This window comes from Dermochelys coriacea, chromosome 19, assembly GCF_009764565.3.
Source record: "Dermochelys coriacea isolate rDerCor1 chromosome 19, rDerCor1.pri.v4, whole genome shotgun sequence".
In the NCBI taxonomy this organism is placed as follows: domain Eukaryota; kingdom Metazoa; phylum Chordata; order Testudines; family Dermochelyidae; genus Dermochelys; species Dermochelys coriacea.
Genome location: NC_050086.2, coordinates 18,122,541 through 18,193,447, shown reverse-complemented (window position 1 = coordinate 18,193,447; position 70,907 = coordinate 18,122,541). Strand labels below are relative to the sequence as shown.

The 70,907-nt window shown below is 47.1% G+C and overlaps 2 protein-coding genes across 2 annotated transcripts; one reads left to right on the top strand and one right to left on the bottom strand.

The window, feature by feature from the left end:
* Window positions 1–12,630: 12,630 nt before the first annotated feature.
* CTPS1 (CTP synthase 1) lies at window positions 12,631–41,834 on the top strand. The gene is made up of 19 exons (XM_038377353.2): window positions 12,631–12,823; window positions 14,004–14,181; window positions 15,090–15,260; window positions 16,280–16,380; window positions 17,275–17,391; window positions 18,753–18,836; window positions 19,090–19,170; window positions 21,433–21,584; window positions 26,017–26,149; window positions 27,788–27,876; window positions 29,242–29,336; window positions 30,324–30,386; window positions 32,724–32,767; window positions 33,748–33,844; window positions 35,390–35,445; window positions 35,530–35,626; window positions 36,407–36,551; window positions 38,742–38,832; window positions 40,588–41,834. The coding sequence occupies exons 2-18, from the start codon at window positions 14,016–14,018 to the stop codon at window positions 38,824–38,826; spliced, it is 1,776 nt and encodes a 591-aa protein (XP_038233281.1). The 5' UTR covers window positions 12,631–12,823; window positions 14,004–14,015; the 3' UTR covers window positions 38,827–38,832; window positions 40,588–41,834.
* A 7,417-nt stretch (window positions 41,835–49,251) lies between these two features.
* Window positions 49,252–58,466, bottom strand: SLFNL1 (schlafen like 1). The gene is made up of 3 exons (XM_038377352.2): window positions 57,836–58,466; window positions 55,394–56,083; window positions 49,252–49,383 (listed from the first exon to the last, which is right to left on the bottom strand). The coding sequence occupies exons 1-3, from the start codon at window positions 58,235–58,237 to the stop codon at window positions 49,252–49,254; spliced, it is 1,224 nt and encodes a 407-aa protein (XP_038233280.1). The 5' UTR covers window positions 58,238–58,466.
* Window positions 58,467–70,907: the final 12,441 nt, after the last annotated feature.

Below are 70,907 nucleotides of genomic sequence, written 5' to 3'. Positions count from 1 at the left end.
GGGGTGGGAGGGACTCAGGCCCACCCACTACTCTGGGTCCCAGCCCAGGGACCCTCTGGTGGCAGCCATGTCCTTCTCGCCCCTATACTGTTTGTGCTTCCTGGGCCACTTCCCCTTTGGCCCTTGCACCTTCTTGGCCCTTTCTTTCAGGGGCCTTAGCTTGGCAGGTATCAGGCTGAAGCTTTCCCTCTGCTCCCCTGAGCCTGCCCAGCACTGCTGTATCTAAGGTGCTATCCCTGGGAGCCAGTCCTTCTCCCTTGCTTGTCAGGGAGAGACTCCTGTCTCGTCTGCTTTACAGCCTTTATATAGGGCCCAGCCCAGCTCTGACCGGCTACCTTTCTGCCCTTCTCTGATTGGCTGGGTTCTGCACGTCCACTCCAAGGGCTGCTATTAACCCTTTGTCTGCCAAAGTGGGGCAACTGCCCCACTACAGTTGTGCATTTATTACATTGTACGTCTCTGGCTGGATATGCATCATCTCTCGGGATAGGACTTTTTCCATACCTTGTGCACCAATATTCATGCTTCATCGACAATAAACCTGATTAAGTTCCTTCGCTACAAACCGAGTCTGTGGTTATTGGGCAGTTCAATCAAAGTCTGCTATCTCTGCTCTTTGCGTAGATCTGGGATGAGCACGTTGAAAGAACACACGCAGCCAAACATCTGACCACAATGTGTAGTAAAGCTTTTGAAAGAATTGTGTTCCTAGGGTGCACTAAGTTATGTTAGAGCAGTAGCAAGAGAAGTTTTCTCAGAGTGGAATGGCATGACAGAGTGGAAGAATATTTTTATGAATAAAATGGGAAAGACCAATCCAGTTGCTGTCACAAAATGTGCAGAACATATGGTATGTATTGTGAAAAAGTTTTTAATTTTGTGATCACATTCTATTTTTTCCACAGGATCCCTGCCTCATTCAATACACAGAGTGGAAAGTGCTCACTTAATAGGTAATTATTAAATATTTCTCTTAATCTTCATTCAGTGTGTGGCCCCAGGTCTTTAAACAAGAGCCAGGCCTGATGCCCTTCCTCTCAGGAAGAAAATCCTTTAATCTGGTCTTCTCCTTCTGTTTTGGGATCAGGGAAGATGAGATGAATTGACATGAGCTGGGATTCATTGGGATGAGGTTTTTTTTGTCTCTTTAAGAATTCCCCAAAAGGGGGAAAGTGGGCAGCATAGTTCACCCCCTTATTATTTTGTCCACCAATTAGGACTAATATCCACAACACAGATTCTGGTCCACTGGTTTCCAGACCCATAATCTTGTTTAATAAGTCCAACCTCAGCACAGTACTTGAATCATATCAGGAGGCCCTTTTTTGTTTGAATTCGGTCTCTCTGTCTTATTTTCTTGCACTTTTTCGTAATATTCATTATTGAAAACAAATTGACCTATTTTCCTTGGTTAATTCCCAAGCAGGTAAAAACTTACAGGTTATTGTTGCATCTTATGAATGTTTAGATATTTTTACATTTAAGACAACAATTAGGGTAAATTTATAGGTCTAATAATCACAATTCTACAAGAATTCTGTTCTCTCGGGTCAAAAAGGAGCAACAATATGTTCCAAACCTAGTTCCCATTAACTTCAGTTGCAGCTGTAAATGCTCAACCCTTTCAAAAATCTAGCTCCTGATGCCTCAAGTTAGCTTTCCAGAGAATGAGTAGTTCACTGTTCATGGCCAACTGTGAAAATTTTAATTTAAGTGACCTCTCCAGCATTACACAGGAACTCCATGGCAGAGGCAGTGACAGAATCCAATTCTCCAGGATGTCGTGCAACTGCCTTAATCACAAGACCATCCTTTCTCTTCCTGCCTTTCCTCCTTAACTGAACACCTTCCAAATTCTGCAACAAATTCTTTCATGGGTATCTGGCTGGTGAGTCTTGCCCACATGCTCAGGGTTCAGCTGCTCACCATATTTGGGGTCAGGAAGGAATTTTTCTCCAGGGCAGATTGGCAGAGGCCCTGGGGGTTTTTTGCCTTCGCAGCGTGGGGCATGGGTCACTTGCTGGAGGATTCTCTGCACCTTGAAGTCTTTAAACCATAATTTGAGGACTTCAATAGCTCAGACATAGGTGAGAGGTTTATTGCAGGAATGGGTGGTTGAGATTCTGTGGCCTGCGTTGTGCAGGAGGTCAGATTAGATCATCATAATGTCCCTTCTGACCTTAAAGTCTATGAGTCTATGAGGCAGGGGCCCTACAGACTACAGCCTCCTTCACTACAGAACCTGACTGATTCATCTCCCAAGCACTGCCAATAGCGTGGAGCTATCCTGTGGAAAAAGTAGTATGTGACAATAAACACTCCAGTATTGTAAAGAACTGAGGAACTGGCTGGATTCCTTTCACTATTCATTTCCTGATTTTCTAACATTTGTGGTTGGTATTTTTAGGTGTAGAAATTTTCTACAAAAAGTATACAAGTTTTGGATGCTACTGGACTCAGTTGAAATGGACTTTCAATCTTAACCCTTTTGTTTAAGAATATGCTTCAGCTTTGGAGTGCATAACACACAGCACAAAGTCAGGAAACTATCTTTAGAAAAAACTACACAGTTATCAGAGACTAAAAAATTTAACTTCTGAAATTATCATAACATTTCCTCAGTACATTTAGAAAACTCCTATTGAGGACACTCAAGTTGGATACATAATTCAAGTGAAGTATAAGTGACAATCCATAAAACAAAACAAAAATGTAAAGGACATGAAGCTATAATAGAAAAACAAAAACTGGAGAAACATAGGACATATCTGAGGACTGCACAGCACAGAAGAGAAGGGACAGATAGTGGCAAGTGGAGTTTAGCATTCAAAAATAAAACGTTATGTTCTTCATTTGCAGAAATCCAATTAGGAGAAGGAGATGCATGCCTGAAAAAAAGAGAAAAGGAAAAACAAATAATATGAAAAAGCAGCCTGGGGTAATAATGTGTAGCAATATGAAATCGAGGGATCAAATGATTTATTTCCCAATATTACTTTTTCATGTCAACAATAGCAGTTGCTACAGGGAAGTTCTGTGACTGAAGTGTACATAAAGCATACCTCTATTAAGATATAGTCCACAACTCTATGAAAATGTTGAAGAACTCCTGATTTAGAATCATTCAAGAAATAATGGTGTGAAATTTAAAAAGGGAAAAATTGTGATGACTATCAAGAAAAAACTTCTGGAAAACAAAATGGATCAGACCGTGGAATTGTCAGAAAAGGAAGTGAAGAGCAGCAGAATACGGACCCTGGACTTCAGAAAAGCAGACTTTGACAACCTCAGGGAACTGCTGGGCAGGATCCCCTGGGAGAATAACATGAGGGGTAAAGGAGTCCAGGAGAGCTGGCTGTATTTTCAATAATCCTTATTGAGGTTACAGGAACAAACCATCCCGATGTGTAGAAAGAATAGTAAATATGGCAGGCGACCAGCTTGGCTTCACAGTGAAGTCCTTGCTGATCTTAAACACAAAAAAGAAGCTTACAAGAAGTGGATGATTGGACAAATGACCAGGGAGGAGTATAAAAATATTGCTCAGGCATGCAGAAGGGAAATCAGGAAGGCCAAATCACACTTGGAGCTGCAGCTAGCAAGAGATGTTAAGAGTAACAAGAAGGGTTTCTTCAGGCATGTTAGCAACAAGAAGAAAGTCAAGGAAGTGTGGGCCCCTTACTGAATGAGGGAGGCAACCTAGTGACAGAGGATGTGGAAAAAGCTAATGCACTCAATGCTTTTTTTGCCTCTGTCTTCACGAACAAGGTCAGCTCCCAGACTACTGCACTGGGCAGCACAGCATGGGGAGGAGGTGACCAGCCCTCTGTGGAGAAAGAAGTGGTTCGGGATTATTTAGAAAAGCTGGACGAGCACAAGTCCATGGGGCCGGATGCACTGCATCCAACAGTGCTAAAGGAGTTGGCAGATGTGATTGCAGAGCCATTGGCCATTATCTTTGAAAACTCATGGCAATTAGGGGAGGTCCCGGACAACTGGAAAAAGGCTAATGTAGTGCCCATCTTTAAAAAAGGGAAGGAGGATCTGGGGAATTACAGGCCAGTCAACCTCACCTAAGTCCCTAGAAAAATCATGGAACAGGTCCTCAAGGAATCAATTCTGAAGCACTTAGAGGAGAGGAAAGTGATCAGGAACAGTCAGCATGGATTCACCAAGGGCAAGTCATGCCTGACTAATCTAATTGCTTTCTATGACGAGATAACTGGTTCTATGGATGAGGGGAAAGCAGTGGACGTGTTACTCCTTGACTTTAGCAAAGCTTTTGACACGGTTTCCCACAGTATTCTTACCAGCAAGTTAAAGAAGTATGGGCTGGATAAATGGACTATAAGATGGATAGAAAGTTGGTTAGATCGTCAGGCTCAACGGGTAGTGATCAATGGCTCCATGTTTAGTTGGCAGCCGGTATCAAGCAGAGTGCCCCAAGGGTTGGTTCTGGGGACGGTTTTGTTCAATATCTTCATTAACGATCTGGAGGATGGCGTGGACTGCACCCTCATCAAGTTTGCAGATGACACTAAACTGGGAGGAGGAGATAGATATGCTGGAGGGTAGGGATAGGATACAGAGGGCCGTAGACAAATTAGAGGATTGGGCCAAAAGAAATCTGACGAAGTTCAACAAGGACAAGCACAGAGTCCTGCACTTACGAAGGAAGAATCCCATGCACCGCTACAGACTAGGAACCGAATGGCTAGGCAGCAGTTCTGCAGAAAAGGACCTAAGGGTTACAGTGGATGAGAAGCTGGATATGAGTCAACAGTGTGCCCTTGTTGCTAAGAAGGCTAATGGCATTTTGGGATGTATAAGTAGGGGCATTGCAAGCAGATCAAGTGCCAGTGATCATTCCCCTCTATGCGACATTGGTGAGGCCTCAATTGGAGTACTGTGTCCAGTTTTGGGCCCCACACTACAAGAAAAGAAAAGGAGTACTTGTGGCACCTTAGAGACTAACAAATTTATTAGAGCATAAGCTTTCGTGAGCTACAGCTCACTTCATCGGATGCATTTGGTGGAAAAAACAGAGGAGAGATTTATATACACACACACAGAGAACATGAAATAATGGGTTTATCATACACACTGTAAGGAGTGATCACTTAAGATAAGCTATCACCAACAGCAGGGGGGGGAAAGGAGGAAAACCTTTCATGGTGACAAGCAGGTAGGCTAATTCCAGCAGTTAACAAGAATATCAGAGGAACAGTGGGGGGTGGGGTGGGAGGGAGAAATACCATGGGGAAATAGTTTTACTTTGTGTAATGACTCATCCATTCCCAGTCTCTATTCAAGCCTAAGTTAATTGTATCCAGTTTGCAAATTAATTCCAATTCAGCAGTCTCTCGTTGGAGTCTGCCATTTACAAAACACACTTTGATTCTCTACAAAAGAAAAAGGACACTAAGCTATCTAAACTACTATATGCCACAAGGGGCCACAACAATGGTTCCCGTAACCCACCCAGCAATATTGTTAATCTATCCAACTATACTCTTAGCCCAGCGGAAGAATCTGTCCTATCTCGGGGCCTCTCCTTTTACCCCTCCACCCCCACGAACATGATACAGTTCTGTGGTGACCTAGAATCCTATTTTCGACGTCTCAGACTCAAGGAATATTTCCAACACACCTCTGACCAACATATTAACCCACAGAGACCTTCCTGCCAACACTACAAAAAGAAGGATTCTAGGTGGACTCCTCCTGAAGGTCGAAACAGCAGCCTGGATTTCTACATAGACTGCTTCCGCCGACGTGCACGAGCTGAAATTGTGGAAAAGCAGCATCGCTTACCCCATAACCTCAGCAATGCAGAACACAATGCCATCCACAGCCTCAGAAACAACTCTGACATCATAATCAAAAAGGCTGACAAAGGAGGTGCTGTCGTCATCATGAATAGGTCAGAGTATGAACAAGAGGCTACTAGGCAGCTCTCCAACACCACTTTCTACAAGCCATTACCCTCTGATCCCACTGAGAGTTACCAAAAGAAACTACAGCATTTGCTCAAGAAACTCCCTGAAAAAGCACAAGAACAAATCCGCACAGACACACCCCTGGAGCCAGGACCTGGGGTATTCTATCTGCTACCCAAGATCCATAAACCTGGAAATCCTGGACGCCCCATCATCTCAGGCATTGGCACCCTGACAGCAGGATTGTCTGGCTATGTAGACTCCCTCCTCAGGCCCTTCGTTACCAGCACTCCCAGCTATCTTCGAGACACCACCGATTTCCTGAGGAAACTACAGTCCATTGGTGATCTTCCTAAAAACACCATCCTAGCCACTATGGATGTAGAAGCCCTCTACACCAACATTCCACACAAAGATGGACTACAAGCCGTCAGGAACAGTATCCCCGATACTGTCACGGCTAACCTGGTGGCAGAACTTTGTGACTTTGTCCTGACCCATAACTATTTCACATTTGGTGACAATGTATACCTTCAAATCAGCGGCACTGCGATGGGTACCCGCATGGCCCCACAGTATGCCAACATTTTTATGGCTGACTTAGAACAACGCTTCCTCAGCTCTCGTTCCCTAATGCCCCTACTCTACTTGCGCTACATTGATGACATCTTCATCATCTGGACCCATGGAAAAGAAGCTCTTGAGGAATTCCACCATGATTTCAACAATTTTCCATCCCACCATCAACCTCAGCCTGGACCAGTCCACACAAGAGATCCACTTCCTGGACACTACAGTGCTAATAAGCGATGGTCACATAAACACCACCCTATATCGGAAACCTACTGACCGCTATTCCTACCTACATGCCTCTAGCTTTCATCCAGATCATACCACTCGATCCATTGTCTACAGCCAAGCGCTACGATATAACCGCATTTGCTCCAACCCCTCAGACAGAGACAAACACCTACAAGATCTCTATCATGCATTCCTACAACTACAATACCCACCTGCTGAAGTGAAGAAACAGATTGACAGAGCCAGAAGAGTACCCAGAAGTCACCTACTACAGGACAGGCCCAACAAAGAAAACAACAGAACGCCACTAGCCATCACCTTCAGCCCCCAACTAAAACCCCTCCAACGCATCATCAAGGATCTACAACCTATCCTGAAGGACGAGCCATCGCTCTCTCAGATCTTGGGAGACAGACCAGTCCTTGCTTACAGACAGCCCCCCAATCTGAAGCAAATACTCACCAGCAACCACACACCACACAACAGAACCACTAACCCAGGAACCTATCCTTGCAACAAAGCCCGTTGCCAACTCTGTCCACATATCTATTCAGGGGATACCATCATAGGGCCTAATCACATCAGCCACACCATCAGAGGCTCGTTCACCTGTGCATCTACCAATGTGATATATGCCATCATGTGCCAGCAATGCCCCTCTGCCATGTACATTGGCCAAACTGGACAGTCTCTACGTAAAAGAATGAATGGACACAAATCAGACGTCAAGAATTATAACATTCAAAAACCAGTTGGAGAACACTTCAATCTCTCTGGTCACTCGATCACAGACCTAAGAGTGGCTATACTTCAACAAAAAAGCTTCAAAAACAGACTCCAACGAGAGACTGCTGAATTGGAATTAATTTGCAAACTGGATACAATTAACTTAGGCTTGAATAGAGACTGGGAATGGATGAGTCATTACACAAAGTAAAACTATTTCCCCATGGTATTTCTCCCTCCCACCCCACCCCCCACTGTTCCTCTGATATTCTTGTTAACTGCTGGAATTAGCCTACCTGCTTGTCACCATGAAAGGTTTTCCTCCTTCCCCCCCCTGCTGTTGGTGATGGCTTATCTTAAGTGATCACTCTCCTTACAGTGTGTATGATAAACCCATTGTTTCATGTTCTCTGTGTGTGTGTATATAAATCTCTCCTCTGTTTTTTCCACCAAATGCATCCGATGAAGTGAGCTGTAGCTCACGAAAGCTTATGCTCTAATAAATTTGTTAGTCTCTAAGGTGCCACAAGTACTCCTTTTCTTTTTGCGAATACAGACTAACATGGCTGCTACTCTGAAACACTACAAGAAGGATGTGGACAAATTGGAAAGCATCTAGCGGAGGGCAACAAAAATGATTAGGGGACTGGAACACATGACTTATGAGGAGAGGCTGAGGGAACTGGGATTGTTTAGTCTGCAGAAGAGAAGAATGAGGGGGGATTTGATAGCTGCTTTCAACTACCTGAAAGGGGGTTCCAACGGGGATGGATCTAGACTTTTCTCAATGGTAGCAGATGACAGAACAAGAAGTAATGGTCTCAAGTTGTAGTGGGGGAGGTTTAGGTTGGATATTAGGAAAAACTATTTCATTAGGAGGGTGGTGAAGCACTGGAATGCGTTACCTAGGGAGGTGGTGGAATCTCCTTCCTTTGAGGTTTTTAAGGTCAGGCTTGACAAAGCCCTGGCTGGGATGATTTAGTTGGGGATTGGCCCTGCTTTGAGCAGGGGATTGGAGTACATGTCCTCCTGAGGTCCCTTGCAACCCTGATATTCTATGATTCTATGAAATCCCATTGACTTGGGACATATTAAAATGAAACTAGACAAAATATTGGGTGTGAAATCCTGGCCCCACTGAAGTCAATGGCAAAGCTTTCACTGACTTCAGTGCAGCCAGGATTTTACATTAGATCAGTGGTTCTCAAACTTTGGGTCAGGACCCTAAAGTGGGTCATGACGGGGTCACCAGGGCTGGTTTAGACTTTTCGAGGCCTTGGGCTGAAGCCAAAGCCCGAGCTGCAATGCCTGGGGCTAAAGCCCTTTGGCTTCAGCTTTGCCCCCCCACCCGGGCTGTTGGGGTTTGGGCTTGGGCTTTAGCCCCTCAATGCGGGGCAGTGAGGCTCAGCTGGGCTCAGGCTTCGGCCACCCCTCCTGGGATCATGTAGTAATTTTTGTCAGAAGGGGGTTGCAGCACAATGAAGTTTGAGAACCCCTGCACTAGATCATTTCTGTACATTTACAAGGGTACAATCCTACTTCTATAGAAGTCAATGGCAAAACACTCACTGACTTCCATAGGAGCTAGCCCCACTGTGAACTTCAGCTATAGTATGGCCAACTGACAGCCCTTTCTGTGTTTGCTACTTTTCTTTTTTTTAGCTGATACAATTGTTCCTAACAAGTTTTTTCTTCTGTTCTGCTTCTTTTGCAAACCAGGAACAACAGTTAACCTCCAAGAGGAGCCAGAAGATTCCCTTCTCTCTGTGAAAAAAATAGAATACCCCAATTTTCTGCACTCCTTTTGTATTATTCTCAATGGATGTCACGGAACACAGCCAGCCTGATTATCATGATGCTTCTCAGCCCCCGTATTTAGCAGATTATAAATAGCATATTCAGCTTTCAACAAGTGTCTACCAATGGGAGCAGAATGGGAAGATAAGGAAGGCTGTACTGCTTCCATACTGGTCTCTTCAGTCTACTCACCTATCCTACATTGACCTGAACAGTACTATCCACCCATCCTGTAGATGAGGCACTAGAGAACACTACATTTTCACTAGGACTATTTCTAAATTATTGATTGAGGTAATTTCTTAAACCCATGATCTTGCTGGTCTGGGGTAAGGATAATGTCAAGGTTTAAGCTTTCCTAAGCAGGATTCATAGATTCCAAGGCCAAAAGGGACCACTGTGATCATCTAGACTGACCTCCTGTATAACACAGGCCATAGAACTTCCCCAAAATAGGAGAGCACCCATCAATCCATTAGGGATGGCTCGTTCATGGATATATGTAATGCAATGTAATACTTGTAATACTTACTTCATACATTTTCAAGCACTGTTGTTGAGACGTGACCTCAATTGAGCCATTTCAGACTCTCTTCTTAGAGGATTGGGATCCCAAACTCCATTTTGGGATATTTGTTATTAACTATGAGCCAGACTGAGGAGCTTGTTTTCCTAGTCACAAACTCATTGCTTATTGGATTTGGTCCTATTCACTGTCTGTTACAGTGGTTTTTTTATTTCACCATGTTGGGATATCTCCCAAGCTACTTACTGTCCAAAAGCAAGAGTTTATCTAAGTGCTTTCCATGTAAAATCAATAATAATAGCCAAGTCCACAGTGGAATTTCATGGAGTCTCTGATACGTCTTCCTTTACAGGGTCAAAACTCTCCTTGGGTAGACTTTTTTTGTTTTTGTATTTTTGGGTGCAACTGTGAAGGATTTGGGAATTCAAGCAATGTTTGAATTGTGCCTCTCACTTATGGTGGAAAGGCTTTCTCGGTGAAATCTTTACAACATTTCCTAAAGATGGCCAGACTCTGGATTTGCCTTGATCTTCTCTAGAAGATTGTTCCATAGCTGGCTCACCTCAACAAAGAATGCCTTGTCCCCAGTTTTCACATGCTTCGTTCTGAGCTGTGTGGACTGCATTGTCCCAGAGGAGCGCAGCTGTTACAGTGGCTCATAGATCAAATTTTGTTTTTTTGATGTAGCTAGGGCTTCATCTGTAAATGTCTTGAAAATTAGGACCAAGCCCTTAAAGCGGCATCAGAAGCTGACTGGGAGCCAGTGGAGGGATTTGAAGCACAGGCCTGCTGTGCTCATGGCAGCCTGAGCCATATTCTGTGCCAGCTGGAGTCTCTGCATCATCTTCACATTCAGCTTCTAATACAATGAGTTTCAGTCATGTAGCCTTGCGGTGACAAATGCATGGATCACTGTGCCAGGTCCTTGTCCAGGAGGAAGGCATGAAATTTCCTAGCAAGTTGGAGGTGAAAGAAGGCACTTTTGGAAACTGATGCTAGCTTAGTGAGGACTCAGACAGGACCCCAAGACTTCACATAACTTTGGTGAATAGGAGCTGTGCAGCTTCAGTGGAAAATGGAGACAACATTTTGGCCGGCTCACAAAGCGTTTCCCCTTTCCAGCCAGCATTATTTTGGCCTTTCCTGGATTCAGCTTGAGCTGCTTTTCACCCATTACCTATAGGCATCTGACATTTTAGTAGTAGTGAAGGTTACATCTGTTGAAAATGAAATATATCCCTGCCCTGCTGATATCTTTTGAGAAGGGAAACATTACTTACACTGTAAGTCTTTTGAAAGTGTTGTGCAGATTCCTTTGAGGATGAGGACTGACAGGTCAGACACAGAGTGATTGCTTTGTGAAAGGTGCTCACCCAGAGGCGATATGGTGATTTTGTCTTCTATCATTTTCTTGTGTGCGTTCATGCAAGAGCATAGTGATTGTCTGGTTTCACCTACCTAGAGGACCTATCAGTCCTCATCCTCAAAGGAAACCTGCACAACACTTTCAAAAGATGAGCCTGGGAGCTTAAATTCGTAACTTTGCTAGGCACTAAAAATCACAGTCATAATAAAGACACTGGATTTATGCCTTACTACAACAATCTGTAACCCACTAACCCCACTTTTTCTCCTATGACTACAGGGGTGTTAACAGGCCACTATGTTAAACTATCTATTCAATCTTGTATTTAGCTGTGAAACTCTGAGTACCTTCCTCTGACCTGAAGAAGAGCTCTGTGCAGCTCAAAAGCCTGTCCCTCTCACCAACAGAAGTTGGTCCAATAAAAGATTTATTACCTCACCCACCTTGTTTCTCTAATATCTTGGGACCGACATGGGTGCAATAATACTGCAAATGACTCTCTTTGTCTGGTAACACCCTAGCATGCTAGGCACGTTCTAAACATTGGTTTGTACGTAACTGGAGTTTAGAGGAACATCCCACTCTTCAGAGGAGCTGGCCTGAGTGGGTTGGAGCAATTCCATAATCAGGTAAAAAATACCTTGAACCAGACTAATCTGTGCATCACAAGGCCAAATAACCAAAGAGCTAGAGCAGGGGTTTTCAAACTTCATTGCACCCTGACCCCCTACAGACAACAAAGTTACTACATGACCCAAGGGCAGGAGAAGGGGGTCAGAGCCTGAGCCCCACTGCCCTGGTTGGGGGACAGGGGGCCCAGGCGGGGCGAGGGGCGGAGGGCGGGGCCCGGGCGGGGTGAGGGGCGGAGGACGGGGCCCGGGCCGGGTCGTGGCCCCGGGCGGGGCGAGGGGCGGAGGGCGGGGCCCGGGCCGGGCCGTGGCCCCGGGCGGGGCGAGGGGCGGAGGGCGGGGCCCGGGCGGGGCGAGGGGCGGAGGGCGGAGGGCGGGGCCCAGGCGGGGTGAGGGGCGGGGCCCCGGGCGGGGCGAGGGGCGGAGGGCGGGGCCCGGGCCGGGTCGTGACCCCGGGCGGGGCGGAGGGCGGGGCCCGGGCGGAGCGAGGGGCGGAGGGCGGGGCCAGGCGGGGTGAGGGGCGGGGCCCGGGCGGGGCGAGGGGCGGAGGGCGGGGCCCGGGCGGGGCGAGGGGCGGAGGGCGGAGGGCGGGGCCCAGGCGGGGTGAGGGGCGGGGGCCCGGGCCGGGTCGTGGCCCCGGGCGGGGCGAGGGGCGGAGGGCGGGGCCCGGGCGCGGTGAGGGGCGGGGCCCGGGCCGGGCCGTGGCCCCGGGCGGGGCGGGGCGGGGCGAGGGGCGGAGGGCGGGGCCCGGGCTCTGCAGCAGGCCAAGAGTGGCCCAGCCCAGCCCGCAGCCAGCCCCAGCTCCCAGTGCCCACTCCAGGGCCCCGCCCCCGACTTGGCCCCGCCCCCTCGCTGAGAGCTCCCCCACAGTGATGAGCGCGGCTGAGTCTCAACCCGTGGAGCTCACTGCGCAGGCGCGTCTTCTCAGCGCCGCGCGTGCGCTCCCAGCACGCCGGCTTCACGCGCTCACTTCGCCTCCGAGCCGGGTGGGGATCGCGCGCTCACCTGCCTCGCGCTGCTGCCGGGCCCAGCGGGCACGGTGAGAGCGAGGGGCAGGATGGGACCATGGGGCGAGGGGGGAGTGGACGGAACCATGGCGGCGGCTGGGTGGGGAAACAAACAGGCGGGCGGGCCCGGGCAGCCGCTGTCGGGGTCGGGCCCGGCCCGGCCCGGCCCGGCGCGGCCCCACGCGAGGGGTGAGAGGACCCGCCGGCCGCAGGGGGACCCTCAGGCACTGACAGCCCCGGGCCGGGGGAGGGCGGGCTGCGGCCCACTGAGGGTGGGGCTAAAACAGGGCCCGCCCTAAGGTGCGTTAGCGGCAGGGGTCGCTGGGGGGAGGGGCGGGATGTCTCGTTGCCCCAGCGCCCCGTGACTGTGCCCCCCCCAGGCCGCTGGGTGCCAGCTCCTCCACCCCCAGCAGAGTGCCTGGGTCTCTGGATTGCCAGCCATCGGGGGCAGCGGGTCACTGTACAGCGCCGAGCACAATGGGTTCAGCCCGTGGTGGTGCGGCAGGGCTTGTGCCAGTGGGCTAGAGGCAGTTGTGGGGCCAGTGCTTTGACACTGCAGTTCCCTGGGCTCTGCCCCTTGCCCCCTTACTCCTCCCAGGCATAAGAGCCTGTGTTCCAGCCCCAGCTGCAGTGTCTACACAGCAAGATTAGGTGTGCTAGCCTGAGCCCTGCTACCCCCCGGCTGCCAGGCTGAGGCCCAGTTTCCTCAGCCATTTAAATATGGACTCTGTTGCTCTTTTACTCTGCTCCTGTTGTAGGAGGGGACTTCACTCAGCTGGAGCAGCAAGACTTCCATGACACACAGCATCTGGTAGTGAAGCATACAGTTAGAAAAGGACGATACATGGTTTATTGCTACTCCAGTAGACATCAGTGTACCTCTTCTGTTTGTAAAAAGAAAAGGAGTACTTGTGGCACCTTGGAGACTAACAAATTTAAGCTTAGTGTCCTTTTTCTTTTGTAGAGAAGCAAAGTGTGTGTTGTAAATGGCTTGTCTACTTTTTGTAAAGTCCAGCCACGAGGAAGTTTGTGTGGAAGGTTGGTTCTTTGCTCTAAAACCTCTGCTCTGTGAATATGTTCAGTCTTCCTATGCTTCTCTTATTGTTCCACAGCTATTTTTCAGAGAATATGCTTACTTCGGTTTGGCCATATGTTTTTGTCCACTTAAACTGACAGATCTTGCTGTCTAACAAAGAATATTTTGTTTTCTAGGTCCTTAGACAAATGAAATACATTCTAGTCACGGGTGGTGTCATCTCAGGGATTGGAAAAGGGATTATTGCAAGCAGCATTGGGACAATCCTGAAATCATGTGGGTTACATGTCACTTCCATTAAAATTGACCCATATATTAATATTGATGCAGGAACCTTCTCCCCTTATGAGCATGGTAAGCTGAACTCTGCATTCATAAAATTCCTCTAATTTAATTTTTTTGTATGGTCCTAAGGCTTTTGTGGGGAAATAGTTTGATAAACAACTTATTCTGTACACTCTTACACCTTCTCCAGGATGAAGGTTTGAAATTAGCAGAGGCTAATTCCCAGGCATCAGTAACAAGCCCACCAGTGATTTCAGGTGAAAGTTGCATATTGTCAGTTAGCTCCTTTTTGTTGCAGTTGTAGGATCTGACTACTTGTCTCGTGTTGGGCTTGAACCTTTTTATCTGCATAAGAAATAAATAAACTGTTTTTGAGTGAGAGGGAAAAGAGAGAGAGATGAAAAGCTGGAGAAAGCGGATAAGAACTTTGGTGAGGATTTTGTGATCTTTAAACAAACATCTCTTAGAAAGGTGTAGTGAAATCTGTTTGCCTATAAAGGGAATCCTTTTCTATATTTTTTTTTAAAGCCTTTGTAATGTGTAGATTCACCTTAAGAGTATGTAGAACAAATATTGATACTAATAATTTCCATAATAAATGACTATGCTGGACTTGTAAATATTTTCTTACAGATTTATTGAACTGATATTAGGGGTTAGAATATATTTCAGTAAAAGTCTGATCTCAAGAGCTTTACTTCAGTTTTATGTCATCATAAATAAGCTCAGACTCTTGTCTGTTATACGCAGGCTGTGCAGTGATTTATTCTTTAACATGTTAATCCTATTCCACTTTCTGATCTATGAGGTTTTTATTCTTATTAGCTATTCTTTTAAAACAATTTAATTGTATTAAATAAACTATTTTATCAAGAAGCTGTCTTGTTGCACTGAACTCTTTCAGTTGTCTCAGAAAAACAACTTGCTTGCATGTACTAGCTGACACTGATGTTTTTGCATCTTACCATTTGCTGCAGGAGAGGTGTTTGTGCTGGATGATGGAGGGGAGGTAGACCTGGATTTGGGTAATTATGAACGCTTCCTTGATATCCGTCTCACCAAGGACAATAATCTGACCACTGGGAAAATCTATCAATATGTCATCAACAAGGAGAGGAAGGGAGATTACCTGGGCAAAACTGTCCAAGGTGATGCAATGCTTTGCTTTACCTTTTGCAGATATAAACCTAAATCTGTCTCTATCTTGGGTATTTCTACATCTCTCATCTCATTTGAGTTACTAAGAGGACATTGAATAATTCTTTGGACTGGTCTACACTTGCAAGTTGTACTACAATATTTATATCAGTCAGTGGTGTTACATTTTAACCAATGTAGTTATACTGGTAGAAGTCCTAGTGTGGGTGCGGTTACACTGGTATAGAGGTGCTTTATACCATCATAGTATTGGTATGCTCCAATATAGAAATAGCTATACCAAAGTGAAACACCTTTTATACTGATAGAACTGCCCACATTAGTGGTGTCCTGCTTTAACTACAGTGATAGTTAAAGCAACAACTTTCTAGTGTAAACAAACCCAAAGTGTCAGTAATCTAATATCCTGGGACCATCATGGCTACAGCTACACTGCATACAAATAATCTCCTTTTTAGACCAGTATCCTGTGGATCATGTACATCTTGTGGCTGATTTAAGATGGGCCCCTGCTTTTTTATAACTCATTAAATAATACTATAGGACACAGTCTTGTAACATTTAAAGTTGCCTTCCTGCTCTTGTGATTTCAGTTTGGAAGCTGCATTCTTTGTGGATTGAGTTAGTTTTTTTGCCTCCCTCCTTTCTTTTTTTTTTTTTTTTTGCACGTCATATTTGTCTGCTTGCATAAAACTCCTTTCACAGACCATTTTAAAATAACACAACTCTCCAGGCTCTGCATATAATACAGTTCATATTGGAGGCTTCCAACTGAAAAACATCACTTACAGTTGTCCAAAATGTGAAGTGAGACTACATCTTCTCATCTGAAAGGTCATGACTAGGAATTACCACTTATTAAAAGGAATGCTTTAATTAAAAAGACATAACAACATTTAGATGTGAATGAGAAGTAATGGCCAGTTAATCTCAACTTGCTACACAAAGAGTTTTAGACTCCAATTTATGCAGAGTGTGGTTTTGACCTTTGTCCCTATTTCTCTTCTAGTTGTCCCCCACATCACAGATGCTATCCAGGAGTGGGTAATGAGGCAAGCACGAATTCCTGTGGATGAAGATGGCATTGAACCCCAAGTGTGTGTGATTGAGGTTTGTAGCATTTCCTTCCTTAGTCTTGATTGTCATGCAGAGTAAATGGAACTGTGCACTGGCAGTTAAACCTTATAGAGAATGGTTTTTTTGTTTAACAATTTTTCATCCTATTGATTGGGACAATTCAAAAAGAACAAACCCCATTTTGTGTGCATGTCAGCGTAGTGTTCTAGCAGAGTGGAGTGGTGGTACTTTTTTTTTCAGAATAGCAGCTGCTTTAGTCTGTATCCTCAAAGAACAGGAGTACTCGTGGCACCTTAGAGACTAAGAAATTTATTTGCGCATAAGCTTTATAAAAATTTGTTAGTCTCTAAGGTGCACAAGTACTCCTATTCTTTTTTTGGTGGTACTTTGGGTTTCTTGTTGCCTAGGGCATTGGAGCTCAATTTCAGCACAGAGTTAATATGCCTGGACTCCAGGATAGTAAGGCATGTGAACCAAATGTCCTTGCATATCAATCCTTAGAGCAACACTGGCCTCGTGGGAAGCTGCTTTTCTTCTGCAATCAAAACTGTCATAAGAAGAGGGCATTAAGGAGTTAAAATAGTGGTTGGATAGAAGGAAGAGTGTGGTGTCCCAAGGACCCTCTCTTGGCCAGCTTTGCTTACACTGCATCTGGCCATGTACAGCTGTCTGAGAGGAAGGGAAAAATGCCATGGAACACATCATCCAATACCCAGCATCTCATTAAAGGGCACTAAATGTCCAGCAAAAATCCTGCTGCTATTTCTTCAGAGATTCCACACAGTGACAATGATAATGGCTGTGCAGTAGGCTGTTTTCCTTTTTTTTTTTTTTTTTTTTTAAATCATGTGAAGAGACCAGAAAGATACTGGGTAGTATCAGTTATGAGAAGTTTGGTGCTATTCTAAATGGTTTTCTTTCATTTAGCTTGGTGGAACAGTGGGAGATATAGAAAGTATGCCCTTCATCGAGGCTTTCCGCCAGTTCCAGTTCAAAGCCAAAAGAGAGAACTTCTGTAATATTCATGTCAGTCTAGTTCCCCAGGTAAGTCCGTGGAAAGCTTGATGGCTGGGGATTTCTTGTATAATTAGGGTTTATTTTATAAACACACCCACACACACTCTGAAAGAGATCTGTGTAATGTGTCATTTTTAATACAAAGCAAAGTGTGTACATAAGGAAATAATTCAGACCATTTAGAGACATAGCTGTTCACAGCTAGATTACAGTACCTATATCCTCCCAAAGGATACTGTTGTGTGCCTAGTAAATAGTTGGGAATTTCAGCAAATGTATACTTCTGTATTTCTTTTATATATTTGTTGCACAATTTTGGAATATTTATTTCTGTTTGTTATAACTGAGGGCACTCTGGGAGCCTAGTGTCCCATTTCCCTGCATGTTGAGCAGCCATTTATATTTCTGTAAAGTGACTGTAAAATGCTATCAATCAGAGTAGATACCATTTTCACCCAATTTGTGCTGGTGCAGATTACACAAGGTACAACAGAACAGAGAATTGAGTTCTGCGTTTCTTATTGGTACCCTTTTAACAGCCTCTCTTTACGTGTGTCGTCTTGTAAGTCTGAGATAACACAATCTATAAAATAAGTCAGATAACTTCTCAAACTTTAAAATAGTCATTTCCAGGATATTCTTTCAGGCAGTCCCTAAAGTTTTTTTTGAGTGGTTTTAGTTACAAAGTTGAATAGTTCTGATGTAATGTGCATTTTAAATTTGATTAAACTGTCTCCCTCAGTAAGAGGGTTTAATTGACACTGTAACCTTGTGTAGACTCTCAGATTTGAGTGTTTTTTAAGTCATGATGATCTGACAGAGAACTTCAAAAGCTTTTGTCTTTCTAACAGAATTTGGTCAAGTAAAAAAAATATTACTTCCCCCACCATGTCTCTCTCGTATCCTGGGACCAACACCGCTACAATACCACTGTATATTTCACTGGTGATCATTTTAGCAGAAACATCTATCTGATGTGATTATCCAGCACTATTGGATGTAGATGGGGTACAGCAGGCCAACTAGTTTGCTAGTTCCTGGGGGTGGGGGAACAACTAATTCTGGCTCTCTTCTCTCACTTTCCGCACTCTATGCATTCAAAGAGTAAAACGTTGCTCCCTGTAAATGAATACGCACTCAACAGGTACCTTGAGCTTCTATCCAGCTAAAGTCTTCATGTTTTCCCTCTCCCTGCCCCAATACCCTGCAGTCCCTCTGGGTCTGTGTGTGATTAAATTGGCAGTGAAATGAGGGAAAGACTATCATAAATTCAGGGTTCCTGACCCATAATTAAAACTTAATATGAGGGCTTGAATGACTATTGCACTCCTCGTATGCACATCTAGACATTAGTTCAATAATATATTTTGGTCTTCTTTGATTACTAGCCAAGTTCTACAGGAGAGCAGAAAACTAAACCCACCCAGAATAGTGTTCGCGAACTCAGAGGACTTGGTCTCTCACCAGATTTGGTAAGTTTTGCTGTATTGCATTCATTTGGAAAGTGGGGGCTGGCATCCTTCAGCAACCTTTCCTGATCTAAATTGGACGTGGGATGATAGGATGCTGTTTTATATTAATGGTGGTACAAAAGTAATAAACTATATTAACAAATAATCCATGATAGGAACTTGGCATAGAAACTGTTTTTAGTGACTGGTCAGATTAATGCTTGAGTGCTGCTGTTCTGCTTCACAGCCTTAATATTGCTGCTTTCTCTGCTAGATTGTGTGCAGATGCTCCACTCCGCTGGACACCTCAGTAAAGGAGAAGATCTCTATGTTCTGTCATGTAGAACCAGAACAGGTGAAAACTGCTTTTCTTTCTCCCTCTCCCTGTAACCAGTATTTCTGCCATTTGTCAGATGCTGAGAGCAACATTTTATTTGGTGCCTAGAGCTCCTCTGTGTTAGCTATACATTAAGAATACATCTACATGTTTATCTCCAGTTCTTAAATACGTGTGTCTCTCACAAATATTTGTCAATTCCTCTCTGTGTAAGCCTGATATCTGGATGAATAGGCAGAAGTACATTAAACCTCTTTTCAGAGTAGCAGCCGTGTTAGTCTGTATTCGCAAAAAGAAAAGGAGTACTTGTGGCACCTTAGAGACTAACAAATTTATTAGAGCATAAGCTTTCGTGAGCTGTAGCTCACGAAAGCTTATGCTCTAATAAATTTGTTAGTCTCTAAGGTGCCACAAGTACTCCTTTTCTTTTTTCATTAAACCTCTTACAATTGTTAAATCAGATTGCACAGATTTCTCTTATTTCCCAATGGAAACCTTCTAAATTCCTTCTGCATTTAGGAAAGACTATGGCTTCTAAAACCAGTGTTTAGAACTCAAATATTTGCACTACCTTGAGTATTGGGATTTGTCGGTGTGTTTTGCCCATTACTCCTTGTACAAAATATGCTATCTAATGGTCATACTTGGGCATTGCTCATATCTGCCTGGTCACATTAGTGACAGATTACACAAGAAGAGATTATCCAGGAAAATGTAATGCTATTTGCAACACATTTATTTTTCACTCCAGAATGTGATGTCTTTCATGTACAAGAAACTCATTGTTAAATGATAGGCGATCATTATTTGTCAGTAGATAAATCATTGGGTATGAACAAAAGATGAAGTTAGACCAATAAGTGTTTTGTAGATTAAAAGGGGGTACTTTCAGTACCTTAAAGTATCACTTTCATGAAATCCTCATGGGGCACCATATTTGTGTCTCAATTATTCCAGATTAAGCTTGCTCATTTTAAAAATAGCTTTTTAAATTCTAGCACTGCAAAATCAAGCTGACTCTTACTGGTTCATGCATTGTCCCCAATTCTGTAGTTGGATATTGGCTAAAAAGTCTGTTGCTGTGTAAATTAGAATAAAATCTAGCTGCAGGGCAGCTAGAAGTAAAAAGCATTGAATTGTCAGTAAACTGACTAAGTGGGTGCCATTTTTTTTTTACACACTCTCCATTTGAACCATAATCACACTTTAATGCTAAATGCTTTTTACCATATAAGGAGAAATTGCTGTTTAATTCTTTCTGTGGAAAACTGAATGCAGCTTCCATTTGAATCCAGGAGGAAGCAGGACTTTCAGAGTTGGAATGGAAAGTTTTTTGTGAGATTTCAAGTGCAGTCTTATTCCCAGTGGACAAGTATCACAAGTCTAATCCCTTCATCAGAAACATGAAGAGTTGAATGGACTAGAGATATTGAAATAATCCCCCTTCACAGCCTTACAGAATGGTTTGGCGAGTCTTAGATTAACTTTTTTTTTTTTTTTTTTTTAAAACATTTTTTATAAATGTGGTGGTTTTGGAAGTTGTCAGATTCTCTTAACAGTGCAAGCTTCTCTATGCCCTGCATACACGCCTCAGTCTTGGTCTGGAGAGATGAATTATTACGGGTTTATATTACAGTAGTACCTAGAGGCACCTGTCGGAAAATGGCTCAATTGTACTGGGCACTGCACAATCCTAAAATAAGAGTCCCTACCCCAAAGAGCTTGTGATATCAGTTCAAGACCAGCTGCAATTGGGTGAAACAAACAGGGAGCATGGTAGGGTTTGGAGTTCAACCTCTATGGCCCATTCAGTCAGTGGTGTCTCTACTGAAACAGCCAAGGATGATGGACAGCCAAGTTGTGCTGGGTGTTCTGTAAAGTGCACGCTTAATCACTGGGAACTGGCTTACAATTGCATTTATTATTTTAAATAGTAGATCTTACCTTATGACAGTTTTGAGATTTCTGCTTCCCTGTGCATTTAAGTGGGAGATGGATTTGCTCTTTCCTACTTCATTCCATAAGTGGCGCTTTTAATGAGGAGCCATAGGCAAATATTAGCTCCTCTGGCTAGACCATTGATTTAGAAAGAATGTTCTTGTAAGCTGTTTGAATTCAAAATCAGTTTTTGTTCATTTTGAGTAAATGTGTGTTAAATGATCAAGCAGCTGTCTTCTGGAGGCAGAAGGAAGTAGTAGTGTCCAGTTGTCTGATGTTCTGCTAGGATCATTTGTAGGTACATATGGATATGTTTTAATGACCCTCACTTTTTATGAACAGGTCATTTGTGTTCATGATGTCTCTTCCATCTACCGGGTTCCTCTATTACTAGAGGAGCAGGGAGTTGTTGATTACTTCCGCCGCAGGCTTGACCTTCCCGTAGAGAAGCAGCCAAGGAGGATGCTCATGAAGTGGAAGGAGATGGCTGACAGGTGGGCTCCACCATTGGGAATAGTTTGGAATTAGATTGTGCCCTGGCTTTCAGTGGTCAGCTGGGGAATGGTTCCCCAGAAAGCCTATGTTTCAAATTCCCCCAAAACTCCATGTCTGTTTTCACAACAATGTATTTTATTTTTGTATAGTTAACTATTAAAAAACCAACAACAACACAGAGAACTAAGATACTGTTGGGAAGTTTATTTACTGAGTTCCTTAGAACTGTATCCTCTGCCTGTAACCTGGTACTACTTCAAAAAAATGCCTAAAATAATGTAAAGGGGAACAGGAATGTGTGCTTTAGGATTTTTCCCTTTTTATTCTGAACAGGCCAGCTTAACTAGAAATTATTGATGTATGTTTAGGAGTCATCGGAGGCATTTCAACAACATCATCATTCTTTATTTCACTTCCAACCCAGCAAAGCAGCTGTCTCTTGATGTGTCTTCTGTCTTGGACTCCCTGGCACATATTAGTACCCTCGTGGACAGCAGGGTAACAAACACCCCACCATTAGGAAATGATGAAGTCAGGGTTTAGTCAACATTCAGGCATATACTGAAGCTTTCAACATTGTATATTCCATGCGGTATAAGTAGGGCCCTACCAAATTCATGGTCCATTTTGGTCAATTTCACAAAATTTCATTATTTCAACTATTTAAATTTGAAATTTCATAGTGGTGTGATTTTTAGGGGTCCTCACCCATAAAGGAGTTAATGGGGTTGGGGAGGTCATTGTAGGGGAGGTTAGGGTCCTTCTACCCTTACTTCTGTGCAGCTGATGGTGGGCAGCCTTCAGAGCTGGGCAGCTGGAGAGCAGCAGCTGCTGGCTGGGAGCTCGGCTCTGAAGGCAGAGCTGCTGCCAGCAGCAGCGCAGAAGTCAGGACGGCCTGGTATGGGATTGCCACTCTTATTTCTGCACTGCTGCCTGCAGCGCTGGGCCCTCAGTCAGCAGCCACTGCTCTCCAGTCACCAAGTTCTGAAGGCAGTAGCAGCACAGAAGTAAGGGTGGCATGGTATGGTATTGCCACCCTTGCATCTGCGCTGCTGTTGGTAGGGCACTGCCTTCAGAGCTGGGTGCCTGGCCAACAGCTGCTGCTCTCCAGACACCCAGATCTGAAGGCAGTGCAGAAGTAAGGGTGGCAATACTGCGACCCCCACCCCTAAAATAACCTTGTGACCCCTTGCAACTCCCTTTTGGATCAGGACCCCCAATTTGAGAAACACTTGTCTACCCTGTGAAATCTATATAGTATAGGATAAAAGCACACGAAAGACCAGACTTCATAGTGGGAGACCAGATTTTTACGGTCCGTGACGCGTTTTTCTTGGCCGTGAATTTGGTAGGGCCCTAGGTATAAGAAAATTAATTTCAGAAACTTCTAAATGAACAAACCTTGATTTACCTTTACCCTACAGACTCCTCCCTGCTCCGCTGTAGCTAATAGAGGCCACTGATACAATTAGTTTTGCATGTGTCTGGGTGAGAAATGAGTGACCTTGCAGAACTACTTTGTAAAGCTAGTGGAGAAAAACAGCTAAACTAACTCAAATTTTCACTGGTGTATTTAAGATTCAGCAGCATCTGGTACGGTGGTTGAGGGTAATCCTAAAAATGTACGACTGGAAGGAACCTTGAGAGGTCAACTATTCCATTCCACAGCACTGAAGCAGGGCTAAGTATTATCTAAATCAAACTGGCAGGTATTTCTCTAACTGGTTCTTAAAAACCTCCAGTGACAGGGACTCCACAGCCTCCCTAGTTAATCTATTCTAGTGCTTAACTACCCTGAGGGTTAGGAAGCTTTTTCCTAACTTAAATCTCTTGCTGCATTTAAGCCTCTTGCTTGTTCTGTCCTCACTGGATAAGGAGAACAATTTTTCACCCTCTTTGTAACAGCCTTTGAAGTACTTGAAGACTATTACCATGTTCCCCCTCAGTCTTCTCTTCTCCAGACCAAACAAACCCAGTTTTTTCAATATTTCTTTGTAGGTCATGTTTTCTAGACCTTTAGTCATTTTTGTTGTTCTCTTCTGAACTTTCTAATTTGTCCATATCATTCCCAAAGTGTGGTGCCCAGACCTGGACACAGTGCTCCAGTTGGGACCATATCAATGCTGAGTAGAGCGGAAAAATTACTACTTGGGTGTTGCTTACAACGCTCCTGCTAATACATCCCAGAATGTTTTCTTTTTTTTGCAACAGTATTACAATTGTTGACTCATATTTAGTTTGGGATCCACTATAACTCCCAGATCATTTTCTGTATAACTCCTTCCTAGGCAGTCATTTCGCATTTTGTAGTTGTGCAGTTGATTATTCCTTCCTAAGTGGAATACTTTACATTTGTCCACATTGAATTTCATCCGATTTTATTTCAGACCGTTTCTCTAGTTTGTCTGTATCAAATTCTAATCCTATCCTCCAAAGCGCTTGCAGTCCCCACCCAGCTTGGTATCATCTGCAGACTTTATAAATACACTCTCTATGCCGTTACCTAAATCATTGATGAAAGTATTGAATAGAACTGGACCCAGTTCAGATCCTTTTTGGATCCAACTCCATGTGCCCTATCAGCTTGACTGTAAACCATTGATAACTACTCTCTCAATGACAGGTTTCAGAGTAGCAGCCATGTTAGTCTGTATTCGCAAAAAGAAAAGGAGTACTTGTGGCGCCTTAGAGACTAACAAATTTATTTGAGCATAAGCTTTCGTGAGCTACATCCGATGAAGTGAGCTGTAGCTCACGAAAGCTTATGCTCAAATAAATTTGTTAGTCTCTAAGGCACCACACGTACTCCTTTTCTTTTTACTCTCTTAATATGGCTTTCCAACAGTGGTGCACCCACCTTATAATTTCATCTAGACTATATTTCCCTAGTTTGCTTATGAAAAAGCCACGTGAAAGAATATTAAAAGCCTTAAATTCAAGATATATCACATCTACTGCTTCTTCCTGTCCAAATGGCTTGCTATCCTGTCAAAGAACTGCATGAAATGTTTTATTCTTGACAAATCCATGTTGACAGTTATCACCTTTTGTCTTCTAGGTGGTTTCAAATTGTTCATTTGATTATTTGCTCCGTTATCTTTCTGGGTACCGAATTTAAACTGACAGTCTGTAATTCCTTGGGTTGTCCATGTTCCCATTTTCATAGATAGGTACTATATTTTCTCTTTTCCAGTCCTCTGGGATCTCTCCTGTCGTCCTTGGGTTCTCAAAGATAATTGCTAATAGCTGAGAGATCTCTTCAGCTCCTTAAGTATTCTGGTGCTCTAGAATTCTAATATGTTCTAATCACATGGATGGTGAAAACTAAATTAAATATGACTGTACCATATAAATATGCTTACAAAGGCAAAGCAAAGTAGTACCCATAACACCACTATGTATAATGTACTAGTGAGGTATGTTTAGTGCACTGACAGTTTATTGCAGCATTGTACCAAAGTTGGGCTGCCTTTCAATGTTCTCTTTACTATTTATGGTTGCTGCTGTTAAAGACTGGGAAAAAAAAGGCGTCTGACCTGAATGGAATGATTGGAGAAATTCAGATTGGCAAGAGTTGTGCTCTCCAAGTTTATAGTAACTTGGGTCAGTATTTTCAAAGCAGGGTGCCTGAAGTTAGGCACTTATAGGCAGGGCTTTGGAGCTGTGCTCCAGCTCTGCTCCAGCTCCAGGCAAAAACCTGCAGCTCCACTGCTCCAGAGCTGCTCCGCACTCCAGCTCTGGGCTCCAATCCAAAGCCTTGCTTATAGGCATATTCTGGAACCTCAGTAAGTGGCCCCATTTCAGAAGTGCTGAGTACCTGTGACTTTCATTGACTTCAGTATGAGTGTGAATGCTCAGGATCAGGCCCAGAGAGTCCTGTGGCTTTCCAGATCCTGCAAACAAGAATGTAACATCTTGCACTGCCAGGTTGTGGAAATCTGCACTCCTATGGGATTTAGAAGTCTGTCTCTTTTCTCAGCCATTGGAATGGGCTGAGTGGAATGCACAGAGGACAATACTGTGCAAGATAAACAAAATTGACTGCTTTTCTCTGACATTTATTTAATAAATGTGATACCTATTTTGGACCTAGTACAACTAAGCTCATCAAAAATAAAGCAAAGCGAAACAAACCTAAAACCTACCAAAAGATAATTGGAAATAAAGGTAAGAAATTATTTGTTCTCCCATACCATTATTCTTCTCTGGCTACTTAGCAGAATTTTTCTTCCATTATTTATAAAGGAAAGTCCCCAGATTACTGTCATTCATTCAGAGTAACAACTGTTTAAAGGCCAGACTTGTAAAAGGGGTCAGCAGCCAGGCTTTCAAGTGGCCAGCTTCCATTAGGCCAGATTTTGAAAAGTGCACAGTACCCATCAATTCCCATTAACAATGAACAAGCCCTGTATTTTGGTTTTGTGTTTCTAGATATGACCGTTTGCTAGAGACCTGCTCCATTGCACTTGTTGGCAAATACACCAAGTTCTCAGATTCCTATGCTTCTGTCATTAAAGCTTTGGAACACTCTGCACTGGCCATCAATCACAAACTTGAGATAAAGGTATACTCTTTTTTTTTTTTTTTTTTTTTTTTTTCCCCCCCCTAGCTGGAGTGGTATTTGTGTCTCAACCAGATTGTTCTTGCTTACAGCTTTGCACACATCTAGGATAGACCTCACAGTTTTCAGAATGATTCAACAGTCAGGAATATTATAACTCATTTCCCTTGGATTACAGCATCCAAACATCTGTTACATGCATACAACTCAATAGCAAACCAATCTCCCACTTTCAGAACAGAGGATCTATACAATACGACTGCTACTCTGAAACCTATATAATACATGTGCACTGTCTGGATTTTTTTTTTTTTTAGGTGCTCAATGTTGACCCTGAGTAGCGGTGTTGGGAAGGCCAGCGTTCATTTTGAATTTCCTCTAGCCATTACTATAACCAATTCTTTGGAGGGTAGTTTGATTTAATTTGGTTTCAGAGTAGCAGCCGTGTTAGTCTGTATTCGCAAAAAAGAAAAGGAGGACTTGTGGCACCTTAGAGTCTAACAAATTTATTTGAGCATAAGCTTTCGTGAGCTACAGCTCACTTCGTTGAATGCATCCAATGAAGTGAGCTGTAGCTCATGAAAGCTTATGCTCAAATAAATTTTAGTCTCTAAGGTGCCACAGGTACTCCATTTCTTTTTTGACTTAATTTGGTGGTACTGTCAAGCTTCATGGTGATTTGCCCTACTATTCCACTGTGATCTTGACACCAGCTGGAAACTGATTGTCTCTGTAAGCCTCTTGGAACATATTTGAACTTCGTGAACGTTCTTGGAGTACTGAAATGTCTGCCATCTTTCATCTGAAACTTTAAAGAAAAATTTCTTTAAACCGTATTATCTCTAAATATGAAGTAGTACCCAAGAGGTGTGTAGCACCACTGTTTGTAATAGGACTAGTGAAGTATGTCTTGCGCACTGGCACTTAATTTATTGTAGCATTGTACAAAAGCTGGGCTGCCTTCCATCATTTTCCTTCCTTGATTATTGATTTACTTGTAACAGTAGTCTGTCAATATGAGCACAGGGGACCCCTGCATGTAGGTGTTACAAAGGGGCTTAAAGAGCTATTTAAGAGAGAAAAGAGAAGTGAAACTCCCCAAAGTCAGGAGATGCTAAGGATAAGAGTGCCTGCAGAACTGTAACTCTTTTTTTTCATATGTGCCATCGGAATGCAGTCTGATTGTTCTCCTGGACGCCTGCCACATTCAGTGTGCAACTTGAACATGCACAGTTAAGGAGATGGTTTGTTTGAATTTTTTATCCTCCTTATTGTAAGTGTGGCTCTGTGGCTCATATGCTGCATGCAATCTAAAACCTGTGGACCTCAGCCTTACTTACCACTCAGGCCTTATCGGTCACCATCCAAACTGCTCAGTGAGGTAGAGGACCTCCAGAAAGCTTGGGGTCCACACATGTAATTAAAGACTGTAGTGATTATGAACAAGAAGCTATATTGCCTAGCAGGTAGAAAATCAGACCAAGCAAGCCACTAGTAAATGTACAATAAGAAACAAGCCTGTGTTGGCAGGGAGGGAGTCTAATACATCTAGATTCAATGAAAACTAAACAGCAGGGTTTGGTATCTGGGGGGTCTTGTGCCAGTCTCTCTCACTGTGATTATTCCTGGATTTCTTCCTAGTATATTGATTCGGCAGACTTGGAACCAGCTACTCTACAAGAAGAACCAGTGCGATACCATGAGGCCTGGCAGAAACTCTGTAGTGCTGAGTAAGCAGTTCATAACCTTAGGCCTTTCCTCAAAGAGGATCTGACTTCCCTTGGTTTTGCTGACATTTTCTAAATGATTGTACACAGTTGTACTCAGGGACCTTCCCCACATTGTGCTATGCACTGAGAGCGCCCCTGTCTTGCAGAGTTTACAATATAATTTTGCGTAATTGTAACAAACAAATCTGGGAGGGAGGGCCAGCAATAGCAATGTGGTTACACAGACTAGCGATGTGTGCAACTGGGTGGTTTTGAGAAGGAGAAAGGGTGGGGGGCAGTGTGAGGCATGGGAAGGGCCACTGGGGAAAAAGTGGGATGGGTAAAGGTGAGGATTGAGCGGATGGCCAAAGCTGGGAGAAAGAGGAGGGTACAAATGTGAGATTATAATTTTTTTGTAGGAAAGAGGAATGTTGGAGGAGGAAGGGAGAGTAGGTTGCAGGGAAGGTGTGGAGTGAGCCAAACGAGCAGTGGCGGGTCATAACTAGTGATCAATTTAGGGAAGCAGATACCCACTTCCTGCCATTAGTCAGTAATACAAAGAATCACCTGCAGAATCCTTGTGTTTTTTGCAATTGCAGTTGGGACATGTTGTGCTACAGTTTAGTTGACTTGTTTCTAAGCAATAGACTGAATAACAGATATTTGTTGCGGAGCATGTACGCTATTCTACATGCATGGTCCTGCTCTTTTGGATCATGTGAAGAGCAGCAGTAATAACACCACCTAGCACTTATACTGCACTCTTCATCTCTAGCTCTTAAATGAGCTCACTGTCCCCATTTTACAGATGGGGAAACTGAGGCACTGAGCAGAGACGTGACTTTCCCAATGGCATCTACTAGGCCAGTAGCAGAGCTGGAAATAAAACCTAGATTTTCTAAGTCCCAGTCCAGTGCTCAGTCCGCTAGGCCATACTGCCTCTCGTATTACAATTTATATTTGTCTGTCCACAGAGATTTATTACATAGAAACTAGACTTTTTTATAAATGTTGCTCTGACAAGTGTTTGCCTACAAAATCCTGCAGCTCACACAGAAATCTTAAAATTGGGAGACGGGACTGGAAGGGACCTCTTGGGTCAACAAGTCCAGTCCCCTGCTGTCATAGGCAATCTTGTCACTTGATCCCATTCATCAGATTATCTTAGTACAGATATTCCTTGCCATTTATAAGCCCCTTTAGGCTTTTTCACTACTGTGCATGCAGTTATATTCAAAGAAATCTTGGTAGTAAAATGAATTGGTCAGGTCATGTAACTCCAAGGTCTTAAAGCAGAAGAGCTGCAATACTTGTTTGGAGGGTATAGAAAACTGCAAGTCTCACATAGCTGGATTTTTCCCCTCCCTCCCCCCCTCCCTTGTACAGTGGAGTCCTGGTTCCAGGTGGGTTTGGCGTTCGAGGAACAGAAGGGAAAATTCAAGCAATTTCTTGGGCAAGAAAACAAAAAAAGCCCTTGTTAGGTGAGAAATAAAACACATCTGACCGTATGAAGTAATGATGGAGGGAGGAGGGAAGCAAGGAGCCAACAGGTGTACATCCAGAATCCCACTCTAACCCTCTGATCAGAGACATCTCTATTGTGGATGAATCGAGCTCTTGCTTTTATGCTGTTATGTGCTAATGCTTTAACCCCATAGTGTTCTCTTGATGCAGGTGGTTGGTATATTATTCTATAGCTAATGACTAACACTTAAAACTAACAGAACACCAAAGCGGCATTTAAAATGTTTTTTAATATTCCCAAGGAAACTTGAATTTCTTCTGGATGTGGTTGATTGTACTCATTTCCCCCATAATTTAATTCTCAGAATGCATGCATGTAATGAGAAGATGAGAAACTAACAGAGACAAATACAGTACTCAGCATTGTTCTTGATTCACAGTTGTGTGACGCTGTGTGTGAATATATATAAATATTTTTTTTAAACCACTGTGTTCTGACTGCATATACTAAAGGAAGATACCTTACTCTCCAGTGCAGTCTTGGCATATCAATGACTGCTGCCAGGGTCTATCAAGAAGTTAATATCTGTATTAAGGTAAAACATAAGGCACAAATGAGATGGGGACCCCATTGTGTTGGGCTTTATATTCAGCTCTTCTGGGCAGAGACTCTTACTTAAAATTGAATTAGACCATATGGACAAGTAGTGTGAGAGAGGAAATATTATCCCCATTTTACAGATGGGCATCTGAGGCCCAGAGATCAATTGACTTGTCCAAAGTCTCATAGGTAGTCTGAAACAGAGCAGGCAATGGATCCCAGATCTGAGTCCCAGTCAGTGCAGTAGCCACAAGACATCCTTCCTCTATAAATAAAGTATGTTTCTTTGTGTTGTAGACGTCTGTGCAGGTGCCAAAGTGCAGAGCTTTGCATTACTGCATGTTCTTGAAGACCATCCCAGCTCACTACCCGGTGTCATTTTCATACTCTGCTCTTTCTACAGGAGTTTGCTTGGGGATGCAGCTTGCAGTTGTGGAGTTTGCTCGCAATGTTCTTGGCTGGCAAGGTAATTGCAGTGATGATTAACTTTCTGAGTTCAAGTTATTAATGGATTGATTGGGATGATGGCTGTAGCTACTCCCCATTCTTTGGGTAGCAGATGGCTTTTGGGGAAAAATCTGTCTCCAAGAACCAGTCTTAAAGGGAAATTGTACCCACTTTGCTCAGTCTGTCAAGCTGAAAGTTAGCAAGGTAGGAGATACTTGTCACCGTAGATATAAATATACTATAAAATTCTGAACTTTGTGACTTTGTCCTCACCCATAACTATTTCACATTTGGTGACAATGTATACCTTCAAATCAGCGGCACTGCGATGGGTACCCACATGGCCCCACAGTATGCCAACATTTTTATGGCTGACTTAGAACGCTTCCTCAGCTCTCGTCCCCTAATGCCCCTACTCTACTTGCGCTACATTGATGACATCTTCATCATCTGGACCCATGGAAAAGAAGCTCTTGAGGAATTCCACCATGATTTCAACAATTTCCATCCCACCATCAACCTCAGCCTGGACCAGTCCACACAAGAGATCCACTTCCTGGACACTACGGTGCTAATAAGCGATGGTCACATAAACACCACCCTATATCAGAAACCTACTGACCGCTATTCCTACCTACATGCCTCTAGCTTTCATCCAGATCATACCACTCGATCCATTGTCTACAGCCAAGCGCTACGATATAACCGCATTTGCTCCAACCCCTCAGACAGAGACAAACACCTACAAGATCTCTATCATGCATTCCTACAACTACAATACCCACCTGCTGAAGTGAAGAAACAGACTGACAGAGCCAGAAGAGTACCCAGAAGTCACCTACTACAGGACAGGCCTAATGAAGAAAACAGAACGCCACTAGCCATCACCTTCAGCCCCCAACTAAAATCTCTCCAACGCATCATCAAGGATCTACAACCTATCCTGAAGGACGACCCATCACTCTCACAGATCTTGGGAGACAGACCAGTCCTTGCTTACAGACAGCCCCCCAATCTGAAGCAAATACTCACCAGCAACCACATACCACACAACAGAACCACTAACCCAGGAACCTATCCTTGCAACAAAGCCCGTTGCCAACTCTGTCCACATATCTATTCAGGGGATACCATCATAGGGCCTAATCACATCAGCCACACTATCAGAGGCTCGTTCACCTGCGCATCTACCAATGTGATATATGCCATCATGTGCCAGCAATGCCCCTCTGCCATGTACATTGGCCAAACTGGACAGTCTCTACGTAAAAGAATGAATGGACACAAATCAGACGTCAAGAATTATAACATTCAAAAACCAGTTGGAGAACACTTCAATCTCTCTGGTCACTCGATCACAGACCTGAGAGTGGCTATCCTTCAACAAAAAAGCTTCAAAAACAGACTGAGAGACTGCTGAATTGGAATTAATTTGCAAACTGGATACAATTAACTTAGGCTTGAATAGAGACTGGGAATGAATGAGTCATTACACAAAGTAAAACTATTTCCCCATGGTATTTCTCCCTCCCACCCCACCCCCCACTGTTCCTCTGATATTCTTGTTAACTGCTGGAATTAGCCTACCTGCTTGTCACCATGAAAGGTCCCCCCCCCCCCCCGCTGGTGATGGCTTATCTTAAGTGATCACTCTCCTTACAGTGTGTATGATAAACCCATTGTTTCATGTTCTCTGTGTGTGTGTGTGTGTGTGTGTGTGTGTGTGTGTATATAAATCTCTCCTCTGCTTTTTCCACCAAATGCATCCGATGAAGTGAGCTGTAGCTCACGAAAGCTTATGCTCTAATAAATTTGTTAGTCTCTAAGGTGCCACAAGTACTCCTTTTCTTTCTATAAAATACTGTAATCCAGTTTCAAGTCTGCTTGCTAGTTAGAATTAAAATGTGAAAAAGATTTAATTTCCATAAAATAAGCAATTTTTTCTGATGTTTAAAGCAAATTGGAAACTGGTTTACAGTATTTCATAATGGTCTCGCACATTGCCTATGTCACAAATGATGTTGCTGTCCTCGGGAAGATGGCAGCTTCTACCTAAACTCGGAAATACTTATCTAAGAAGGCTAATAAATACATCTGGGCTTGTTTGGTTTATGGGACAGATTCTGCTCTCACAAGTGGTCCCTGCATAAGTTGGTACTGCTCACATGCATATGGAGTGAGATTCATTTCTATCTTACTCATTTCAGAGTAGCAGTCGTATTAGTTTGTATCCGCAGAAAGAAAAGGAGTACTTGGAGCACCTTAGAGACTAACAAATTTATTTGAGCATAAGCTTTCGTGAGCTCATGTTCAGTGTGTGACTTCTTGCTTCTAATCTAAGAATGTCATTTTACAGATGCCAATTCTACAGAATTTGACCCCAAAACTACTCATCCAGTGGTGAGTATGGTGTGATTCAAATGTGGCTTGTTCTGACCCCCCTTCAAAGCTAGAAGTGTTATCTGTGCATAGATAAAGCCAAACAAACTTGTACTGAAATATCTGAAATTGGAATTTACATCTCTTGATAGCTTTATGCAAATCTGTGTATGGGCACTTTTATTTTGGAAGTAAATGTCCTAGTTTGGTTTACCTTAAGTCAATTTGTCATCTTTTTGGCAGCGGGATCATATGTTGTAGAATGTACAGACACAGAGGGTTTTTTCCATCTACGCATTTTTATAAAATAAAGAACTTACTCCTGAGAGTTTAAAGGGGAGTTTTCAGCATTGATGACTTTTACAGAGCAATCAACAAAATTTATGGTGGATATGACCAAACAGAGAAAGTTAGTGATGACAAATATTAACCTACCTAAACATTAACTACTTAAGCATTTTCTTCTTGAGCCAATTGAGTCTCTGTCCACCCAGAACTAGGGCTGCAAGTCTATAAAAATCTCAGCTAGGTAAGCCAGGCAGCAACCCACAGTATTGGGATAGTTTGTGACCTCGGCTACAATAATTTACAGTGCCCCTTTTTCTCAGACTCTGGAAAGGAGTATGTTTAAAATATCAAGTTTATAAGTCTAGCCACCACATGCTGATGGTGATTCTGATTTTGCAGGTAGAGCCCTACATTTGGAATCCTGTTACCTTGATTACATTGGCTGTACAGATGCCACCATTCTGAGACTATCTCCTGTTCTGAGACTGCCCCAAAATATTGCCAAACCTACCAAATACAATCCTGCATCTTCATTAAAAGAACACCTCAATTAAATGTCTGAATGTGCTGGGCCCCTGGAGTGGCTGCTTAAGACAGATTTAGTTGTTTATCTTTCTTACGTTGTCCTATAGATGTTTGCATTTGAATCCTACCTTGGGGTTTTTTTTCTTCCTGTTTCAGTCACAGTTCATTGTTTTAATAATCTCCCCTAGGTCATAGACATGCCAGAACATAACCCTGGGCAAATGGGTGGGACCATGAGGCTTGGCAAAAGGAGAACCCTCTTCCAAACCAAGAACTCGATCATGAGTATGGGATTTTTTTTACTCCTCTATCTTCTCTAGTGTCTGAAATGATTCATGAGAACACGGTGTCGTGTGGGACGGAAGTGAGATTTAGAAAATTAGTCGGATTGTTTAATGCTTTAAAAAAAAAATTGCTAAGACTGTTGTCTGCTAGGCATTCCTTAGACTTTCTGTGGTGGAAGTGAAACCTTAGCCCCCCCCGTCTGTGGAAGAAGTAGGTTCTGGTGGAAACCAGTCACTCTGGATTAGATCCACAAAGGTCCTTAAGCCATAACTGTCACTTCAGGTGCCACTGAGATATTCCACTGCTGCCTTATGCTGTAGATGCTGAATTTCATAAATGCCGAAATTTCTGCTGGTCAGGGCCTTAGCTTGTACCTGAGCCCTACCACCATTCTCAGGCAAAGCGACTCCTCGCCTATTTCGCCTGTGGGACCTGATCCAGTAGGCATGCTCAGAACACCCATGGGGTGAGGGACACATGTCTCTGTCTCATAATACCCAAATAGCCCAGTGGCTCACCTAGGATGTGGAAGACCCAGGTTTGAATTCCTACTTTTCCTGATTTGGAGCAGGGACTGGAACCTGACTCTCCCACATCCCTGGGGAGTGCTCCAACCACCAGACTACGGAGTCAGTTTCTCACCTTCTCTGTCAGGCCCAATGCATATTTAATGATTTATACAGAATGGAACAACTTCAGCAGGGGAGACTGAGAGACTCACACCAAATAGCCTGGTGACTAGGACACTCACCTGAAATGCAAAAGACCTGGGCTCAAGTCCTTGCTCCAAAACTGGTAGAGTGGGGATTTGAAAACAGGTCTCCCAGATCACAGGTGACTGTGCTAATCCCTCAGCTATTGGCAGTAATGGGGAGGGGGTCTGACCTGTGCCTGGCCAAGTGTCTGACTCCAAGAGTGTTCACAGCTGTGGAGACAGGTGGTTGACTACCTCTGAGGGTGGGGCTTAGACCCTGCTCCTCCTCAGCATTTTCTGTTGGCTGATTTAGGCAGCTCTCTGTTCAGCTTGCTGGTCTCTGTGAATCCCTTTCGTAGGTGCCTAGGCTCCCAGAGTTAGGTACCTAATTTAGGTCTCAGAGTAGCAGCCGTGTTAGTCTGTATCTGCAAAAAGAAAAGGAGGACTTGGGGTACCTTAGAGACTAATACATTTATTTGAGCATAAGCTTTCGTGAGCTACAGCTCACTTCATCGGATGCATCCGATGAAGTGAGCTGTAGCTCACGAAAGCTTATGCTCAAATAAATTTTAGTCTCTAAGGTGCCACAAGTACTCTTTTTTTTTTTTTTAATTCAGGTCTGTAAATTCCACTGGGTGGCAGGATGCCTAGGAGCTAATGATGGCTAATGCTCAATTGTAATGCTGCAGTGCAGATTGTATGATTTGTGGCTAAGACGGGGAAGATGGTAGGGCAAATAGGCTGGGGTTTTAAATTTAATTGGTTAAAGAGAAGTAGGAACGTCATCAATTGGAGTTTACCATGGTTTTGGATGTAATTAAGAAGGTAAAAGGTCCTCTCTTTCTGGGCAGGAAAATTGTATGGAGATCATGACTTCTTGGAAGAGAGACACAGACACAGATTTGAGGTATCAGTTGGTGTGTTCTGGGCTTTGTAAGCTTTCTCACTGAAGAGCATGAGAGATCATGTGTACTTTGCTGCTTTTCCTCAGGTGAATCCAGAACTGAAATGCTTCTTTGAAGAGCAGGGCCTGAAATTCGTAGGCCAGGATGTGGAAGGAGAGCGAATGGAAGTGGTTGAGTTGGAAGGTGAGCAGCTGTGCTGGGAGTTGGTGTGTCTGTCAAGAAGAGTTTTGTCTGGCATGGCAGCTTCTCTATGGGATCAGGGCAAGATTTCAATAGCTCTGTTCAGGGAACAGACTTGAGATATTGAGATGCAAAATAGTAATGACTGTTAGGAGTTGGAGGACAGAGGAATATGAAGGACAGAGCAGGGAGGTGACCTCCCAGAGCACAGAAGGAACCAAAGCCAGGGCTGGAACTCAGAGGTCCTGAGTTTGTCAGCTTGGCTGTGCAGCTCAGATCCTAATGACGTTCTCTAGACCAGCGGTTCTCAACCAGGGGGTTGGGGGCCATGAACAGGTTTCAGGGGGTCCACCCAAATCAGAGAGCAGGGCCAGCGTTAGACTCACTGGGGCCCAGGGCAGAAAGCTGAAGCCTGAGCCCTTCCGCCCTGGGCTGAAGCTGAAGCCTGAGCAACTTAGCTTTGTGGGACCCCCGGTGGCATGGGAACCTGGGCAATTATTCTGTTTGCTGCTCCCTAACGCCAGTCCTGGCTTTTAATCTACTAAAAAACTGTGGCACGTGTGGGCTGTGGAATTTTTATGGCATGTTTGGGGAGCCTCTGAAGGAAAAAGGTTGAGAACCCCTGCTCTAGCCTGTCTGTCAGCAGCAGATGCCAGCTGTGAGATGTGAGGAGGTTATCCAGCAGGGCCTTCCAACATAAGATGTGGCTGCTCAATGGTGATCTCAGAAACTCATTATTCAGAATTAACCTAACACACTCCATGCTTTTCTCTCTTTTCTTAGAGCATCCATTTTTTGTTGGTGTTCAGTATCACCCAGAGTTCCTATCCAGACCCATAAAGCCGTCTCCCCCATACTTTGGCCTCCTGCTGGCCTCCGCAGGGAGGCTCACACATTATCTACAGAAGGGCTGCAGGCTCTCGCCCAGGTAGGTTTGAATTAGTATCCTAGTTCAGAGCCTGACTTTCTATAGTACAGAACTCTCTAGTGAACCATGGCTGACTCTTTAACACTAGTGCTGGGGACTCCATGATCTGACAAGAATGGGGATCCCAGCATATCTGGCACAAAAGCATCGAGTGCATACTTTCAACTTTCCTTCTTTCATCTCCTTCATCTTGGGCTAGACTGTGCCTTGAAGACTCTGACCTGCATGGGGGGCTGTGGAGTTATTCTGCTCAACACAGAACAGTGGGAAAGTTTTACCTTTTAAGGGGGAATCAGACCCTTGCAAAGAACAAGGGGTGGTATGCATGTTGTACAATTCCTTGGGGAACGGGTATGCCAGGGTGCTCTCAGGCATTGTGGTTGGGCCTGGCCCTTGGCTGCTGGCATCCTTCCCACACTCCATGAACACTTAAACAATTACCAGGCACAACATGACCACTGTTGGCCTAGATGGCGCACCTAGATAATCTCCACACTGTTCTCTGTATTGTATTGTTCTCTTGCTGGGTCCAAAGTAACAGTAGGTTCCTTTCTCACTTTTTGTTGGCCCGGTTTGCTGAGGGATTGACATGCTGGAAGAAGTTAAAAGATGAAGCAGTCATGTCCTTCAGACACACAGGGGAATGATGCGTGCAGAGTACAGCAGGCAGTAGACAGCTTGGTAACTGAGCAAAGCACAGTAGAAAGCACATTGAACAATTGACTGTATCAGGAAAAGCTGTGCCCTTAACAAGGGGACCCAATAATTTACTACAACGAGAAAAGCGTAGAAACTCTTGGGTGGAGTTGCAAGCATCCTGCATATACCAACTGCTGTAATAGTACCTGGAAATGGCTGGCTTTTGTACTCCAACCCTGCTCATTCGAATCTCTGAGGTGGCACGTAACCAAAATACAGAGGACAAAGAGAATCTAAATATGAAATATCTAGACCTTGAGAATATTGAGATGACTTATCTTAGGGCTTGTCTACAGCATCGGTGGTCGATTTAGCGGGTCTGGTGAAGACCTGCTAAATCGACCACAGACCACTCTCCCATCGACTCCTGAATTCCAGCTGAACAAGAAGTGCAAGTGGAGTCGACGGGAGAGCGTCTCCAGTCAACATAACGTAGTGTGGACCCCACGGTAAGTAGATCTAAGTACATCGACTTCAGCTTCATTATTCACATAGCTGAAGTTGCCTAACTTAGATCGATCTCCCCCTGTAGTGTAGATAAGGCCTTAATTTCCCTTCTATAAACCTGCTGCTGGGAACAGCTGCGCTGAGGTTGGGCGGTGCTGGTCGCTTTGCTGTTGGGAGGGAAGAGGTAATTTGGAACATGTGGGGTTGTTATAATCTACTGCCGATTACACGCTCATCACTAAGAGGTGAAGTGTTTAATTTCATTGCACCAACATACAGTGTGCTTCCATGCTTAGCATATGTTATAGGCACATGCACCTTATGCCTAGCTTACAGCTCTTCTCATTCCTGAGTTATCAAAGCTCCTATGAAATAGCTCTGTCTCCAGATTAAAGGCAGCAGGACCTCTGCCCTGGAACGGTTGCAGTAGAATGGGTTATACTAAAGGTTCTAGCTAGCTTACCTGACATGTCACTGGGGCTGTGCTTCTCTTTTATGAAGAGGTTAAATAGCTTTTGAAATGCACAGACCCCTAACTTTAAACCAGATCATTGTGATTTAGCCTCATTCCCATAGGACTGCAGACTTTAGTCTTAACATACTTGTTTGACACATGTCCTACTGGGTTTTGTCCTTCTCTCTTGGGAGACATTCTTAACCTTTCATGCAGGGTTTCAGGTTTCCAAAAATTCTGTTCAGAAGTAAATAAAGGCCAAGGTCCCTGGTGTTCTGGTTGTGTAGTGCCTGGGGAAAGGCTGTGGTGGCTCTTGGAGGCCAGCGAGGCTGTTCCACAGAATTAAGCAAGAAAAGCCATTGTGAGGAATGATCCCTGCCTTTAAAAACAAGAGCAGCAGAGTGTCATCTAGAACCCCCAACCTGCTACGCCTACAGCCAGCTCCCACTCACCCATGATGTGCAGCCTGATCTCTAAAGAGTCTGTGCTCACTATAAACAACAAGTGCAGTTGAACTAGGCTGCCTGGCTAGTCCTGTGGTGTAATCTCTGCTAGAGCTTCCCTTTCCTAAAGCTGTCTGACTTCTACAGGGACACCTACAGCGACAGAAGTGGCAGCAGCTCGCCTGACTCTGAGATCACAGAACTGAAGTTCCCATCAGTAAATCATGATTAATTCCCGGTAATGTTAAAACATGACATCCGTCTTTCTTCCTTTATCTTTTTTTCCTTCCCTCCTGACATCTGAATTCTTCAAATCAGTCTGAAAAAGACGGTATGACGTGAGTCAGCTTGCACTGCGTATATATGCCAGCTGCATTCTGAGAGACGCATGGTATTTTTGTGTCTGGAAATGCCATTGCTGGTTCTGATCCCCTTTGCTGCATGCCCATTTTGCTAAGAAAGTACAAAAAGGGGTGTGGGTTTTTTTTTTCCTTTAAATAATAAATGTACTATGCACTCTTGAAATAAGAGACTCAGTCGATTACTAGATTTAATTCTATAGAACCATTATCTGAAACATTACACCAAGTAGAGAGAGAAGCTGAGGATTTAAAAAGCTGCCGTTGTTTTGATGAGGAAAACTTTACCTTAGAAACATGTGGTATAGAAACATTTCAAAAGGATGGGAAAAAAGCCCTGTAATTAGCCTGCTTAGGCTGTGATCATGTGTATTTATCTATAGGCTCATCTGCCTGTTTGCCTCTTATTTAAAGGCAGATTAGGTGTCCTTATCACTCTTTCAGCTGTTCTGACTACAGGTTTCCATGTCAAAACAATGAACCAGAATTTCAGAGGTGCTGAACTCTCACCACTCCGATAGGAGCTGCAGAGGCTGAGCACCTGTGAAAATTGGGTTATTGACAATACTAAAACCTCAGGTTTTTTCTCATTAAAAAGTCCTAAAATTCAAGCTTCTGCAGGAAAACAAAATTGTTGTAACTAGTTTTGTGAAGTCACTTTTTCTTCCTGGAGTTGGTGTCTGAACATGATGTAGGTAGTTTCTCCATTGCTCCCAGCTATGACTTTCTACCTATCCTGTAGGCGTACTTGGTATTTTTCTAATAAATTAAGCCGAATTTGTGCACATACATGTAGTATTTGCAAGAATGAGGGAGGATTTTTGTTTAAAGCCATAGGATCAGGATAGTTATTTTCCTCCTAGTAGTGATCATTTCAAAGGAACTGCAATGTTAAAGTGAAGTGTCAGAAAATTACCAGACTATTATGCGTAGGTCTCCCTAAAAAGGTGGTTGTTTGCACCTGGAACAGAAATACTCCTCTCTCCATAAAGTTTTCTTGGTACCTTGAGTCACTGAAAGTATCTCAGAAAGCCTATGATATTACAAATACTGTGGATCGTATTGAGACATCTGGTGCTTGTGATGCCATGTTCTAGGAGATCATCAATGGAAATACAAAGGCTTCCCAGAAGCTGTTGTACTTATTTCTGTGCTGATTTCCCCCACAGCCTGGTTAGTGGGGACATTAGCACATAAATCTGGGTTTAACTCAGTTGTCATTTTTGCTTTAATAACTGGCCCAAGGAATCAGGATTTTGCTTCTTGGGATAAGACATGATCCTGCTTAGCCCAGGGGAGCAGGTATCCTGATTTTATTTTTCAGCTCTGCAGTGTTTTCTAGTTTACTTTAGTGCTGTCTTTTATATAACAGGCTTTCTTTCAAAGGGTAGATGATGCATTTCTTTTTTTTAAATTGTCTCAATGCCCCCTATAAGCTAGCAGGCGTCATTATTCTGGGGAAGAAGAGCCTTGTGAGGTAGGTACTACATGTGGTGCTCCATAGGGGTGGGATATGCAGTACAGTGAACTGTCAGTCACACCACTGAAGGCGGAGCGGAATCTACTCTGCACTTCAAATCTGGTGCTCTTGGGCTTCAATAATTCCTATTCTTGTCCTTTCTCTATTTGTCCAGGTGGATCGTCACTAGAAGAGGAGCAGAGTCTTCGTTAGACTTCTTACAGCAATAGCCTGAACGCTGTCAGCTATGGGCTTTAAGTTATGTTTATAATTTTGACACAATCTTGTCCCTTTTTATTTTCTGAATTTTTGCTGTCTTTTGTTGAATGTTCCTCTGTCGATCCTTATAACTCCCTGAGGAGCATTCGCCATGGCGCATGCAGCTCTGGGCCTTCTCTGCAGCTATGACCGTCTCTTAGAATCAAAACAAAGTAAGGAAGGCTAGATACCGGAACAGGCTCTAGTTTCTCCATGGAGAATCCAGTCGCACATGCTTCTTAATGCACAGTAATACTAGCATGAGTTTGTGTCAGACACTTGGTATTTGGGCCATTTTCTCCAAGCACCACGTTATCATACAGTTGAACTCTTTGCAAGAGGTCAAATTGTGGGGCTTTCTTCATTCAACTTTTGAGTTGAGCTAGGAAAGGTGGGATGTCAATTTATTGTGCTTTATGCAGCCTATCTTTTTAAAACTACTATTTAAAACTCTTTGGCACTGGTGGTTTTTGTGCTTTCAGTGCTAGCAATGAACTTAGACAGGAAAATTTGGCAGAAGAGTTAATCTGTTCATGAATGTGATCAACTCTGATCCTAACTGTGACATGTCACTCTGCAGGGATGTAATTAACTTGAGATCATGTAAAAATGCCACAGTGTCAGGAAACCACATCTTTGTGTGAATGAGGCATAACTTTTATCCCTTTAATGCCAGCATTTTCTGGTGCTGCTTCTTGGGCTGGGAAATCTTAACTCCTTGCATCAAGGGGGTGATACAGAAAAGAACATGATGAACTGTTTTCAGATGCAGCCTTTAAAAGCTCTCATTGCTACTCACCTTGGATTGAAACATTCACGGTGCTATATTGTATTAACACTTTTAAAGGGAAACTTTCCCTTGCATTCAGGAAGATGGACATGACAGAGGCAATAAAAAGTGCCATTGATCTAAAAGTTGGGCTTAGCAACTTGCCTACAGTATTATTTGGCTTAGTGCTTAAATGATTGCCTACTAATGATATTCTCAGAATTGCCAGAGATGAGGATGGGGTGAGTGAAATGGGGTGATTCCTTTTGTTCTGCCTTTTTGCCACACTGTGAGAAACAAAGTTTGATCTTCAGCAAGAAGAAAGGAAGACCATTTCTTTATTGTATTGTCATGTCCTAAACTCTCTTCAGTTCATTAAAGTTTGGGCAAAGCTGTCTGTGTATCGCCTGATGGAGGATTAACCCTTATGTTATCTGACTCTCAAACTCCTTCAAAACTCTATTCTAACAGTGTGAAAACTCTTCTAAGACTGTGTCCTCCTGACACTCTCAGCATGCCAGGCTTTGTTCCTAAATACACATATTAAGAAATCTCCATTGTAAGGTTGCATCTTACTGAGGGGGATTTTTGATAAGAATTCCTGGAGTGGCTTGTATGTGCCATTACATCTGTCCTATAATAGTAATCTGGTAGTGAGGTTCTATGTATTGAAATAGACACTTACTATAAAGTAACAAATTCTTCCATATGGTGATCTCACTTATCTGTGATCATTTTTCCATTCTAAAATTTGTTAGTGACTGAAAAATTAAACTGTTTGGTCGTAAAATGACTAATAAATACCTCAGACCGGACCATGTTTTTTCCAGATTTCAGGACAAAGGACTAAAGCAGTATGGGGTGTAATATTTAAGTGCAACTCTCTCTACTCGCATAGCCTCAAATATATTGGATTAGTTAGCAAGGATACACACCTTTTTTTATGCTGGATGTATGTGGTACTAAAATATACCCAGTTCAGCCCTACTGATACTACGGTGCAGAACTTCAGTTCAGTTTACCATCACCTTCAGCGATCGGTCCTAAATACTGGAATCAACGCTTCTCTGTCCTTCACCATTCCTTTTGTTTTGGATTTTCCCTATCTTTACCTTTCTTCTTCCCATTGCAGGGCTAGTCTCATCTACCTCAGACTGGCTTATCTTTCTGCTGCAGCCCTTGAGTGCTGAGAACCTAACTCTGGGCCCAGTTCAAATTGACTGGAGTTGTCACTAGAATCAGGCCAGGTTCTCTGGGTAATGAGCTTTTCCTGAGGGGATTGGACTTTTCTGGTCAGTTTCCCTTTTCAGTAGACTCCATGCATAAGATGCTCCATTACTGCAGCACTCTTGCTTCCTGCATAGCTGCATCGGGGCTGAACAGAGCTGGTGCTAACCACTTCATGCAGCTTTTGTAGTGCAGCAAAACCCCATGTTGTTTAACTTCACCAGTTGCAAAGGGCACCTCTGATCACCCGGTTGTGACAAATGACCACTCCTACAACAAAACATGGCACCTGCTCAGCAGTGACCTGCAGAGCTCTACTATCAGGGCCGGTCAGCCAGGCACAATTAGAAGAAATGGTCCAGGACACTGTTCCTAATCCCCATTCTCCTGCACACCAGGGATCTGGGCTTTTTAATGACAAGTGGACCAGTTCTTTTTGTCTCATGAACAGGGGACATTCCTAACCCCACACTGGAGTTGTGTCAGATGGCAGAGTACTGCCCTGAACCATCCACCCTACTGCTCTAGGGTCTGGGCTTCATGCTCACGGCATGAGATCACAGCTGCAGGCAACTACTCAGCACCTGATTTGGGCTTGGGGAACTCGTGGGTGCCTTAACACTTTGGGGACAGCATTGATCATGTGATCTCAGTCTTTTCTCCTCTCACATACTAATATGCAAAGCTTTAGTACTTGACTGATGTTAGTGTGAAACTACTGTCCTTGCAGCTAACAGCTGTTGTTTTCCTTGTCAGCGTGACCTTCAACCTATTTGCACTTTCTCTTAGGCTTACAAAGTTAGTTCGACATAAGCTGCCTTGCAAGTGCTTATGCTTAAATTTTTCTTCCACTGATGTAAGCACCCCTTTATGTTGACATGACAGCACCTCCCTGAGCAGCATTGAACCATGGTTGCTGTACTGAGGTTGCAGCATCAAAGTAAACACTGCATTAACTATGTCAACCCTAACAGTCCTCCAGCAACTGTCCTACAATGCCTGATGCTGACCTTTCTGGTCACAATTGTGCCCTCTACTGCCCAGGGGCCAGGGAGACCAGAAAACTCCAATCCTTTAAAGCCCCCCCCCCCATATTTTTGAAATGCCTTTTCCTGATTATCTAGCTTAGCAAGCACACTGAGCTGCTCACTGGTGTTGGCACTCAGCCCCCTGTGCTAACTCCACCCTCTCGCTGGGCTCCGGCTTGGAGTAGGCAGGAGCTGTTGGGTCTCCTGGGCCTGGGGGGAGAAGAGAGGCTGTAGGCACAGCTACAGCCCAGCCGTAGACAGTTGGACACCTGGGCAGGGTGCACAGGTGATGAAGGAGAAGGGGTGATGGGGATTAGCAGTCACATGAAAACAAAGGAAGTACAACAGGCATATCAGGAGGCCAGCATTCAATCCAGTGCCTAGCGGCAGACCTGCTGCTTTTACAACGAGCTGTGTGCCACACTTGGCGGAGACCTCGCTATCACCCTGCACACCACTGTGGATACCTCCGAGGAGCCCAAGTCCCAGGCCCCTTGTGTGTATAGCAAGGAGAGAAGAGGAGGATGGGGGACACGAAAGCAGGGAATTCAGCTATGCCGAGAGTCAGGGCCTGTTTGAGACTCCACTGCAGTCCTGGCAGTTGAGCCTGGGTGAGCTTCCTTCCTCAGGTAACAGAGTAGCAGCCGTGTTAGTCTGTATTCACAAAAAGAAAAGGAGTACTTGTGGCACCTTAGAGACTAACAAATTTATTTGAGCATAAGCTTTAGTGAGCTACAGCTCACTTCATCGGATGCATTCCTGAAGTGAGCTGTAGCTCACGAAAGCTCATGCTCAAATAAATTTGTTAGTCTCTAAGGTGCCACAAGTCCTCCTTTTCTTTTTCCTCAGGTAAGTGTGTAAATGTATTTTCCATTACAATGATGATTCCTCCAACTTAGCAGGATCCAGCTATCACCTTTTCACTATTTACTTGTACCAGAAAGCATAGCAGTACGCAGAGACGTTGTTTTTCATTCCCTGGTACAGTTAGGCAGGGAAAGCGGTGCAGATCAGATTCTTTAGCTACTAGAGCTGTCCCTTGAATCCTCCTGAGAGAGCTCAATAAAACATTCATGGAGGTACTTAGCAATCCTCTCTCGAAGGTTTCTAGAAATGGCAGCCTTATTGCTTCCTCCTCAGTAGGATGTTTCCCACGCCACTCAGAGATAACAGCAGCAGGCACCATTGTAGTAAACAGTCTTGTAGCATATGCACCCAGTGGCTTCGGGACACCAGAAGCAGCTGTGCTGTCTGCCTGTGGTCCCCTCAGGAGCAAGAGATCAGCTAGAACCACTGTCTGGAAAATGGTGCCTGGATTCATTGCCACTGCCCTATCCTCATAGTTCAATCATCTCCCTCGTCCCTTGCGGGCCATGCTTGCAGCAGAGTGACGCCATGCACAAGTGCTCCTAGCAGAAGTGAAATCGGCATGTCTTGTTGAAACCTTTAGGGGAGTCAGGGAAGAGAGTTCTGAACCTTAACTTTCTCTTTTGGTTGTGACTACGCTGACAATGGCATTGCTGGGTTTTAGCTGTAGCTGCTGCCATTGCAGCCTCGAGGGGATCTCCCTCCCCACTGACTAAACATCAGAGCTAAACAAGGAGAAGGAAGAGGACATGGGATGACATGTTCAGCAAGATCCTGCAAGCCAGCGCTGCATCAGACCATGCACAGCGGGACTCGAGGGTGGATATTGCAGACTGGTGGAGAAGGAAAGAGCAGACAGGAGAAAGATCCAGGCTTCCCAGCAGGAAAAGGAGAGGGAGATGCACCAGGGCATAATGGTGCTTCTCCAGCAGCAAACGCAGATGCTGCAGATGCTTGTGGACCTACCGGTTCATCAACCAGGGGCTCACCTCCCTTTGCAATCCATGGAGAACTCCAGTATAACACTTCCCTACACCCTTCCCCCTACTATCCCATATGGCACCAGGGAACTGCATCTCTACCCCGACCACTCCACAGCAGGGGACATCAAGGACAACCATAGCTTCACGTACACTGATGTGCATTTGGCTAAAATGGACATAAAAATTCCTTCCCCTCTAAGGTCCATTCCATACATTAATTAAGATTTTAAAGTATTTGCTCTTAACTTGCACAGAATTTTTTTTAAGTGTTTGTTCCTCATAAAGGTCTTTCATCTTTATTAGTTCCCAACATGCTGCAGAATGGGCAGCGGGGTCCTGAAGCACCCACTTAGTGATGCCTACGCTTTGACACAGCTCACAGGATCAGTGACAAACAGTGTAATAATCATAAATGTACAGCAAGCACCACAAATGTAATAGGTGCATTGTCTGTATCGTACTGATAGATAGGCACCAAGCACAGCACCATTCCTAATGCTCCCCCAAACTGCCAGGCCAGGTGGAGCAGAGTTAGCCATAACACACTGATAGCAGGGCATAGTAAAGTGCTGTTTCAAAGCCTCCTTGAGCCGTTGAGCTTTTCTAATAACCCTTGTATTTGGCTGATCAAACTTAGCTCCACCCCAGCAGAAACTTTTCTGCCTTTGCCACCCACATTCTGCAGGACCCAGCAGGAAGCTGTAACGTTGGGGTATTTTTCTCACTGAGATCCGTTCTCATGAGTAAACAAGGTCGTCGTCCCTTCAATCTACCAAAAGCACATTCAGCTCTCAGTCTTTGCCTGCTGAGCTGGTCCCTGAATCTTTTCTTAGCACGGTCAAGATGGCCGGTGCATGGTTCTGGGAGTAAGGGGTTGGCTGGGTCCTCCAGGCTCACTATTGGCATTTCAACATAACCAATGGTAATCTGCGGTCAGAAGAGAAAGTCCCTGCTTGTAGCTTTCTGAACAGTCCTGTGTCCTTAAAGATTCAAGCATCATGCACCCTCTGAGCCACCACTGTTGATGTCAGTGAAGCGTCCCTGGTGATCCGCCAGTGCTTATGTAACTTTTGAAAAGTAGCCCTTTCTGTTGATGTACTCCATGGTGAGGTGCTCTGGTGTCGAAATAGGGATAGATGTGCCATCTATCACTCTGCTACTGTTCAGGACCCCATAGCTGCAGATCTGTCCATTATGTCCTGCACATTGCTCAGAATCACAGTCCTGTGCAGCAGGAGACAATTAATGACCTTGCATGACAACAGCCCTACAGTGGATTTTCCTGCTCCGGAATAATTTCTGATTGGTAACAATCCAGCATTGCAAATTTCCACCGTGCAACTGCCACTCGCTTCTCCACTGTCAGTGCAGCTCTTATTCTGGTGTCCCTGCACGGGAGAGTTGGGGCGAGCTTGGCACACAGATCCAGGACTGTGGCTTTTTGCATCTGAAAGTTCTGCATCCGCTGCTTCTCATTCCAAACCTACATTATGTTGTGATCCCACCAGTCTCTGCTTATTTCTCGGGCCCAGAAGCAGCACCCCCACCCCCTTTTAGCTGCTCCATGACCACCACCAACAATCTAAGTGGTTCTTGCCCTGTCCCATGGCAATCTAATTCCAGGAAATCTTCATGTTCCCCATGGCTCTTGCAGCTCTGCAAATGCCAGAGGATCATCATGCTCATGACAGTAGTGCAGAGGTGTGCAGGCTCTGTACTGTTGTCAGAGATCACAGGCAGTAACAAGTCTGATGTGGGTTTGTGGGATTTTCAAAATAGATGCAAAAATGATGGGATAGAGATGGCCTTGTTTTGTGGAGAAAGTTGCAAGACTGAAACTTGACCCCTTGTGCCCAGTCACCCGTGTGATTTGTTTCTGTCCCACCATACGTGGTCTAAACTTCCCAAAAGACTGTGCGTTGGACATGAGCAATTTGCACACTGGCATACCTACCCATGGTGCATTGCACTGTGCTTTGACACAAGTGCTCTAGGTGAGTATGCACAGCACCCATGCAAGGCACCAAGTATACACCTACTTTGGCTTTATGCCGACATAACTTGCGTAGGCAAAAGTTTGTAGGTTAACATGCCCTTCGATACAGCACGTCTCCAATTCCCTTCAGATGAACAGGAAACTATGACTGTTGCTCAGTCCGAGTTTTGGGCCAAGGCCCCCTGCTTATGGAGCATTCCAGAAGGCTCAGTTTCCAAACCTAAATACGTCTAAGGCCGCAGTGGCAGTGAGAAGGTGGGGGTAAGCCCCTCAGCATCTCCAAGGTCCCAAGGCGGTAGGATAGATATTCAGAAAGCAGTGGTACGTCTAAATACTAATCATAGACCTGCTTTATGATAATACCTACTACCGCGTGACCCCCATACCATGGCCCATTCTCTTCCAATGTAAAGCCACCTGGTAGGCAATGAGATATGCCCGCCAGGGCATGGATAATTGATGCTGCCCTTCAAGAGATGCTTAGGAAGGGAGTAGAGGGTGTTGCAAGAAAAGCACTACCTTTCTTATTTAAAGTACAAATAGAAAGAAAAGCTTAATCTATACCTTTTAGGTGAGACACTCCCAAGACTCAAAACAGGAATGGCCTTGCTTCTTATACATAATCATTACTCAAGCTGGAGTGGCTGCACAGTATGTATAGCCAAACTGGATCAGACCAACGTAACCCAGTTAGCCCAGTAACCTGTCTTCTGATGGTGGCAAATGCCAGGAGCCCCAGAGGGAATGAATAGAACAGGTAATCATCAAGTGATCTACTCCTGTTACCCATTCCCAGCTTCTGGCAAACAGAGGCTAGGGACACCATCCCTGCCCATCCTGGCTAATAGCCACTGATGGACCTATCCTCTATGAATGTATCTAGTTCTTGTTTGAACCTTCACAACATCATCTGGCAATGAGTTCCACAGGTTGGCTGTGCGTTGTGCGAAGAAATACTTCTTTTTGTTTTAAACCTGCTGCCTAGTAATTTCATTTGGTGACCCCTACTTCATGTGTTATGAGAAGGAGTAAATAACACTTCCTTATTTACTTTCTCCACACCAGTCATGATTTTATAGACCTCCATCCTATCCCCCTCATTCGTCTCTTTCCCAAGCTGAAAAGTCCCAGTCTTATTAATCGCTTCTCATACAAAAGCTGTCCCATACCCCTAATAATTTTTGTTGCCCTTTTCTGAACCTTTACTAGTTCCAATATTTTTTTTTGAGATGGGGCGACCACATCTGCACACAGTTGCCAGTTTGGATGAGGAACACACACTATCTCTGGGGGCTCAGCACTTCCTTAGTTGGCTAAATTAAGTTGCCAGGTTTGAAAACATTTCTCCCCTGGACTTAGACTGTCTCAATTTCCACCTGAATTCACAAGGGAAATACTGTTCATAGTCTCTGGGGTTTTGTAACTTCATGGGCAGAGTGATCAGTGATGCAGAGGTTCCCAATGGCATAAAGTCCAGCTAGTTAGAGCTGGAGTCAAACTCGCAACAAATACGCTGTGTTACAGCCATCAGCTGCAGGGTGGCATGCTGCCAAGAGATGAACAAGGCAAGCCTTACCCTGGAATTACTCGCCAGTACTCTATATTGCAATGAATTTACTTTCAAAATCTATACAAATATAAATGAACTGATTTCTTTTCCTTACTAGTTTTTCCCCTGGCTCCAGTCATGCTGCTCCTGCTCTGTTGTGACTCACAGGATGGTACAGAATCTAGATTTGGGATTCTGGCTCTGCTGCTGGTTGATTTGTTGCTGCAGGCTCTCCTTCTCCTTCATCAAACTCTCTATCCGCTCTTCCAGCTTCCTCACTTCTCCTGTCCATTTCTGAGGAAGTACAACAGCACAGTCACTGTGTCTGAGAGCCACTGCACAGCAGCTACGGGCTAGATTCAGAAAGGGACTTAAGTACCTAACTGCTTCTTTAGGTGCTGAAGTCCAACATTTAGGTACCTCTGCCATTCACAAAATTACCATTCAGCTGCCACCTAATCCTTAAGTTTCTCCTGGTGGGCATGTGCAGTGCTAGCTAATTAATGAGCTGTTCTGAGCCTTAGGTCATGCCTAATCCCCAGTGCGCTTCTCACACTAGCTTGCATGCAGGGCCTGATGTGGGAGTTGTGCTGTGAGCATGGCTAGCCTGCACAAAGGCAGCCAGGAGAAAGAGCAGGTGTGTGTCTCTGTCCACCTGGCCCCCGGGCTACCCACTAGCCCACTTACCTGGGCTGTGGGAGAGCCAGCTTTGAATCCCTATGCTTGCAGCTTTGGAGTCCTCACTACTAGGCTATTGGGGGGTGGGTCTCTCTCCCCTATTGAGGCTGTTCTACTGTGTATAACTAATAAATGGTCATTGGAGCGAGGACGTGAACCTGACTCTCCCACCTCCATGCCCAACCCAGAGGGCTAGTGGCTGTGAGGGGGTCACTTATTTTTCCCAAGGAAGGGCTGACCTGACTCAGGCACCTACCTCCAGGAGAGGGTATATGGCTGAGAACCCTCTGCAGAGACAGGCACCACACCCTGCCTGTCAGGTGCCTAAGACCCAGATCAAGGGGAGTTAGGCACCTAAGTACATTTGTGGAACTGAACCCTAAGCCTTGCCCCTTTCCTCAGCATTTCGTTCCTGGCTAGCGTAGGCAGATCCTGTGCTGGCTTTTGTGAATCCCTCTCTTAGGCCCTACACTCCCTATGCACTGCATGGGGAAGTATGGGGTCTATCTTAGGGCTGTGAATTCCACTGGATAGCAGGGCACCCAGGAGTTAACCTTGTCACACAGTATTACAATGCCTGCATCTCCTTTGTGAATCTAGCCCTAACTCCCTTGCCACATCCGTGGGCTCATTCACTGCATGGTGAACACCTGCGAGCGAAGCTGCTACTCTGCAGGTTCATTACAGCTGAGATTCTAGCAGGTGACTTGCCAGGTTTGGGTGTAGTGTTAACCAACCTCTACACCAGCACTTATAAAAGCAGGGAGCAAGGCTACAAGAGCTTTTGAGGAAAGAAAAAAAAACAAAAAATCCAGCCACTTCTGCCTGTAGGATAGGGATTGCTTTTTGCAGACACGGAGTCCCTCCCTTCTGTACGTGGCCAAACAGTGCATCTGTGACTTGTTTTATTAGTACCTATGTGATAAAAATAATAGCCTTGAACTAAACATGAGAGCACAAAAAGAAAGGCAGCGGGACGGCATGGACCCAAAGCAAAATATCAGCCTACACAGCTTAAAATGAGGCTAGTGCCTCCCTGTAATCAGAGGAGCCTGCTAGGGGAGGTAGAGTGCAATCACCCAGCTTAGAATTCAGCCAGGACACCTGGCAAAAACACTTGCAAAAATGCCAGTGTTTGTGACGGCCACACCAGTAGCCTTGCCTGTTGAGTGTGAAAAGCTCTGTGCTGGAGCCTTGAGTCAGGGGGAGCAGTGAAGAAAGCTGGTGGTACAAAAAACCTTAAAAGAATATGAAGGTGACCCTCTTGCTAATGATGAAAGTAAATTTCTGGAGGGGTTGGGGGAATCTACATTATAGAGCATTCCTCTCCCCTTAGCCCCTCAGAGGCAGGCTAGAGAGACCCAGCAGGAGCAGTGCCTTTGACATGAGATTAAGAGAGCATTGGCACACAGGGCAGAGAAATGGCTAAGGAGAGTCAGACAATGGTCAGCACACAGGACATCTGAAGACTGGAGCGATAAGGGTAAGCAGCAGGATACGGACCCTGGACTTCAGGAAAGCAGACTTTGACTCCCTCAGGGAACAGATGGCCAGGATCCCCTGGGGGACTAACATGAAAGGGAAGGGAGTCCAGGAGAGCTGGCTGTATTTCAAGGAATCCCTGTTGAGGTTACAGGGACAAACCATCCCGATGAGTCGAAAGAATAGTAAATATGGCAGGCGACCAGCTTGGCTTAATGGTGAAATCCTAGCGGATCTTAAACATAAAAAAGAAGCTTACAAGAAGTGGAAGGTTGGACATACGACCAGGGAAGAGTATAAAAATATTGCTCGGGCATGTAGGAAAGATATCAGGAGGGCCAAATCGCACCTGGAGCTGCAGCTAGCAAGAGATGTCAAGAGTAACAAGAAGGGTTTCTTCAGGTATGTTGGCAACAAGAAGAAAGCCAAGGAAAGTGTGGGCCCCTTACTGAATGAGGGAGGCAAGCTAGTGACAGAGGATGTGGAAAAAGCTAATGTACTCAATGCTTTTTTTGCCTCTGTTTTCACTAACAAGGTCAGCTCCCAGACTGCTGTGCTGGGCATCACAAAATGGGGAAGAGATGGCCAGCCCTCTGTAGAGATAGAGGTGGTTAGGGACTATTTAGAAAAGCTGGACGTGCACAAGTCCATGGGGCCGGACGAATTGCATCCGAGAGTGCTGAAGGAATTGGCGGCTGTGATTGCAGAGCCCTTGGCCATTATCTTTGAAAACTCGTGGCGAACGGGGGAAGTCCCGGATGACTGGAAAAAGGCTAATGTAGTGCCCATCTTTAAAAAAGGGAAGAAGGAGGATCCTGGGAACTACAGGCCGGTCAGCCTCACCTCAGTCCCTGGAAAAATCATGGAGCAGGTCCTCAAAGAATCAATCCTGAAGCACTTAGAGGAGAGGAAAGTGATCAGGAACAGTCAGCATGGATTCACCAAGGGAAGGTCATGCCTGACTAATCTAATCGCCTTTTATGATGAGATTACTGGTTCTGTGGATGAAGGGAAAGCAGTGGATGTATTGTTTCTTGACTTTAGCAAAGCTTTTGACACGGTCTCCCACAGCATTCTTGTCAGCAAGTTAAGGAAGTATGGGCCGGATGAATGCACTATAAGGTGGGTAGAAAGCTGGCTAGATTGTCGGGCTCAACGGGTAGTGATCAATGGCTCCATGTCTAGTTGGCAGCCGGTGTCAAGTGGAGTGCCCCAGGGGTCGGTCCTGGGGCCCGTTTTGTTCAATATCTTCATAAATGATCTGGAGGATGGTGTGGATTGCACTCTCAGCAAATTTGCGGATGATACTAAACTGGGAGGAGTGGTAGATACGCTGGAGGGGAGGGATAGGATACAGAAGGACCTAGACAAATTGGAGGATTGGGCCAAAAGAAATCTAATGAGGTTCAATAAGGATAAGTGCAGGGTCCTGCACTTAGGATGGAAGAATCCAATGCACCGCTACAGACTAGGGACCGAATGGCTCGGCAGCAGTTCTGCGGAAAAGGACCTAGGGGTGACAGTGGACGAGAAGCTGGATATGAGTCAGCAGTGTGCCCTTGTTGCCAAGAAGGCCAATGGCATTTTGGGATGTATAAGTAGGGGCATAGCGAGCAGATCGAGGGACGTGATCGTTCCCCTCTATTCGACACTGGTGAGGCCTCATCTGGAGTACTGTGTCCAGTTTTGGGCCCCACACTACAGGAAGGATGTGGATAAATTGGAAAGAGTACAGCGAAGGGCAACAAAAATGATTAGGGGTCTAGAGCACATGACTTATGAGGAGAGGCTGAGGGAGCTGGGATTGTTTAGTCTGCAGAAGAGAAGAATGAGGGGGGATTTGATAGCTGCTTTCAACTACCTGAAAGGGGGTTTCAAAGAGGATGGCTCTAGACTGTTCTCAATGGTAGCAGATGACAGAACGAGGAGTAATGGTCTCAAGTTGCAATGGGGGAGGTTTAGATTGGATATTAGGAAAAACTTTTTCACTAAGAGGGTGGTGAAACACTGGAATGCGTTACCTAGGGAGGTGGTAGAATCTCCTTCCTTAGAGGTTTTTAAGGTCAGGCTTGACAAAGCCCTGGCAAGGATGATTTAACTGGGACTTGGTCCTGCTTTGAGCAGGGGGTTGGACTAGATGACCTTCTGGGGTCCCTTCCAACCCTGATATTCTATGATTCTATGATTCTAAGGGAAGGGGCCTGGGGAGCGAGTGAAGATGGGGCGATGGGTGGGGCCCAGAACCAGCCAGGGCAGGATGAGGGGGGAAAGAAGGCAGGCACATCTGAACTGAATTTGCTGATGGCTGGAGCAGGGGTTGGGGGCGATATGGCCTGGGCGATCCATTCTTTCTGCAGGCTACAGCAATAACCCTCATCCTGCATATGGGTCAGCAGTATCCCTAACCCCAACCCCTACTCTCATCCGACGGGTAGACCAAGCGGTAACCCTAAACCTAGCACTAGGGCTAATGCTAACCCTAAAGCTAGGCTGAGAGGTGACCCTAACACCAGCCCTAACCCAGTGCCTAGGCTGAATGCTTTCTCTAACAATAACTTTCATTTAGGTTTGAATTTAACCCTAATGCTAATCCTGGGTGTAGGGTGACCACTGTTCTTTACTCTGACCCTAACCCAGTCCTAACCCTAACCCCACACCTGACCCTAACACGAGACCTAGGCCAAGCAATACCAATCCCTCTACCCTGAGCAGTCACCCTAACCTAACCCTAAAACTAGACATTCGCTCGAAAGTAACCCTAGTCCCAAACCTAGCATCAGGCATCGGCCAAGCAATAACCCCAAACCTAACCCTAACCCTAACTCGGGCCTACTCTTAAACCAGGTTTAGGTGTAGGCCAAGCAGTAACCCTAAAGATATTCCTAACCCTAAATCTAGACCGAGAAGTAACCGGAAGCTAAAGTTACCCTAACACTGCATACACTGAGCAGTAACGCGCTAACCCTCACCTGAGAAGTAACCCTAATTTGGGCCTAACTTTAACCCTAAGCCTTGGCAGAGCAGTAACCTCACCTGATGTAAAGTATCCCCAGCCCTAACTACAACTTAGGCCAAAACCTAAACCTAGCCTGAGCCTTAACCATAAAGTTACAGTCAATCTAATGCCAACCCGATCCCTAACCCTAACCCAACCCTAGGCCTTAGCGAATCTGCCATATTTCATCTCAGAGGTGGCTGGATTTCAGCGGTGCGGGAAGCAACTCTACTATAGGTAAGTAAAGACTGGAATATATAGTTACATTTTACAGGTTAAATTAATAATACTATAATAATTCAAGATCATTATCATTGTATCCATTCACAAGTAATGGCACCAAACCAGAACTCAGTGATGGACAACTTTGCCAAATGAAGAGTGATCATTTTATTATTACTTCTAATCAAAATTTGTTCGGCACTTCGGTGGAAGTGGGGAGATGGCTACATTTTCTGGAGCTACATTAAACAGTGATTTCTTGGATTCTCAGCATTATTTTCCACTGTGTGTATTTTTGCTCCTAACCTTTCTGTGAAATTGTGGTGTTTAGGAATTGGGTGGCATCCCTTTAAATAGTCTGTGAGCCGTCTAATGGTGCTCACTGTCTTCTGTCTCAGAAACCACCAGGACCTTGAAGATCAGCAGTGTGTGTCTTTAGCTGGGCTAGCTGGCCGGGGCTAGTTAATAACCACGGTTGTTTGGACCCCGCTGTGCCCATGTGGGTCCTTTACATGACATATGTTCTGTAAGGGCCAAAGACGACAAACGTGGACAAATACAAGGGACAAAGTGGGTATCGGAAAGCACTGTGATCAAGTCTACTGAGAGAGAGAGCCAATGAGGGAAGGCGTGTGTGTAGACAGACAGACAGACAGACAAAGAAAGAAAGGGTCTGGGGATCAAACCATCTCCCCATGGCTTTGCCTAGGGCCTGTTGGTGAGAGCGGAGCCACAGATGGGTGGAATTCAGCCTTACACTGACTCTGCTCAGGGGTGAATCCCACCTTGGATCCCTTCGGCATGGGGGGCTGCAGTTCCCCCTCCAGGGCAGGCTGCAATAGCATGGCTGGGTGCAGCTCAGGCTCACCCTGTAGTTAGCAGCAGTTTGCTGCCTTGCTGTATTAGCGGCCCTTGCATGCCAGTTACCTGCCTGCACCACTCCTGGATGGCGCTCCCTGAGAGTGGTCCCTGGATGCTGCCATCCCGGCGCAGGTACACTTCCCCCTGGTCCGTTTCATAAAGCAGCAGCTCCCCTTGCTGTCTGGGCAGATGAACGCTTAGCCGGATCACCTTCAGGAAGATACCGGTGTCTTCTGCTTTGACCACAGGGATGAAGGTCAGGGTGTAGGCGTCAGGGAACACCTGCGGCTTGAACCCTTTCAGAAGGGAGTCGATGAGCAGGCGGATGCGGTCCTCCTCTTTGTGCCCACACCTGACCCCATTCACGAAGCCGCTGTCCTCCACCCCCACGAAGAGGCTGCCCCCTTCGCTGTTGAGGAAGGCACACACATACTTCCGGACGTGGTGTTTGAGGGTCACACTCAGGTATTCCCCCCCACCCCGCTTGAACTCCACGTTCCTGGTCTCACTCCCCATGAAGGCTCCATAGAACAAGCGCTCCTGGCCCACGATCTCCCTCCGAACAATGGCGCTGTCTGACCTGGTGCCGCTAAGAAACACTGCTGGCCGCTCTGCCAGCTTCTGGGCTGGAGGGGGGCCCTTCCAATAAGGGCTGGGCTGGGCTTCCTCGGACCCCCGCAGCCTGCTCTTGCCAGACTGCAAACGCCCCAGCACGGGAGACTCTGGGGTGCTGACACCAGCCACCTCTGTGTCACTCTGTGCAGAGGCAGAAAGACTAAACGTCACATGCATGCGGAGACAGCGCAGCGTGGGGGCAACATGGACGACAGCTGCCAGCATTATAACAGCGCAAGGGCTCTAGTTGTAATAATATTCAGGCTTTAAAGCACATGGGCCCTTTTATTTAATTGCAGTCCGGCTGCAGCAAGTGACTATGCTCAGATCTGCCCCCGGTGAGAATCACCAGCAGAGCTACACGCTTCTTACTGCACCTTGTACTCCTGTCAGAGCAGCCCAGTGACAGGCGAGGGCGCTGGAGCCTATGCCGGCTTGTGCAGCATCCACAGAACCATTTACTTCATTCTCCCCCTTGTCCCTGGGCAAACCCATTGAAGGCCTGGGGGTTCCATACTGCGTCTTTGTAACTGGTGCTGATGTGTGAGGAGGAAAAGAGCCCAGCCTGACTCCCAGGTCCTGGGGGTGCTGACAGTGCTGGCAGTTCAACAGCTCGTCTTTTTAGCAGTAGACTGAGCATGCCTGAGCTGGAGTCAAGGAGAAAAAACAAATATGGAGCCCGTGATGCCATTCTCAGTCACACATCAGAGCAGAACTGCAAATTACTATCCCGGATGCAGGAACCACTGGGTGAAATTCTCTGGCCTGTGTTCTGCAGGGAGTCAGGCTGGATGAGCATAGTAGTACCCACTGGCCTTAAAAATCAATGAAATTCTGCCCTGAAATCAATGGAGATGCCCATTGTGTAAGTCAGTCCACGTCACACAGTCGTATCTCCCTGGACACTGCCAGGTCCTTCCCTGCCAGGTTTTCCAATGCATTGGTTACTTGACTGCTCCTGCCAATTCCCCTGGGATCTGAGAGTCAAGCTGGACTCTTTCCGTCTCGCACATTATCATCTGTATTAAAGGTTCCACGGGGCCAAATTATATACTTGGTAGCACAGGGACAATCCTCATTGTCTCCTAATCATGCCCCAAGAGAGACAGCCCCAGGGCCTTGGCTGGACTTGCCCAAGTCGAACGGATTCCTGAACATGCAAACAGTTCTGTTGATGGTGCACAAGAAGGAACGGACTCCAGCTTGTCTCTTTTAGCTGTGCTGTCTCCTCAAGGCTAACAGGAGGGGGAATGTAGTAACAATTTAGTGATTAAAAAATGGTCAGCAGCTCTGACTCTGTCTATGCAGAGGGGGTGAACCCCCCATCCCTCGGGCAGAGGGCAGCACAAGGCCTGGCCAGCGCAGTCCCTTAACAGGGCTTAAAAGGGATTAGGTGGCACAAGGATCTCGAGCAGAGGGGTGGATGTCACCTTTGACTGCACTGTATCTCGATGTGTCCTCTCTCAGCGCATCTCCTAGACACAATGGTTGGAGAGAAGCTATCCCAGGGTGGATGACCTCACGAGCTGGCCAGACCGGGAACCCAGCACTGGGGTCGATGGGGAAGCTCTGCCCCATTCCAGGGTCAAGCCAGGAAGGCGGCATTGCCACAGAGCAAACCATGGGGCTCAATAATCATGCAGGCAGTGCCGATTGCTGGGGCATTCTGCTTCTTAGAAGCTCACTCACCTGCTCGAGCCCATGGGATGAGGTAGCTCATCTCTTGGAAGGAGGGAGTAACAAAGCGCCCAGCTCCTCCTTGTCCTGCTGCCCTGGTGATCTCAGTACCAAGAGGCAGCATGTCCAGCCCTGTCCAGCCTGCCCCACTGGCCTTCGCTGTCACCCCGCTAGTGTAGTGCATTGTGCCTGTCCTGACACAATGCCTGGGCTTACCTCTTGGCACTCCTTAGCGCTGGGCGAGGCTCTCTTGCTTTCCTCCACCACCAGGGTTTTCCCTTTCATCACTAGCTCCCTGAGGAGATGTTGCTCCATGTCCGAGGCAACCTGGAGCTGCTTCAGGATGTTCTCCAGGCTCAGCTCAGTGGCCACCTGCACCAAGGCGTAGGCCCGTCTCGGTTTCTTCACCACTTCTATGTCGTGCCGCTGCAGGGGGAGGTTGGCGGTGCCCAGAATGTCCTTCAGCATGCTGCAGAGAACCTCTTGCGAGTACCTGGGGTTCAGGTTCCTAATACACAGTGTGTAGAGGTGAGTCGGGCACGGGAGTGCCTCCTCTACAGGCCCTGCCAGTGGCTCCCCTGTTGTCTCTTCCATAGTTTCCTCCGGTGACTCATCCATTGCTCAGAGTCCCATCCAGCTCCAGTGCCAGTAGCTCCCTGGTCCCTGTCTCCAGTAGTAACGGTGCTCCAGTTCCAGTGGTTCAGGCAACAAGTCTAGCAGTGGCTCTTTTCCATCGTGCTGCCTCTGTGCTTTGCTGCTGGCAGGGCTGCTGGTCTGTGGAGCGCCATGATAAACCCAAAGGCACCTTTCTGCCTGCAGGAGCCTGTTGTGGCTGCAGCCCCTGCACAATGTTATATTCTGCAAGGAACGAGCCAGGGAGAGAGCAGATCCTTCAATTCAGCCCTTGACTGCATAGCTAGGCTCAGAGATTCCTTGTTGCCGGCCCTGGAGTAGAGCCAGTGCGGGGTGGGGGAGTGTCACCCCCAGCGTTAGCAGCAGGGTCCAGACAATCTCCTGCAAACCTGCAAAATAGGAGCAAGTCAGTGCAGAGCTGCTGGCAAATGGGCCAGCACTGATCTGTGCAGAGTTGCGCCTTCGGTCTCATCAAAGGGAGAAAGCAAAATGCCCAGACCTCTGTCGTGCAATAGCGCCCAGGAGAATATGCAGTCCCCAGGTGTTTCACTCCTACCTGGTCAGTGCACTGAGGCGATGGGGAGGAGTTGAGGGCTACTAGGAGGAGGCTGAGGATGGCAGGCTGGGCTCCTGCCTGTCCAATTGCCCTGGCAGCATAGTGCCCTCTTCCCCGCCCCAGGGAGTGCAACGGGCAGGGACAGAGGCAGCGTGGCACAGAGCTCCCCAGGAGCCTGGCAGCGCCCTGCTCCTGCCAGTAGGCTGCCCAAAAGCCTCATCCCAAGATCCTGCCATGCCCCACCCTGAGTGTGCAAGGGGGCTGGCTCCCTGAGCCTGGCATGGCATGAGCACAGCAGTGACCGGCACAGCCGCCCACCTGGGCGCCACATGCCCTGGCCTGCGTTGAGCAGATAGTGCTTGGGATGGAGAACAAACGCAGCTTAGCGTATCCCTCTGCCTCCCACCACCTGTTCCCCTTGGCTGGGTCCCCAGGGTCCCCTCTGATCCCCAGATGTGGGCCTTCCATCTCCTCCTTCCCAACTGCTCTCTCCCCCGTCGTGACGCCCACTGTCCTCCTCACGCCTCTGATGCTGGGTCCCCCGTCCTGTCCCCCGCTCCAGTCCTGCTGCTGCCCTCACTGACCCCTCACCCTGGGGCGGGAATCCCACTGCGGGAGGGGCTCTGTGATACTAGGTATCTGAGGGAGCGTGACCCCAGCCCCCTGCCCCACTGGCCCTGCCACTTTCACGGGCCACAGACCAAAACCCCTCAGCAGTGCCCTCAGGAGCGTGACCCCAACTCCCTCATGGTGAAGGCCCCACAGGCTGAACGGGCCAGGCAGGCTGGGCTCAGGGCCAGCCTGATTCCTGATGGGAGGGCACAGGTCTGAGGTTTGCAGGGGGTGGCAGAGTGAGACCGTCGGCCTGGCGCAGGGCAGTGCCAGGGCCTAGGGGAGGCTGTGGGGTTGTGGAGCTGGAGGGCCCAGCTGACGCAGGGGAGGAGCAGTTTGCCTGGCTCCCCTCTCTGAGGATGAGACATCCTGGCGGTCCTTATGGGTCACAGAAGCCCTTCTCTCTGTCCCCAGTGTGAGACGTCCATGGGTGTGGGAGAGGGGCTGATCCAGGACCATGGCGCCAGAGCACTGGCTGATGGGCACCCCAGAGGAGCTGCTGCTGGTGAGTGTAGGCACAACCCTCTCTTTTGCCCTGGGCTGGGCCCCACTGGAGCAGAGGACAACGTCAGAAGAAAGACCCCTGCCCCTGGTTCACTGCCAAGTGCGCACATTGACTGTGGTGAGATTGACTGCCAGCCCACTGCAGCCTCAGGTCTGTCACCCTGACACCAGTAACCAGCCAGCGCTTTGCAGCTCCAGAGCACTCGGCAAAGGAGGGCAGCGGTACCACCCTGTTACAGGGGGAAGTGACTTGACCAAGGTCACCAAGGAATGAATGGTGGAGCTGGAAGGGCACCAGGAGCCCTAACTGCAAGACCAGGATCCAAACATGTATTTGCAACATGCTGGGGCTGCCAGCTGCGTGTGCTGGGTGATGCCTGCACTGTTTAGCACGATGCCCAGGGCCAGTGATGTTTGTGCTGACTCAGACCAGACCAGGACGTGTCTCCCCACTTTCCGGTGCCCTTTGACAGAGAACAGCCAGGATGCGGCTTGGGATGAAAATGCTGCCAAAGGCTTGCTGGGAATATTGGCTGAACTGTCTCCGGCCACATTCTCCTTACACTAAGGGGGTTTGAGTAGCACCAACGCTCGTGGATTGCAAATATTCAAGTCACAACCAGGAGTTTCCGTGGGAACTGACTGTTAAAGCTTCCACACGTAAGTGCTGGAGCCAGGCGCTTGTATGCACCCACTGCCAGCGTGTCCCTCCAGCCCATCAGGTGCAGATGAGAGCCGCAAGGACCAGGCCACCCTCTTAATCCCTTTGCCAGGTCTTTGCTTTCCCACTCCTCCTCTTGGCCTCACTTTCTAAACCTTCCCAGCTCCGACCCCTCCTTGCTCACTATGTTGGCCTCGACCCCACTCCAACAGCGGTGCCTGCCATGGCCACCCACTGGGGCAGATTCTCAGAAGCACACTGGGGTCTGCCAATGTCACGTCACCTATCGCAATAGATTCCTATGGGGGTTAGGTCAGGCACGAACCTGGCCCCCATCAGCGCAGCACTCTGCACCTCGCAGTCTATAATGGATTCACGCAGCCCTGGGGGCAGGGCAGCGTCGTTATTCCCATTGTACAGGTGGACAACTGTGGCTGAGGGAGACTAGGGGCCAGATCCACTAAAGGGATTTATTTCAGAGTAGCAGCCGTGTTAGTCTGTATTCACAAAAAGAAAAGGAGTACTTGTGGCACCTTAGAGACTAACAAATTTATTAGAGCATAAGCTTTCGTGAGCTACAGCTCACTTCATCGGATGCATTTTCCACCAAATGCATCCGATGAAGTGAGCTGTAGCTCACGAAAGCTTATGCTCTAATACATTTGTTAGTCTCTAAGGTGCCACAAGTACTCCTTTTCTTAAAGGGATTTAGGCTCCCAACCTCTGTAGATTTCCGTGGGAGCTAGAAATCAAAATACCTTTAGATCTGGGTCCAAGTGACTTGCCCAAGGCCACACAGGGACTCAGAGGGAGAGCAGGCACTTGAATCCAGGCCTACCCAGTGCCAGGCTAGTACCCTGAGCACAGGCTACTTACCTGAACCACTAGGCCCTAGTGCAGCAGCTCCCACTGCATGACCCCATTTTCAGAGGCATTGCTTCCCATGGCCCCCGGTGCACAGTGTGCGTGAGTTCACGCTGCATGGTAGGCGCCATTTTGTGGAGTAAAATAGCTTCACTGTGTGAAATGGTGACTTTCCCACATGCGGGACACCATGCCCCGACCTGCTGATGGAGCAACTCTGCTTGTGGGCGCTACCCACAGTTTGGGAACTGCTGCCTTGAGACCGCTGACTTCCCGCTGTCAGCGCCAGCTGTGCTGCAGCATCTACAAGGAATCTGGTGGGCCCGGAGGGCACGGCTGGCTGGCAGGCAGGTGGGGATTCTGGAGATCTAGTTTGAAAGGTACATCAGGACCTTTCTTCGGCTCATGCTTGTTGTGTTAGGCTGTGAGCTCTTCAGGGCAGGGCATAGGGCCGCACCATGCCTAGCGCTCTCAAAATGTAAATTAACAATTGTTAAATCACTGTCAGGGGACTGTTGGCCCCTCATTAACACTCAGTGGGGGCTTTGGGTTGCTTGCTCCCAGTCCCAAAAGAAAGGGGAAGGATGGATGGGAAATCAGGACCCTGAGACTGACAGTCCCCAGGAACAATGGGGAGAGGCCAGTGCTCCAGGTCAGCCTGATTAACAGGGTGGGCAGGCTAATAAGGGAGTCAGGAGGCCAGGGGGGCCCCAGCCTCCTGTGAGCTGGAATTGCCTGGAAAAGAGTGGGGCTGAACTAAGGAGAGAGCCGGGGCCTGAGCTGAGTGCGGGAGCAGAGCCGGGCCAGCCAGAGAGCCCGAGAAGGAGCCCAGGAAGCAGACCTGTGCTTGGCGCAGACATGCAATAATCAGAGCCAGAGGGGCCAGAGAAGCAGCCCAGGGGGAGGGAGGCAGAGCCGCAGGGCTAGGGTAGAGTGGAGCTGGGACTGGAGCAGTCCGGAGCCGGGTGCAGGGGGCAGCTGGGGAGAGTGAGGGGGGACCCTGGGTAGCCGGCCCAGCACAGGGAGACGCCCCAGCCAAGACGCCTGGCAGGTCAGACTTGGGCAGGGGGGAGGGATTGTAACCCCAACGGGGGTGGGGGGGGGAGAGGGCTGACATTGGGAAGAAGGGTCCTGTCACCTAGAGCCTGAGGGCGTGTGGCCACCGCCAGAGCGAGTGTCCGACCCGCAGCCTCCCTGCAGCACAGCCAGGGCCTGGGCAGGGGCCGGGGACGTGTGAGGAACAGACTGAACTGCCCTGACGTGCCAGAGACGCTGGTTGTGGCGGCCCCGGGCCACCGCGCGGGGTGACGGGTTTTCCTTTCACCTTTCCCAGTTTTTCCTTATTTTTTAAATTGGTTGCTGTTTAATACATTGTATTTGCTTTGAACTGTATGTAATGATCAGTGGATCAGGCAAGCTTCTGGAATGGAGTGGGGACACCCTAGCCCTTATCCCAAGTGACCACAACAAGGTTGGGGGTCGAGCCTTCCAGGAATCCTGGGCCCAACCTTGTTGGGGTTACGAGGACTCTGCCAGACAGGAGAGTGGAAGGGGAGCCCTCGAGGTCAGGCAGGGCTCTGGGGAGGGGAAATGGGAGCGAGGACTCAGATCCTTTCTCTAGCCCATTTCACCAGGGTAGTGTATAAGCCAGGAAAGTTCCCCAGAATGGAAAGTCAGCAAGTGACTTATCTGACCAGTCACAAAAGACGGTTACCTTTCATAACTATTCTTTGAGATGTGTTGTTCATGTCCATTCCATTGTAGGTGTGTGTGCACTTGCCACATGCATTGGTGCTGGAAGTTTTTCCCTCATTGGTAGCTACAGGGGACCAGGTCTGATGCCCTCTGGAGTGGTGTGTGTATGCACTGGTATAAAGGGCACCGCCGACTCCCCCCTCGCTCAGTTTCTTCTTGCCAGAACTCCGACAGAGCGGCAGGAGGGCAGGTCATGGAATGGATATGACCAACACATCTCAAAGAACAAGTTATGAAAGGTAATCGTCTTTTCTTCTTCGAGTGCTTACTCATGTCCATTCTAGGGTTGCCAGGTGTCTGGTTTTCAACTGGAACACCCGGTCGAAGAGGGACTCTAGTGGCTCCGGTCAGCACCGCTGACCAAGCCATTAAAAGTCCAGTCGGCAGTGCAGCGGGGCTAAGGCAGGCTCCCTACCTGGCTCTATGCAGCTCAAGGAAGCGACCGTCATGTCCCCCCTTCCAGCTCCTAGGTGTAGGGGCAGCCAAGGGGCTCCATGCACTGCTCCTGCCCCTGCCCCAAGCACCACCTCCACAGATCTCATTGGCTGGGAACCATGGCCAATGGAACTACGAGGACGATGCCTGCAACCACCTGGCCATGCTCCCGCATAGGAGCTGGAGGAATGACATGCCGCTGCTTCCAGGAGCTGCCTGAGGTAAGCGCCGCCCAGAGCCTGCACCCCTGACCCCCTCCTACACCCCAACCCCCTGCCCCAGCCCCGATTCCCCCTCCCACCCTCTGAACCCCTCGATCCCAGCCCGGAGCACCCTCCTGCTCCCCAAATCCCTCATCCCCAGGCCCACACCAAAGCCCGCACCCCAACCCCCAGCCTGGAGCCCCCTCACGCACCCTGAACCCATCATTTCTGGCCCCACCCTGGAACCTGAACCCTCAGTCCAGAGCCCATACCCCCTCCCACACCCCAAGCCCCTATCTCAGCCCAGAGCTCTCTCCCATACCTCCAAACCCCACAGCTCCACCCCCCAGCCTGGAGCCCCCTCCTGCATCCCAAACCCCTCATCCCTGGCCCCACCCGAGTCCACACCCTCAGCCGGAGCCCACATCTCCTCCTGTACCCCAGCATAAATGAGTGAGTGAGTGAGGGTGGGGAGAGCAAGCGACAGAGGGCATGAACTGGGGGGCGGGACCTCAGAGAAGGGGAAGGGCCTCAGAGGAGGAGTGGGGCAGGGGGCGGGGAAGGGTGTTTGGTTTTGTTTGAGTGGAACGTTGGCAACCCTGGTCCATTCCATTGTAGGTGACTCCCAAGCAGTGCCACCGGAGGCAGGTTGGAGTTCATGGACGTGTCGATTGCAACACAGCTCTGGCAAAGCCAGCGTCATCTCTGGATTGCTGGGTGATGTCGTAATGTATCATGAATGTGTGTGCTGAAGACCACATCACACGGCCCAACAAGTCCTGAATAGAGACATGCGCCAGGAAGGCAGCCGAAGATGCCTGACCCCTAGTCGAGTAAGCCTTCGCTACAGTGGAGGCACAGCCGGTGCTAACAATTACGGATGCAGGTGATGGTCCAATTCAAAATCCTCTCAGAGGACACCGGAAGGCCCTTCATCCTGTCAGCTGCCACGATAAAGAGCTGGTGGAAGGGCTTTGTCTGCTCCAGTTAGAACGCAGGGCATGCTGGACATCCAGAGTGTGCAGCCGCCTCTCCTCATTGGTAGAGTGAGGATTCGGACAGAGCACCGTGAGGAAGATATCTTGGTTGACATGGAAAAGCGACACCATCTTAGGCAGGAAAGCCAGATGGGGCTGCAGCTGGATCTTGTCTTTGTAGAATACCGTGTATGGTGGCTCTGAAGTGAAGGCTTTGATCTCGGAGACGCACCTTGCCAAGATAATCGCTACAAGGAATGCAACCTTCCATGACAGATGGGAAAGGGAACAAGAAGCCATGGGCTCAAAGAGGGAACCCGTGAGCCTATAGAGGACTAGGTTGAGGTCCCATTGGGAGACCAGGTCCCAGATCGGTGGAAAGACGTTCAAGGCCCTTCAGGAACCTGATTGACATCTCCTGCGAGAATACCAATTTACCCTGGACACGAGGAGGGAAGGCTGATATGGCTGCCAAGTGCACCTTGATCGAAGAGAAGGTAAGCCCCTGGTGCTTTAAGTGAAGCAGGTAATCCAGGATGGACTGCAGAGACGACCGGGTCAGGGAGATGTTGCACTCAGACACCCAACAGGAAAAAAGCTTCTACTTTGCCAGGTAAGTCACTCTGGTGGAGAGCTGTTTTCCAAGAGAATCTGCTGTACCTGACTAGAGCAGGCCTGTTCCTCCAGAGTCAGCCATGCAGCATCCAAGCCATGAGGTGTACAGAGGTAAGGTTTGGGTTCAGGATCTGACCATGATCCTGCAAGAGTAGGTCCAGGTGGCTTGGCAGTGGCCATGGGGCTGCCACAGCCAGGTCCATAAGCATGCCAAACCGGTGATGGCACGGCCACACCAGGGAGATCATAATGACTTGTGCCTTGTCCCTTTTGGTTTTTGAGAGGACTTTGCTGATAAGCTGAATTGGCAGGAAGGACTACATCATGTCTCCTGGCCATGGCAAGAGAAAAGCATTGGAAATGGAGCCTCTGCCAAAGCCTTGGAGAGAGCAGAACTGATGACACTTTCTGTTCTGTCTGGTGGCAAATAGGCTTACACAGGGAGCCCCCCACTTCTGGAAGAGGGCCCTGATGACTTCCAAGTGGAGTTGCCACTCGTGGTGAGAGAAGGACCTGCTGAGGCAATTCACCAGTGTGTTCCAGACGCTGGGGAGATGCAAGGCTTCCACGTAGATCGCATGCTGAATGCAAAAGTCCCACAGGTGGACGGCATCCTGGCAGAGAGCCAATGAGCACGCTCCCTCCACCTGTTGACATAGAACATGGAGGTCATGTCGTCCGTCAACACCTGCACTACCCAACTGGACAGCTGGGGAAGGAAGACATTTTGTTGATTTTTGTTTATCAGCAGGCCCAGAGTGTGACAAGCAGCTTGCAGCATCTGGATGCTGCACTAGACCTGGACCCTAAAGTAGCCCTTGAAAGCCAGTCGTCAAGGTACAGGTAAATCTGGATACCCTGACACCTGAGGTAGACCGCCACCACCAACATGTATTTTGTAAACACTCTTGGCACTGTTGCTAGGCCAAAAGGGAGCAGTGCAAATTGGTAGTGGGCGGTCCCAAATACGAAACGCAGGAACCATCTTATCGTAGAATATCGATATGTGAAAGTGTCTCTCAAATCGAAGGCAGCATACCAGTCTCCCAAATCCAGGGAAGGAATGATGGAGGTCAAGGAGACCATGTGAAACTTCAACTTCTTGAGCTACTTGTTGAGGCTTTGCAGGTCGAGGATGGGCCATAGGCCCCCTTTGACCTTTGGGAAAAAATAATAGCGGGAGTAAAACCCTCTCATATGCAGCAGGACTTTCTCTACAGCTCCCACCCGCAGAAGGCTCTGCACCTCCTGAGCGAGCAGATGCTTGTGAGAAGGGTCCCTGAGGAGGCACAGGGAGGGGAATAGAGATAAACTGGAGGGTTACATCCCCTGATCCTGTGCTGAGGACCCACCGGTCAGATGTTATAGAGGCCCAGGCAGGGAGGAAGGGGGACAGACGGTTGGAAAACAACAGAGAAGCAGGATCCAGGACACAGACTGGAAGGTCGCCCTCGAGTGTACCCTCAAAATGCCTGCTTCCCACCTGGTTGGTTACAAATGGAGCTCGAGTGAGTAGAGGATGCCAGCTGGTGGCCTTGCTGGCACTTATAGCCCTTTCCCTTTTTACGAAATGGCTCTGACCAGGGTTGGCTCCTTTCAGGCTGTGCAATTTATTGTCTGTTTGCTCGGAAAACAGTGCCAGGTCATCGAACGTGAGGTCCTGGATGGACTGTTGAACCTCTGTCGAAAGGCCTGACGACCACAACCAGGACACCTGCCTCATCAAAATGGCTGAGGCCATGGTTCGGGCCGCAAAGTCTGATGCATCTGAGGCTGCTTAGAGGGCTGCCCTGGCCACCGCCCTGCCCTCATTGAGGATAGCCAGGAATTCCTTGCTGGGTTCCTCTGGTAGTGAATCTAAGAATTTGGCCATGGACTGCCAAATATTAAAGTCGTAATGGCCAAGCAAGGCCTGATAGTTGACCACTCTTAGCTGGATACTGGATGAAGAATATTTTTTTCTACCAAAGAGATCGAACTTCCTTGCTTCCTTGTTCTTAGCCATTTTTCCCAGTTGGCCTTGTCTGTCGTGCTCATTGGCTGCTGACACAACCAGTGAGCTTGGGCCAGGGTGGGTATAAAGAGACTCATACCCCTTAGCGGGGACGTAGTATTTTCGCTCTGCCTGTTTGGAGATGTGGGTGCAGGAGGAGGGTGTCTACCACAGGGCCTAGTGATTTTTCACCACTCCCTTGTGCACTGGCAATGCCACCTTGGCGGGGGCTGCCACACTCAGTACATCAAACAGCGAGTCCGAGGGCCCTGCCAGCTCCTTGGCTTCCAGCCCCAGGTTTGCGGCGACCCTCTTCAGGAGCTCCTGGTGAGCCTTGGCATTGTTCTGGGAAACTGGGTGAGAGGGCCCCCACTATCGCCTCATAAGATGACGAAGAGGCAAGTACAGGCAGGTCTGCCAATTCTGCTGCTTCTGCCATGGGAGCCTCAGCCAAGGCTGGCTGATCCTGGAGAGGATCTGCTGTGACTCTGCGTCTGAATCAGAGGACGGGCGGGAGACTGTTTCCGACCATTTGTCGGATACACCCAAGGTAGACCTATGCCCCTGTGATGGTTGGGGAAATCCCCAAAGGTTTCAGAGTTGCCAGGGGGCAGGCCACTGGCCCTGGGGCCATGCTGCCACTGGTGGCCCAGCAGGGAATGCCAGTGCTCCCAATGGGTGACCCCGGCCCGCAGGCAGGATCTCCTTCTTGCTGCTGGAGCCCAAGGAGGGGGATACATATCTGGGGGTGCACGACGGTGCTGTGGCTGACTGCCTACCCCGAGCCCGTCGGCTCTGGCCACGGCTTTCCACTGGGGACCTGTATGAGGGCAATGACTCTCGGTGCCATGATCCTGGTGACTGGCGGCAGTGTTCGGGGGATCAGCATTGGTACCCCAGGGATCAACGCCTTACGCTTATCAAGCTATGCCACTCCGTCAAGCAGGAGTGAGAACATGAGTGAATAGACAGACGTGTCGGAGACCGTCGACATGCCCACGGTGAACCGTACCAGCAGTTGGTGACAGGGCTCTGGGAACCGATGTCTGAACCTTTCAGAGTGGTGCTGTGAGCTGGGAGAATGGCTCAGGTGTTCCTGCATTAGGGCTCTGGGGACTAGGGATGCATCTCTGCAGGTCTGTGCCAGCCCACTGGTGATCAAGCCCGAGGAACGCTGCCTGGAGTCCGGGGACAGACACCGGGAACTCTGGCAGGCAAGCCGACCTGCATCTGGTGGCACTGCTCAGGTGAGCACTGATGGGGCATCCCCTGTGGCGAGGAGCAGTGCTGCACTCATGGGCACTGTTAAAAGGGTCCCAAGGCAGGTTTACCCCTCCAGCAGGGCACCTCAGCAGCCAGTGTGGGTGGCACCGGAAGGGACAATATCTCCTTAGTGGCCTGAAAAGCTTCCAGCATGGATGGCACCACCAGGTGCTGAGTGCCTTTGCCACTTCCTGGGGTGGCGGGCAGGTCTTGGAGTGGGCTCAACTGCTCAGTGGGAGTCGTCCGCCGTCCGGAGGAAAAGAGCTGTGCCTCATGGATCTTTGCTCTCCTCTGGCCCTCTCCTCTCCTTGATGGGGTGTAGGAGAACGTCCCCTCCCAGCCTTTCTTTGCTTTTTAGCTGGTACCAGGGATGGGGATCGGTGCCGGTGATGGCAGCTCACTCCGCACAGAGGCCGCAGTGCTGGGAGTAGAGTCCGATCTGGTCGGCTCTGAGGCCAGCGTAAGGAACGACTCCATAAGGAATGCTCTGAGACGAATGTCCCGTTCCTTTTTGTTCCGCAGTCTGAAGCTCTTGCAAATGTGGCACTTGTGGCAAACATGGGTTTCCCCTAAGAACTTCCAACAGCTTCTCTGGGGATCATTGACTGGCATGGATTTCTTGCAACAGTCACAAGGTTTGAAGCCCAGGGACCAGGCCATGCCCCATCCCTCGGCTAAGTCCTGTTCGGGACTAAAAGACAGTTACTTGTTTTGTAACTGGTGTTCTTCAAGTGTTTGCTCATGCCATTCCATTGTAGCTGTGTATGCTCGCCACATACACCAGTGCCGGAAGTTTTTCTCTCAGCGATATCTGTAGGGGACCAGCTCTGGTGCCCTCTGGAGTGGTGCCCATATGGTGAGGTATAAGGGGCGCTGCCAGCTCCTTGCACCCTCAGTTCCTTCTTGCTGGAAGCTCTGACAGTGGAGAAGGAGGGCGGGTTGTGGAATGGACATGGGCAACACATCTTGAAGAACAACAGTTACGAAACTGTGGTTTTTTCTTCGTAGAATATTAGGGTTGGAAGAGACCTCAAGAGGTCATCCAGTCCAGTCCCCCGCTCAAAGTAGGACCAACACCCACTAAATCATCCCAGCCAGGGCTTTGTCAAGCCGGGTCTTAAAAACTGCTAAGGATGGAGATTCCACACCTCCCTAGGTAACCCATTCCAGTGCTTCACCACCTTCCTAGTGAAATAGTGTTTCCTAATATCCAACTTAAACCTCCCCCACTGCAACTTGAGACCATTACTCCTTGTTCTGTCATCTGCCACCACTGAGAACAGTCTAGATCCATTTTCTTTGGAACCCCCTTTCAGGTAGTTGAAGGCTGCTATCAAATCCCCCCCCCCCACTCTTCTCTTCTGCAGACTAAATAACCCCAGTTCCCTCAGCCTCTTCTCGTAAGTCATGTGTTCCAGTCCCCTAATCATTTTAAAATTACAATGTGTTTAAACTTTTTCCTGCAATATTCAAAACCTGAAAGTATTATGTGCTATAATGTGCTAAACTGAGGCTTTAATTTAACCAATTTTGCAAATGTTAAATACACTCTACCTTGTCTGCAAGACTGTTAGAACATGTTTGCTATCAAATGTTAGCACACCTTTAAATCCTAACAGACAAGCCCATTGATGAGAGATCCTGAGCCTGCTCTTTAACTCTACCATAACTTTTAAGACCATTTTCACACACAGAGAATTCTTTCCTGGGTGTCTGGCTGGTGAGTCTTGCCCACATGCTCAGGATTTAGCTGATCACCATATTTGGGGTCGGGAAGGAATCTTCCTCCAGGGCAGATTGGCAGAGGCCATAGGGTTTTTTCGCCTTCCTCTGCAGTGTGGGGCACGGGTCACTTGCTGATGGATTCTCTGCATCTTGAAGTCTTTAAACCATGAGTTGAGGACTTCAATAGCTCAGACATAGGTTAGGGGTTTGTTACAGCAGTTGGTGGGTGAGATTCTACCTGAAAAGGGGGTTTCAAAGAGGATGGCTCTAGACTGTTCTCAATGGTAGCAGATGACAGAACGAGGAGTAATGGTCTCAAGTTGCAATGGGGGAGGTTTAGATTGGATATTAGGAAAAACTTTTTCACTAAGAGGGTGGTGAAACACTGGAATGCGTTACCTAGGGAGGTGGTAGAATCTCCTTCCTTAGAGGTTTTTAAGGTCAGGCTTGACAAAGCCCTGGCTGGGATGATTTAACTGGGACTTGGTCCTG

What these genes read in the sequence shown, in the direction of transcription:
- CTPS1 (XM_038377353.2), top strand. Translation starts at nt 14,016, where the DNA reads ATGAAATACATTCTAGTCACGGGTGGTGTCATCTCAGGGATTGGAAAA. An exon ending in CTTCTCCCCTTATGAGCATG is followed by an intron (nt 14,182 to 15,089) that starts GTAAGCTGAACT and finishes CATTTGCTGCAG; the next exon opens with GAGAGGTGTTTGTGCTGGAT. An exon ending in GTCATGTAGAACCAGAACAG is followed by an intron (nt 19,171 to 21,432) that starts GTGAAAACTGCT and finishes TTTTATGAACAG; the next exon opens with GTCATTTGTGTTCATGATGT.
- SLFNL1 (XM_038377352.2), bottom strand. Translation starts at nt 58,237, where the DNA reads ATGGATGAGTCACCGGAGGAAACTATGGAAGAGACAACAGGGGAGCCA. An exon ending in GCGCTAAGGAGTGCCAAGAG is followed by an intron (nt 56,084 to 57,835) that starts GTAAGCCCAGGC and finishes GCCTCTGCACAG; the next exon opens with AGTGACACAGAGGTGGCTGG. An exon ending in TCCAGGAGTGGTGCAGGCAG is followed by an intron (nt 49,384 to 55,393) that starts GTAACTGGCATG and finishes GTACTTCCTCAG; the next exon opens with AAATGGACAGGAGAAGTGAG.